Here is a 72,089-nt window from a genome sequence, read left to right as displayed (position 1 = left end):
GATTCTATTTCTCATTTCAACTATAATAAACTCATAGACTGTATGGGATTTACCTGAATGTTGATTCACAGTTGGCTTTACAGGCACTACTGAGTTTTAAAGCAGCAGTTTAGGGGAGCTCTCTGTGGCCCTTTCTACACTGTCATATGATGCAATTTGATTCTGCATTATATGGTCAGTGTAAACTCACCTCACAACCTCTGAGGATGCTTGCCATAGATGAAGGTGAAACGTCAGGAGCGAATGCTTCTAGAACATGGCCATATAGCCCGAAAAACCTACAACAACTCACATAATACAGTTCAATGTGGTTAAAGGTAATCAAACTACATCATATGGCAGTGCAGATGGGGCCTTTAGCACTTGACCTATTTTGAAAACAGGTTTCAGTACCATGGATAGTTCCTATATAACTGGGAGTTGCCGCTTCTATAAAAGACAGTGTGTTGCTGTGAGTTTTCCGGGCTGTATGGCCATGTTGCAGAAGCATTCTCTCCTGACGTTTCACCCACACCTATGGCAGGCATCTTCAAAGGTTGTGAGGTCTGTTGAAAACTAGGCAAGTGGGATTTATTTATCTGTGGAATGTCCAGGGTGGAAGAAAGAACTCTTGTCTGTTTGAGGTAAGTATGAATGCTGCAACCTGCCACCTTGATTAGGATGTAATGGCCTTGCAGCTTCAAAGCCTGGCTGTTTCCTGCCTGGGGGAATCCTTTGTTGAGAGGGGTTAGCTGGCCCTGATTGATGCCTGTCTGGAATTCCCCTGTTTTTTTAGTGTTGTTCTTTATTTACTGTCCAGAGGATGCCTGTCATAGATGTGGGTGGAACCTCGGGAGAGAATGCTTCTGGAACATGGCCATACAGCCCAGAAAACTCACAACAACCCAGTTATTCTGGCCATGAAAGCTTTTGACAACCTATAAAAGACAGGGTTTTAAAGATGAAGGTTTTTAAGTTCAAGTTAGGGGGTGCTGTGGTTTTTACCTTTGAATATGTTTTAATGGATTTTGATGGTAATTTTTAAAATACTGTTTATATTTATTTCTGTTTTAATGTTTGGATGTTTATAATTTTTAACTGTATGCTAATGCTTTCATATTAAGCCACTTTGAGTCTCTTTTGGGATAGATAAAGAAAGGTACAAACAAACAAACAAACAAACAAAGAAATAATATCCATCCAGAAGTAAAAGGCACCACCCACTTCTGGAAAGATCTTGGTGCCACAAATTGCCAGCCCCTGATGTCTTTTTGAGTTCACAATAATCCTGTAATGTTGCTGAACACTAGAATTCTAGTGATTAGTCAAAAAATATCCAGTTGTCATGGTCCCACGCTTGCATTTATCTGAATATATTGCTTTTGGAAGATATGCATTATTCAAAGAGTCAGATTTCAGCACTGCACTATGAGAGTTATTCTTCATAGGAAGATTGGACCAGATTTACCATTGGAGGAGTCACAGCAGGTGTCTGACAGCCAGAGAAGTCTTCTTTTAGTTCAATAGGTCTGATTCAGTTCAGAGGAGCTGGAGGAGAGCTCTGTAATATCACAATTTACCCAGTAGGAAGGAAAGGGAAGAAGGAGGGAAAGTATTGCCCTACCCAGTTAACCCAGACAAGAGCAAGTTCTCTTAGCTTGTGGTTTTCTTCCTTATTCATAACTTGATCACATTCCAATGTTGCTTGGCTCGGTTTTCTTCTGTGAAATGTTGGAGGGTATGCACTATTCATTTCAGATAAGAAAACCTAGTAAAGCAACAGTAGAGCATGGTCAGGATAGCTACAATTATTAGTATGTAAAATGACAAATTTGGTAGGCTTCTTTTAATGCTCTAAAAAGGGTCTGGCTTTAGTACAGTGGGTTAAACCGCCAGCTGCAGAAAATCTTTCTAATTGAAAAGTTGACAGTTCAAGCCTGACTTAGAGTGAGCTCCCAACCATCAGCCCAGCTTCTGTTAATCTAGCAGTTGGAAAACAGTAATGGGAGTAGATAAATAGGTACTGATTGGTGGGGAGGTAATAAAAGGTGCACATGCTAGCGATTCAATTAGAAGATCGTCTAAAGGCAACAAAGCACCTCAGCATGGAAGATGGAGCAACAGCATGCATGCACACACACACGTACACATGGCCGGAGCCGAACATAGCCTCCAGATGCCAGTGATGGAAAAAGGTGGGAAGCCTTTACCTCTGCTTATGTAGTGTCTGTCGTTGTTAATTGGATTACGGCATTGAACGTTTGCCAAATATGCATACTGTAATCTGCCCTGAGTCCCCTCGGGGAGATAGGGCAGGATATAAATAAAGTATGTTGCTGTTGTTGTTGTTGTTGTTGTTGTTGTTTCTTTTTTCTAGACCAGACAGTGTTACCTACACTACTCACATCTGCATAAAATTCATCCTCAATTTTGTCTCTTGTAATACTTGGAGATCTGATCAGGGAAGCAAATCTGACCAACAGCACAAAGAGAAGTTGAGATCATGTTGTCACTGCTTTAGCCTTTTTCTGTTTGTGACCATCCCTGTAGGAAAATAAGAAAAGGAATGTAACATTGAACTGTGGGGTGGAAGGAGATAAAATGCAATCTGGTTTTTTTAAAAAAAATCTCTGATCTCGCAGAAGTTCTTTTAACCTTAAATAACCCAGTTTTCCACTTGGTTTCGTGGGTGGGTTATGAATTTTTTATCTATCTTAGAGCAAAATATCACTGCGTTTTGATGTCTTAGGTCAAGTCCTCCACTTCTTTGCTTCCTTTCTGCTTGTTACATTAGTGTAACATGAATGAATTCTGAACATGCCTCCTCTGGATTTATACCCATGAAAACTATAAGGAGATTCCTCTATTTGTGCCACATCTAGTCCTCGCTTCCCAGTGTAAACAGCACTGCTTGCGAATCTGTGTACATTCAGTCTTTGAGAACAGAAGAAGAATTAATTATTAAGCTGTGATAGATTTTTAAAAAATACTTCAGAATCAAAAGCTGGCTTGAGATTTCCATATGCTCGCCCTTTGCTTTGTACTAGGTAGATGGGCAAAATACTGACAACTGCACATATTGTTGAACATATATTGGCTAGTGACTGTGTTGACTAGCACATTTGCTGCTCAGTGGATACACTATTTTCTGAACATTTTAAGGTCTTATGTGTTATTTTTTAAAAAAACAAATCTTCACTGCTTTGTAAAAGAAATATTTTAAGAGGATAGGCTTGCTCTGCTTGTGCCACAAAGAAGTACTAATGCTGGTTTAAAAATGTATTGATCTAATGACTTCATAATTCATAGTCTGGAAACTTTAATCATTGGAATAGATGGTTTTAAATCATGTCATATATTGTTCTATAGGGTTTTATAGTTTTTAATTTTGTTGTTTATTTATGTGTATATTGTTGTTTTATTAATTGATATGTGATTATTTTCTATGTATATTATTTATTGCATTTGTTTGTTTGCTGTAAGCCATCTTGAGCAACTCCAGGGAAAGGGGTGGAGTATGTTGTGTTTATTCATTCAGCCGCTTCTGACTCTTTGTGACCTGACGGACCAGCCCATGCCAGAGCTCCCTGTCAGCTGTCACCACCCCCACTTCCTTCAGAGTCAAGCCAGTCACTTCAAGGATACCATCCATCCATCTTGCCCTTGATTAGCCCCTCTTCCTTTTTTCTTCATTTTTCCCAGCATCATTGTCTTCTCTCAGCTTTCCTATCTTCTCATTATGTGGCCAAAGTATTTCATCCTTGCCTCTAATATCCTTCCCTCCAATGAGCAGTCGGGCTTCATTTCCTGTATGGACTGGTCGGATCTTCTCACGGTCCAAGACCCTCTCAGAATTTTCCGCCAACACCACAGTTCAAAAACATCTATCTTCCTTCACTCAGCCTTCCCTAAGGTCCAGCTCTCACATCGGTAGGTTACTACAGGGAATACCATTGCTTTAACTATGTGGATCTTCGTTGCCAGTGTGGTCTCTACTCTTCAGTATTTTATTGATGTTTCATCCACATCTATGGCAGGTCTAGCCTCACAACTTCTGAGGATGTCCGCCATAGATGTGGGTGAAACATCAAGAGAGAATGCTTCTGCAACATGGCCATACAGCCCAGAAAACTCATAGCAACCCATTCTTTTTGTTTTCCATATTTGTTGTCAGATTTCTGTTAGAATTTGAATAGATGCCATCTCCTTAGCTTGAAACAGCTCTGTTAGTATGCCATCTGTTCCTGGTGATTTATTTCTCCCAAATGCTTTGTGAGCCTTTTCCAGAATTTTCAAAAATTCCTATCAAAATATTGATAGGGATGTGCAATGTCTTGGAAATGTATCTCCTTGTTCATTTCTCTTTCCAAAAAATGTAATTACACAGAGATTCATTGTAGCCCAGGTATGGGCAAGCTTCTGTCCTCCAGGGGTTTTGGACTTCAACTCCCACCATTCCTAACAGCCTCAGGCCCTTTCCTTTTCCCCCTCAGCCGCTTAAGCGGCTGAGGGGGAAAAGGAAAGGGCCTGAGGCTGTTAAGAATGGTGGGAGTTGAAGTCCAAAATTCTTGGAGGGCAGAAGTTTGCCCATGCCTGTGGTAGCCTACACATTGGTATTAATTGCCCTCAACAGTATCCCTTTTAAAAACAGAAAGAGACATCTCCACACATGCACAAAACAAGAGCAACCTCAAACTGAATATTATCACTTAAGAGAGATTAATGGAAACAGATTTCTCATTTACTGCAGCTGTTGTCAGAATGGTTTTAACTGTCAGGAAAAACGTAGGCAAGGCACTCCAGAGGTGCTTAAAGGTTTTCTGGTAAATGCATGGCTTTCTTGATTCTAGTCATACAAATAGTTCTTCTGAACCAATTGGAAGAAATAGTAGCTCTTAGTGCCTTTTATAATCTGACCTCAGAGCTCTCGACAATGCAAAATGAAAAATGAAAAATGAGGTATATTCCTTTACGGGATCAGCTATCTTTATGTTGAATTTTAGAAATATCTATAGAGAAGCCTCCTCCAAAAGATTTTAAAAGATATTGGAAAAAAATCCATCCCATTTTAGACACGTTTTAAGGCAAGGGCTAGGAACAGCGAGTGCAAATAAAGTAATTGATTCGCACAGTTGGTCTTACAGCGGATTGGCCACAGCGCCATTTTGGGGGGCTCAAAACTCTGATGGTTCTGAAGCCTCTCCTTCAAACAATTGGGAAGCCATGGGACCAATATTCCCAGTTTCATTTACCCACATCTGAAAAAGTATGTTCCCTCTATATATCTTCAAGGTCTTCCAGGATGATTCTATGGTATGCTTCCACTGGAAGTTAATCACAGAGTCCCTCTGGTAGACCTAAAATGCTGCAGAGATGGGTTCTCTCTAGTTATTTTCTAGACCTCCCATGTGATTCTATGGACTGCTTCTGCCAGAGACCAAAATCCACTGATTATGGTAATGCGAATGTATCTAAATTAACTCAATGTGTACTTACAAATACACATATCAACAAAACACAAAGCTGCCACATTCACATTAAGCAGAAACAATTGGTTCTTCTCTTGAAGTATGAAACAAAACCTTCATGTGAATAAGAATAGTCCTTGAATGCCAATAAATGTCCTATTCTTTATTGCATACGAGTAGACTCCAGTAATCACAATAGGTGTCCTATTTCCCTCGTTACATGCAAGTTAATTCCAACCTGCAACTGGTTTCGACTCACAAGAGCCTTCATCAGGCAGTTGGGTCTACAAACAACACATATCATTAATACACACATACAGTTGAACAAATCGTGACAACAAATTTGTAAGTATATATACAGGCAATCTACTTACTCATTTATCAACAAAGGCTCATTTATCAAAAAGGCTCAACTTTTGAGGTAAGTAGTTCACTAACAATGTTCTTGAGAAGTGGATCCTAAGTGGAACCCATTTTTCTTTTCATTGCTTCTGCCAGAGGTCATTTGTTTCAATAGGGTTTACTGTTATCTGCTGTTTTGTGTTTCCATGGTAAGTTAAGGAATATACACCTCCAGCCCATGCTCTGTTCAGATATCAGCCAGCATGCCAATGACTTAAATCAAGAAACATCTTCCTATGATCTACAGAGACACTCGCAGGAACACCTTAGCAAGCAAGAGACCAAAAGGGGCAGGTAAAAAACCCATAATCTCAATCAGTGGCTGATACCAGATGAAAAACTCCCTGACTGGGTGACTTGAAAGGCACTACATTAAACATTTCAGGTGCAGTTTGCAATCCTTTTGTATTTTCCCGTCTCAACTAAGCAAATGGCGATTACATCCAGATTGGGACCATCATGAATGAGTGATGGAGATTCACAACTCCTGTTACTGTGTTCTCCCCAACCTTCCCCTATGTGGAGTCTAAAAAGGTGAGAGATAACAACTGCTGGAACTGACGTAGGCTCCACAGCTTTTTTAGCAATTGGTTTCACTGTGTTTTCCATACCATAAGCTTTGGGGTTGGCATGCTGGGAGAGAGGCAGAATATAGACTGCAGTAGCTTCTCTGAATCTATAGGCGTTTGTTTCTGGGAACTTCCACAGATGGCAAAAATTTGAATGGCTATATCCCATATTATTAAATGCTGAAGATGTGCTCAGTTTATATTTTTTGTGTGTTTGTTTTCATGTCAGGAGCAACTTGAGAAACTGCAAGTCGCTTCTGGTGCGAGAGAATTGGCTGTCTGCAAGGACGTTGTCCAGGGGACACCCAGATGTTTGATTTTCTATCATCCTTGTGGGAGGCTTCTCTCATGTCCCTGCATGGGGAGCTGGAGCTGATAGAGGGAGCTCAACCTGTTCTCCACAGATTTGAACAGCTGACCTGTCAGTCAGCAGTCTACCAGCACAAGGGTTTAACCCATTGCGCCAAAGTTTATCTCATTGTAGTAAACAATTAAAATAACGCCCATTGTTTTGGGTTGTGGAAATGTAAATGGCAATGCAAAATTGATTAATTTCTATTACAATTACAATTTTAAAATCAACCCTTTCCCCATTTCACAAAAGTAACTAAAATATTTACTTTTATTTTGAGGTCTGAGACACAGCACCAGCCAGGATTTGAGATATTTCTGCACTCAATAAAGATACAAGTCACATAGCTATAAAAGTAACTAAATATTACCATTGTATCCCAAAGGGAGTGAATTTGTCTTATACTCAGTTGAAATTGTAATGTTAGTTAATAGCTCAATTAATAGGAAATTCAGCTAACCATTATTTTGTAACTAGTTACTCCCAGACCATGGATTAGTGATCTTAAGATAATTTTCAAGAATGCTTCTATTTTTCTTTTTATTCTGAGGGATCCAGAGTTTAGGAGCTTGTTTTTGGAAATCAATTCCAGTTATATCCACAATATTATGGTAAAAGGAAACCAATTACTGATCAGGGAAAATGATGGGTCAGAAACCCAATCCAAAACACTTTGCAATATCTCTACAATAGCATCTCTCATAATAATAAGCAACAATATCTATGAAACAAACCACAGGTACTCTTCTCTGACCTCTTACATTTAGTCAAACATAGTTTCATAAAACTCTTTTTTAAAAAGCTTTTTAAAAGCAGGCAGAAGTAATGTAGCAATTCCGTAATTGGCTTTGGGATTCGTTTCCTTTTGCTAGTGGAATAACTCAGACTTTGGGCAACCATTACGCCTTTGTTTACCTAGAACACAAAGTGTTTCTTGGATAATGTGCTTCCCACAAAGTGCTGCAATTACAGTGACAAGGACAGGAGGAGTAACATACTTTTTCTTGGCAAACGGGCCCAGAAGAGAATATCCAAAGAAGACTTTTGATACTGGAAACAAACATCAATCAGGTAAGTAATTAGTCACACTTACAGGCAATTCATGGTCTACATATCCTTCCCACAATACTGCTATTCCTTCATTTTTAATTATTATTTTCATTAATCAATTCTAACATTTAAGAGCAAAAAAAGCTTTGGGATAGTGAGCAAGAGAAAAAGAGAATGCCATTCCTTGAACTGACCTCATTTCATGTTTCTCTGGGGCATAAATTTGACTTGCAGGGGCAAGATGTGATGGAAATACCCCTAGGTAAAGGTAAAGATTTTCCCCTGACATTAAGTCTAGTCGTGTATGACTCTGGGGGTTGGTGCTCACCTCCATTTCTAAGATGAAGACAGCATTGTCCATAGATGCCTCCAAGGTCATGTGGCCAGCATGACTGCATAGAACATTGTTCCCTTCCTGCAGGAGCAGTACCGATCTACTCACATTTGCATGTTTTCAAACTGCTAGGTTGGCAGAAGCTGGGGCTAATAGTGGAGCTCACTGTGCTCCCCGGATTCGAACCGCCAACATTTCGGTCAATAAGTTCAGCAGTTCAGCAGTTTGACCCGGCCTGCATGGCCGTGTTCCAGAAGCATTCTCTCCTGACGTTTCACCCACATCATGCAGCTGTGGACAAGTCTTCATAGGGGCCACCAAATGCAGCACCCAAACACAAATCAAGGAACATGAAAAGCACTGCAGTCAGCCATAGCAGTGCACGTAATGAACCAATTTGGACACAGAAATGCTAGACCACTCTAGCAACCACTATGTCAGACTACACAGAGAAGACACTGAAATCCACAGGCATGTGGACAATTTAAACAAAAAGGAGGAAACCATGAAAATGAACAAAATCTGGCTACCAGTATTTTAAAATGCTAAAATCAGGGGAATTCCAGACAAGAAACAATCAGGGGCAGCTAACACCTCTCAACAAAGGATGCCCCCAAGGCAGGAAGCACCCAGGCTTCTGGAACATGGCCATACAATCCAGAAAACTCACAGTCATTCCGACTGTGAAAGCCTTTGACAACATGTTGTGAAACTTCTAAAAAAATCTTTTTTTTCCAATTCCAAATAGTTATGTAAACAGTGTCTATGAAGTACAAGACAGGGGATATATTCCTGGCCAGACCAAGGTTACTTTGAACTGCATCATGTGACTAAACAACATTAAATTACGTGACTTCCAGTGCCAGCATACATGGAGTTATAAATACATATTGTACAAATTATCTTACTATAATAATTCAAACTGTTAATGAAATCGAATGAACCATATCTTTGGGGGTAAATCTGCAGGGAAACTGCCCATTTGAAATTCCTTTACACATGTCATTTTCAAAAGCCAAGATTTCTAAATTTACTTCTCTCTGAGGAAGAACTGAATGACGCAAGTACTGACTCTATAAAGCCATTCAGTGCTTCCTCGGAGAAAAGCAAATTTAGTTGAGAATTAATCGTTATGCACAACGATAGATGCCCCAAAAGTGAGTCCAGCAACTTGCGGGAAAGGCTACCTTGTGCTTCTACAGCATTTTAGCTAATTTCTTTTTGAAGAATTCAGTGATATTCTTTCCTTTGGATGCCTAAACTGTAGTTGTAAATGATCAGCTGCAATGTTAGTTATGAGACATAAAGGAACATTTCAAGGTGGGAAAAGCAAACATTTTATGGGGTGCAATGCCCTCATCCACCTACCTAGTCCATATCACTATAATCTCTGCTCCTAACATTGCTCTTTAGAGATGCACAGGTAAAACATGAGTAATGTATTGTTGAAGGCTTTCATGGCCAGAATCACTGGGTTGTTGTGAATTTTCTGGGTTGTGTGGCCATATTCCAGAAGCATTCTCTCCTGACATTTCACCTGCATCTATGGCAGGCATCCTCAGAGGTTGTGAGTTCTCATAGATGTAGGAGAAAGGTCAGGAGATAATGCTTCTGGAACATGGTCATACAGCCTGAAAAAAACAACCCAAAATATGAGTATTTCATTAATATTAAAAAGCTAGAGAATTTATCAATACAGAATTGGTTAAACAGGATATGGGTGATTGCCCTGTCTGAAAGGTTAACCTATACATCAGAATTAGCAAAAGGAGAAATAAAAGAAGATCTATTTGATAAGGAACATAAGCTTTTTATTAGCTTCCTGTGTAAAGCTAATGGCAAATTTAAACTACCACACATCCAAAAAAAAATTGCAGATGAACAGCTGGAAAGTATAGTACAATAATTATATGTAATGGATGAAATTAGAAGTAATGGAATTGACAGAGCTGTGTTTTTACAATGCCATGTGAACAATGGGAGAAGTACGTGGAATATTGATCTGGGAATAGATGATATGACAAGACAATTGTATTATGTTAAATGTTTTGAAATAATATTTAATTTTAATAAATAAATATTAGCAAAAAGAAAGGTTTATTTTATTTCATGTCAAAAGCATTTTAAAACTTATAAAATAGAGGGAGCACAAGTAGCTAAATAGGTTTTGGCCAAAAACAGACAACAGCAACTGCATTGTCTTTAGCTCTAAACAATTCTTCCTCTGTGCATGAGGCAGGGCATATTGGATAAGCATACAGATGCAGAGTTGTTCTGCTTCACAGTCGCTGAGTCGCCAAAGAAGGGTAAGGCTAAGGGAAATGTAGTACATTTATAGCAGCATTTCTCAACCTGGGGGTCGGGACCCCTGGGGGGGGGTCACGAGAGTAGTTTCAGGGGGGTCACCAAAGACCATCAGAAAACACATATTTCTGATGGTCTTAGGAACCCCTTTGGCAGAGAAAGCTGAAGATCTTTCTGCCTATCCTTCTCTTCCTTTTTGGAAACAGACGGCAAATCCTCCCACCACCTGCTCACCTCCTGCTGTGATTGGCCAGCCTCTCAGCTGGCCTTTCAGCCAAGGGGAGGGTTGTTTCTCGGACTCCAAGCGGGGAGGGGAGAATAAGTGTTCTCACTCCTAAATCACTGTCAATTCCTCCCAAATCCCTCCAGTATTTTCTCTTAGTCATTGGAGTTCTGTGTGGGAAGTCTGGCCCAATTCTATTGTTGGTGGGGTTCAGAATGCTCTTTGATTGTAGGTGAACTATAAATCCCTGCAACTACAACTCCCAAATGACAAAATCAACCCCACCCCCGACCCCACCAGTATTCAAATTTGGGCCTATTGGGCATTTGGTCCAGTGAATGAAAATACATCCTGCATATCAGATATTTACATGACCTTTCATAACAGTAGCAAAATTACAGCTATGGAGTAGCAACAAAAATAATTTTATTGTGGGGGGGTCACCAAAACATGAGGATCTGTATTAAGGGGTCGTGGCATTAGGAAGGTTGAGAACCACTGATTTATAGTCTGTTTTGTTTTAACATGAACTTTCATGGATTTTGCATACTAAAACAAATCAGTCATGCTCAAAGATGTCATGCTCAGGCCAGCATTGTGAATGGCCTCAATGGCCAAGTTCACTAAAGTAATGAGAATGTAGTTCAGCATACCTGGAGGACTTCAGATTGGGCATATCTGGTATCCAACATACATCTTATTAGATCTTTTTGTTAAAGAGGCAACTTTATATGCTGACATTACCACACAGGGGTCCCTTTTGTATGGCATTCTCATGATATACGTTAGTAGCCACCTATTATCATGATGACAAGCACCATGGAAGCTGCACACTTATCACATAGGGTAATTCCCGGAGCCATAGATTGATCAGGGGCCATAGTCAGGATTTGCCAATCAATAAACCCTGACAGATTCATAATGGGAAAGTAGAAGACCAACAACAAAGATGATGGTCCTGCTACTATGCCAGTTTCCATCTGCATGTGATAATGTCCTAAATGCATAAAAGATCAGTTGCAAACAGCTGAATCTGGCTTCACTTCATGGAATTCAATAATAGAAACTAAATAAAAGGTTCATCGCTTGGCTTCCTATCATGATGAAGGAAATGCAGCAATGCCATTGAGTTGTCTGGGTGAATTGGAAAAAGGCAGAACATACCACATTATCATTAGTTGAAAAGTAAATACAGGAAATTAAGCCATCTAATGAAACCTAAGACATGAAGAAATAAAGCTTTAATGGAAGCAAGTTGAAGCGCAATTAAGGCTTCATAAGAAAATCAGCTGGAAGTAAGGGAGGGATAACAATTTATAAGGCTAATCTCTGGTTTCATAGCAATCTTACTAAGTACTTGCGAGTAAACTTTGAATAATGTATTCACGGTAGCATTTTATAAATTTGCTTGAAGTTTAGGTAATTATCTGCCTATATAATTAGGTTCTGACTACAAAGATAAGAGAAACTGTTATATCCTAGAATCAGAACATCTAAAGCAGCTCTTCTCAACCTGTGGTTGGGACCACCTGAGGGGTCAGGAGGGGGTTTCAGATGGGTCACCAAGGATCATCAGATACATATATTTATGATGGTCTTAGGAACCCCTTTGGCAGAGAAGGCTGTGATTGGCCGCCATCTCAGCCAGCCTCTCAGCCAAGGAGAGGGCTGTTTCTGAGACTCCAAGCGGGGAGGGGAGAGTAGGCATGCTTGGCATATGACAGCATGGTATGCATGTGCGGATGAGGGAGAGAGTGTGAGGCTGGAGGGAGGCTCATGCCAGCAAATCCCTTCAAGGCATGGGGGTCTGTGTGGGAAATCTGCCCCAATTCTATCATTGGTGGGGTTCAGAATGAAACAGCTTGTAGGTGAACTATAAATCCCAGCAACTACAACTCCCAAATGTCAAGGTCTATTTCCCCCAAACTCCACCAGTGTTCACATTTGGACATATTGAATATTTGTGCCAAGTTCGGTCCAGATCTATCATTGTTTGAGTCCACAGTGCTCTCTGGATATAGGTGAACTACAACTCCCAGTATTTTCTGTTGGTCATGGGAGTTCTATGTGAGAGTTATGAAGTAGCAACGACAGTTATGAAGTACCAACGAAAATAATTTTATGAGTCGGGGTCACTACAACCTGAAGAACTATATTAAGGGGCTTGCAGCATTGGGAAGGTTGAGAAACAATGATCTTAAGAATCATAGTCACATTGTTTCTAGTAAGATAAAATAAGGCTGAAATCTTCACATTTGTGAATGTATTGGAATTTACTTCTGAGTAGATGTCAATATATAATTGCACTCTTAGGCCTCAATTCTATATGAATATTCCTGAAAAGATGTCTCACTAAATTCAGTAAATATGCAGAATTTTGTGTTCCTAAAGTAGAAAGCTAAACATTCCTTAGAGCTCAAATGGGCTTACTCCCTAGTCACTATGCGGAGGACCATGTCCAAGGAAAACATATATTCCCCCTGGAAAACATCTCTTTTCTAGCACACATAGTCATGTTGAAAAAACCAAAAGCAACTATCCAAATAAATAGTTTAAATACCTTAATAATATTATTGGGATTTTTTTAAACAAGCAAACTCCCAAGTGTGCCACCAATACTTGTTTGTCCTGATGTACCTTTGATTCTAGAGGGAGTTTGTCACTAAAAAAAATAAAGTAGGGCTGTTCCATATCCACCCTCCTCATCTTTCCCAATCTGGCAGACACAATTTAGCTTAATCCTCTTTCACCCATTGTTTCAAATGCTTTTAAAATGTCCCTTTCTCTCTCCTCCCTATCCTACTTTCCCTCTTTGTCTGCAGATTGCTTCAGTTGCTGAAAACTGGAGGCACTTCCACACAGTGTCAAAACACACACCAAAGTGGGTTTAAATAACCTGCTTCGGTGTGAGTTTCACTCCTCACATACCCACCCAAACCCCAGGCATTCCTGGGAAGCTGTGGCTACATGCCATCCTGAGACAAATCAGAATGGCATACAGGCACCCCCAAGCCCCCAATTAAGCCCCAAAATGTACTTACAAGGAAGGTCCCTGGCCGCCATAGCGCCTATCAGCATCTTCTCCTGGTGCAAGAAAATGAGACACAAGGAGACGGAAGGGGCAAGGAGGAAAATCCCTCCTCACACCCGTCTCCTCACACATCATTTTATGGTGCCAGGAGAATGCACTGATAGGAGTTATGGTGGCCAGGGACCTTGTAAGTTTTTGGGACTTTATTGGGGGTTTGAGGGGATGGAGTGGGTGCCATCCTGCACCTTTGAGCTCCAGGAGCCCAAAAGTTGTGGGGTGGCAATGGTGACTCGCCCCTGGGAAGCCATAGGACTACCTGGAAATGAGTCACCGCAGGCCCAATACCCCATTAAATCCGGGACTTTCAGGAAGGCCAGGATCTAATGGAGTATCTAATTAATTCAGAACAAACCAAGTAAACATTAGTTTTTATCGGAAGTGTCGTTTGGATGCTTCTGGTAAAAATTGAGACAGGTCAGAATGGGTCCTGAGTTCAAAGTTCAATTATAATTGTCCAATGTCCATTAACTCAGCAGGGAGTGGGAAGAAGTGATGAGAAGTCTTTCCCTTCCACTGGGTTCAGATTAAAGCAAGACATGTGTCTCTGATCATGTATTAAAAATAATGATTAATAATAAATACCAAGTGGGATAATGCCATGCCATACTTATATCATGTCAACTTCAGTTCATGGCGATGCAATGAACAACAGACATTCAGGAGGCGATAACAGCTGTATGAGGTCTTATAAACCAAAAGTCCTGCCTTTCTTCATTGAATAATCTATAATGTGGTCTTCTTATTTTCCTATTCCGTTTCACTTTACAGTATCAGCTATTTCCAATGAGTCATGCCAACTCATGATATGTCCAAAGTGCAATAGTCTCAGTTTACTCATTTTGGCATCTAGTGGGTGTTTAAGTTTGATTTGCTCCATGGTCTTTTAGATTCTGATGTAAGGCTTGGAAACCTCTAAAGCAGTGGTTCCCAACCTGTGGGTCCCCGGGTGTTTTGGTCTACAACTCCCAGAAATCCCAGCTAGTTTATCAGCTGTTAGGATTTCTGGGAGTTGAAGGCCAAAACATCTGGGGACCCACAGGTTGGGAACCACTGCTCTAAAGCAAAGGAAACTAGCAAGAGAAAAATCAAATTCCTTGAAATGGGATGCTGGGAAAAAGTCTCTGGATACTACAGATTGACAAAAAGACAAACAAATGCCTCTTCCTCATATAACGCAACAAAATTTAAAAGCATTCTTTCAAGAGTGAATAGCATTCTATTCTGTGATCTTAAATGAGTTGTATAATTCTATACAATTCTACTCAAAGCCCAGTGGAGTTCAACAGCACAATATATGACACATGAGCTGGATTGGGAGTAACCCATTTTGGACGCAATAGAATTTTCTGATCTATGGGTCTTGTTTCTCATGTAATTTTCCAGGCTAATGGAAATTGGTTCTACTTTACTTCAGATGGACTAGATGAGAATGATCTGTATTAGTATTATGCAAATGATTTCGGCATCATTGAAAAGGAAGGTGACACTAATATATATAAGGAAAAAATGAAAGACACAATATTTCCTAAAATTACACAGCCCATTGCTGAGATTCTGTCAAGATCAACAAAAATACCAGTCTCCTGGAGTTTTTTCAGGACTTTACACTTATATCCATTCTTAAATCAAAAAAGATCTCACCTCCTTCCCTCTGGCTTCATTTTCTAGTTGGGGGATTTTAACTTGCTTTCAAAGTGAATGTGCATGAAACTGAGGTCAATCCAAACACCAGGTATGTATGAAAAGCCAATTTTGTAAGGCTCACGGGAGCTGAAATCACTCTAGTATCTGGCATGACATAACCCGTAATGTTTGCATAGAAATAGCCATTCTGCTCTCTTTCCATGTAAGAAAGGGAAGGAACAATCCATTTCATGGCAGTTTTTGAACTGATTGTCCATATTTGCTTTTATGAGCTACAGCCCACTTCAAAAAATAGAAAGTAAAAAAGGGGCTTTTCTCCAAAGGCAGTAGAAAGGGGTCCTATAAAATAGCAGTAGTCCAATATATAAAAAATCAATAGTCCATAAAATCCAAGGTAGCAAGAAACGTGAAATCCACAATAGCAAGGTACATGATGTCCAGAATAACAAGGTACATGAAAATCCAAAAAGTCATAGCATGAAAACAAGAACTTAAGCAAGGCAAAAATCTATACAAGAACATAGGCAAACTTGAAAATGAATGGTCATAAATGTGATCTTAAATCAATATTGTCTGTTCTGAACAGCTGTTCTGAACAGCCCAACAAACATGAGATCATCTTTTCTGCACCTGTGTTTCAAGGACTGTTCCTCAACACATTCTTTCTGACCTGCTCATTAACCTTTCCTTAGCTCTCTCGGACTGGAGACCTAATCTCATATCATGGGGCAACTCCCCATTCTCTGAAGGATGAGAAGGCCTGGAAGGCCAGTTCTCAAGAGAAACATCCTCTATCTCTTCTGAAGCTGTCGGACCTGGCCTGTCACTGTGATCTATGGCCTGCATTTCTGTCTAAAGTTCAACTTGAGGAACAGAGACAGACTCGGTGAAAATCTCAGAATCTGAATCCCCAGCATCTTGCTGAGCCCCAACATCAACAGATACCATGATGCAACCTAATCACAAAGGAACACCTGATCATGCATGGACAAACATGTGCATGCACATGTGCATACACACAGAGCAAGACATTTGTGGCAATCATACTACAACACCATCTCCAATACCACTGTCACACTACAACACCATTAATGATAAAAATGTACTTCTAAATGTATGTTCATAGATCTGCAAAGTGGGCAAATGAATATTAAAAGGGATGGCAGTAGGTTTTCCAGATTAGTGCCTCTTCAGTGCTAAAACCTGAAACCTAGGAGGTCTTGTGATGATGATGCAAAACATAACCAATTTACATTGCATTTTATTTTTAAAGTATCAAACAAAGAAGAATACATAAACACTCACATACTATTGAAGAAATACTTTCATCCTGAAATTCTTCCCACAGATGACAACTTGATGCTTTACTATAGCATATTACATAAAACAACATACATTCAGTTGACGTGGCATGACATATAAAATTTTAAAGAACCCTGTCAGCTGCTGGTTTTCAGTTCAAATAGAACCTGCTTCAGTGAAAATATTCACTGCCTGGAGCAGTTCCTGTATGAATGAAAGTTGCTTGTTTTATTCTCAGCAGCACATGAGGATGATTCAGAAATATAAACTTAGATTAGCTTAGCTATCAAGATGCTGGAAGGAAGGGTTTTGTTAGATAGCCATCCCTATATATCAATCACATATGAATCTAAGAAGAGTTCTGCTGGATTAGGACAAATAACCATCTAATCCAGTACACTGACCAATTTGTAGCCAATAGGAAGGCCATAAGTAGGATGTAAGGACCACAGTACCTCTCTACATTATGGTACACAGAACTGATAAGCAGAGGTCTGTTGTTTCTGATACATGTATATGTACCCAAGTTGCTTATTGACTTAAGGCATCCCCATGAAGTTCATGGGTTTATTGTTAGCAAGGATTTCTCAGAGGTGGTTTTGTTGGTTCCTTCCTCTGAAATATAGCCTAAAACACCAGGTATTTGTTGCTGATCTCCAAGGGAGATCTAACAAGAACTGATGAGAACTGATCCTGCTTAGTTTCCAGGATCAGAGAAGGTCTAATAACGTTTGGAATATATAGTTCCCATTGTAGTGTCTGTTGTCAAAGTACATAGCCATCATGATTAGTATCCAGTGACAGCCACATCTTCCAGAAGTTTGTCCAATCCTCTTTTAAAGCTTAAAGAATTAATGCAATTCAACACCATTTTAACTTTTGTGGCTCTACTGTATGGAAATATGGGAGTTGTAGTTTGGTGAAGCAACAGCACTCCTTGGCAAAGAAGGATAAAGACCTATTAAAACTGTAACTTCCATAATTCCATAGATTTGAGCTACAGCAGTTAAACAACATTAATTCTACAGTATAGATGTACTCCCAATGAGCAGCTATTTCTATACAGGGTATTGGATACAGATGCTTGCAAATATTTTGAATTACATTGTTCTGTAACATGTTTTCCAAGGGTATTTCATCATTGTGGCACCACAATGATGAAATATCCTCTTAGAGAGTCCAGTGTTTCTGTTTTTCTGGAGCCAAGTGTGCACATGCAACTGGATTTAAGTTGTTATACCAGATTTTAATCTATCCTGTTCTAAACATAAGATGCTTTAATATGCTTTAGCCTTTGAATTATTCTTATTGCTTACAAATGTTTTAAATTGTTTGGCTTGGTTTTCCTGTACATCAGCCTGAGATCCCTGGATATAGATATTTCAGTGAACGACTGAATGAGCATAGCACATCAAAAGATCCACAAGTTGCTCAACATCAAACATAATAGGGGTACTCTGAATGTTATCAGAGGTTGGTCCTCCTTCTTCCTTTATTGAGGATGCTTTGAAATAAGTTCCATGGCATTTGACAAAATTGGCTAAAAGCTCATCCACCTAAGTGCAAGCAGTACAGCTGTAAATTAACTCCTTGGCCTTCTTGGTTTATTTCCACTACTAGTTGTATAAATAAAGATAGCATCTTACTTGATAAAGACTGGGAATACAAAGCGTTGTAAGTGGAGTTCTGGCCTGTTGCATCGGCCTACCATTCTTGATCTGATTTAATTTTCTGAACTACACCAGAAATGACTTCTGGACAATTGTGTGTTTGATCAGAGTATAGACACAGTTTTAAAGTAGCAGATGCACTTCTTATCAAAGGTGTATTGTTCCTTTTTGGTACATCAACTCAATTATAGGGTGATCTCATTACAGGGTGACATCGACAACAGTCCATATGAGAAAGAGCTTGGAGTCTTCATGGACAACAAGTTGCACATAAGCCAACAATGTGATGCAGCAGCTAAAAATGTCAATGGGATTTTGGACTGCATCAAAAGGAGTACAGTTTCTAGATCAAGGGAAGTCATGGTGCTTTGTATTCTGCTTTGGTTAGACCTCATCTGAATACAGTGTTCAATTCTGACCACCACAGTTCAAGAGAGATATCGACAAGCTGGAAAGTGTCCAGAGGACGGTGACTAAAATGACCAAAGGTCTGGAGAACTGGGTATGTTTAGCCTGTAGGAGAAAAGGTTGAGAGGAGCCATGTGTAAATATGTGAAAGGGTGTCATAAGGAAGAGGGAGCAGGTTTGTTTTCCACTGCCCTTGAAACTAGGACTAGGAGCAATGGGTTCAAATTACAGGAAAGGAGATTCCACCTGAATATTAGGAAGAACTGACCATACAAGCTTTTGGTGGATGCTCCTTCCTTGGAAACTTTTAAATAGAGACTGGATGGCCATCCGTCAGGGATAGTTTGATTGTGCTTTTCCTGCATGCCAGGAGGTTGGACTAGATGGCCTATGTGATCTCTTCCAACTCTATTATTCTATGATTTCCCAGCACCTTTATCTGCAGCACCTTGGAAACATTTTGGTTGGGGAGCTGCCAGTCTTGAAAGGTAGGCTTTTGAATATGGCATCATAAAACAAAACTAAAAGGGCAGAGCTCTGCCATCATAGATTTGTGTGACAGGGATAGATATTGTCCAGAACCTTAGGTTCTTCCATGTGATTGGCATATATATCAACCACCAAATCAGGATCAGAGCTTGTTTCAGCCATTTTTTAAAAAAATCGAGTTCAGCCAGCCTGAGTCAATTCAATCTAATTCAATCATTATAGGGTGACATCGACAACAATCCATAACAGTCCAAAGTCCTGAATTGAAATCTAGGGCTTGTCCAGACAGTACCTTTATCCCAGGAGCTTCCACAGCATTCAGGAGGGTGGCCGGATGCCATTCCCTGTAAACGTGGAAACAATCACTACAAACAGTCAAAAATGTGAAATTTCCAGCAGCGGTGCCAAAAATGCGGATCTTCACATGTCTGTATGTCCCTGCAATCGGAAATCATGGGATTTTTTTATCTGGGTTCATTCTCAGGTTTTAGATGTTTGTTCCTGATTGGTTGGTTCCAAAATAAAGGTGACAGTTGAATAGAACGTGAAAACTTTGTTTGTCAGAAATTTGCAGAGGGCACATTTTCTCTGGCCAGGACAAAGTTCTTGCCCCCTAGTCAATGTTGTACACATTTTTCACAATAAGAGAAATCAGGAACAGACATGTATAACCCAGAAACAACACCCTGTTTGCACAGATGGCCCTACAGTTTATATAACCCAGGAACTGAACTTATACAACAATTCGCATATTTGTATCTTAAGGGTACAAAGATGGAGCCCCTGGTGGCGCAGTGGGTTAAACCCCTGTGCTGGCAGGACTGAAGACTGACAGGTCACAGGTTCGAATCTGGGGAAGGTGGATGAGCTCCCTCTATCAACTCCAGCTCCTCATGCGGGGACATGAGAGAAGCCTCCCACAAGGATGATTTTTAAAAAATCAAATCACACGGGCATCTCCTGGGCAACATCCTTGCAGACGGCCAATTCTCTCACACCAGAAGCGACTTGCAGTTTCTCAAGTTGCTCATGACATGACCAAAAAAAAAATCTTAAGGGTTTTTTTTAAAAAAAGCTGAAATTTCCGGTGGAAGTCCCGTGGCAGCCATCTTGGGAGCCTCTAAATCCCATAACAAAGCAGCAAGTGTGGACAACGGAGGCGGTAATCCTGAGACTAACAGGTCTGTATGTGGACCTCTTCCCGGGATGTTTTGCCTCTGGTTAAAATCTGGAAGTGCCCCTAGAAAGCTGTAAGAATAGATCATGCCTCCCTTTTTCTTGTTTCTGAGCAGAATGGCTTCTCGGCTGACTTGAAATTTGATGTAGAACCCCAGATATTTTTGGAATACAAGCCTCAGGGTCCCTCATTATTGGTTACATTAGCTAGGCTTATGGACGTTGCAGCCCAACAATATAGGAACACACACGCCTGCCTATTCATTCCTCGAGGAATGAGTAGGTACATAAAGGCATAATCTAAACCATTTTATCCAAAGAAAACAACTTTTGATAATAAATACAGAGGAAAACTGGAAATGATTGGAATAGATTCTACAGTGAAGCTTGTTGAAAACACATCAAAATTCTGCTCCTTTAAATACATTATTCTGAATTCAATGATCTACCATTAAAAGCATGAAGCTGCTAAGGAGTAAATGTCTAATGGCTGGAGTTACACACAACAGAAAGTATATTTTGAGACTTTGATTTACTAAACTTTGCAGTTTAGTTAAAACAACCTTTGTTTGTTTCAGATCTCTGTTGGCTGTATATGGAATAAATGTAGATAATACAAAGAAAACTTCTCAGCAACAACAATCTTGCAGTAGCCTGGAGGCATAAATGTATAAATTGTCATTGCATGACTGAAGCAAAAAGAAAGAATCAATCAGACGGAATCGCTTCCGACACACTGAAAATCTAGACATAAAACCAGGATATACACCTGAATTTTCTTCTCTTTGAAATGAGGAACCCTTGTTATCATTTTCAAGATTTGCATTTCAAAGTTGTTGTTTGTTTTTTTAAAATCAATTTACCAAGAAACATTCTTAGACCTTGTCAACAGGATTATGAATTATTTCCCACTGAGTTCAAGAATATGAGATAATGATAGTTTACACACTGATATTATTACTGACCCAACGATGAGGACAGTGAGAAAGCCCTACTAGGATTATGGTAGATCAAACTTGAAAAGAGTTGCCATAGTTGCAGAAGAAATGAAAAGACCTTCCAGCTTCTTCTAGACCGCATTCAGCGTGTGGGATGATGTTCCAAACCTGTTGCACTTAGAGAGGATACATCTAATTCATAATTGATTATTTACTTGTATCTGGCTGAGTACTTGGGTACATAACATTATTACTACAAAGTGGTGCCTTACTGACTTTACGCTGAATTAACCCTTCTTCACAGGAGGGGATACACTAATTCTTGAAAATGGCAGAATCCACATAGACATAGAGGTTGCCTACATAGAGGTTGTATACATAAACAAACAATATTATATTCATCTTATACCTGTTCCTAGCAGAACACACAACACTCTCAAGGATTTGACTCTATTTCAGTTCTTTTTCACCCTAAAAGCTTAAGTCCAAGTTGAAAAGATCAGCCTTTTACTCCACACTTTTCTGGAAAACATGGGTTGTTTTATGTATGCCAGTAACACACATTGGCTTCAGTTCTTAACCAGGGAGGGAGATTTGTGGGTGGATCACGTCAATGTGATTTCCCTGGCATCTTCCCCAGAAGGGCTGCAGTAGCACAGTAGTTAAAAAGCCACTAGCTGCAGGAAAGGCTGCTGACCAAAAACTCAACAGTTTGAAGCCATGAGTCAGGGTGAGCTCCTGACTGTCAGTCCTAGCTACTGCCTACCTAGCAGTTCAAATGCATGCAATGCCTCAACGGAAAGGTAAAAGGGCAAACATGTCGACAAAAAGATTGGAGATGTCTACCCACAGCAAGCTCTTTCTGCATTGAAAATGGAACGAGCACCTCCCCATGGGCGGAAGTTGAGCAGCACCTCCAGGCACCGGAGATGGAAAAAGGGGAAGCCCTTTACCTTATATGTGTATTGTATGTCATTCATGTAAAATGGCATTGAATGTTTGCCTTACATACACTGTAATCTGCTCTGAGACACTCTGGGGAAATAAAGCGGAATATAAATAAAATGTATTATTATTATTATTCCCTTACTGTCCCATCCACTTTGATGAAAGAGTAGAAAGTGTGCAAACAGATAGGGAAGCATCTTGGATGTGTGCTTTTTACAGGGGTCTTGTGTTAGCAGAGTCCTCTCCCCCCCCCCCACCTTCACTTCCCCCCATCAAGGTTTGTTGAAGAAAATAAATCAGTGGGTCTGGACATGTGACTAGCCCCCTTTCTCCCAAATCTTTCATTCACTATGTACCCATCAGTCTTTGAAAATTTGAAGAAAAAAAATCTGAAATCCAAATAATATCTTGTACCAAGCATCTTGAATAAGGGAGACACAACCTGTCTTCTTCAAAAAACAGATTGAAACCAATCCCAAAAGCCACTTTTCAAAGCTGTCATAAAATGTGTTTACCCCAAAGTTAAAAAGATGCCACAGCTGTTTCAAGGCTTGAGTCACAAGTTGTAGTATCCTCTTGAGCAAAGATAGCTGAGTATTTTAACTAATGTACCTTGAGGAAATGCAAAGCAAATGTTTTACTGCCATTCGTTTCCTCCAGAGCTCATTCCTCCCCAGCAGATAAAAGAGAAAGATAAGTTTATAAATGGTTGATTACAAGTCTTTCTTTGCTGGCACCGAGGCACTCTGGAACAAGCCATCTGCATTTTGGTATTGCTTGAAGAAGTAAATAGCTTGTTTGATTTTAACATCAAGGTTTATCCTAGTCTTTTCTGGTGGAGAAGCTCAGTCTCCAAAGCTTCTGTCATCAAATTGGACCCTAGAGAACCTTAGGCTATTGTTATTGTGTCCCTAAGGTGAAACTATCTCTATGTTTTCTTAGCAAGGGGTTTGCCAGTGCCTTCCCCTGAGCTGAGAGTCACACAATGGTTTTCTATGACTGAGCAAGGATTCAGATCTTGGTTTTCCAGAGTCATAGGCTAGACTCTGCCATATAATTCAGTTTCTGAATCCAGATTATCTGCTTGCAGGTGGATTATATGAGTCGACATTGCCATATAATCCAGTTCAAAGCAGATAATTTGGACTTAGAAACTGGATTATATGGCTGTGTGGATGGGGCCATAGTCCAACATTCAAAAACGATAGATCATTCTGGGTTTCAGACTACCATAATGCTGATATTACTATTTTCTTAGGAGGTCTCTGGATGACATGTTGTACATTTTGTTGCTGATACATACCATCAAGTTGTTTCTGACTTATAGAGATCCTACAGCGCACCTATCACAGGTTGTTGTTGTTATTTTCTAGGGCTGAGATGTGTAAGACCTTGTAAAACTTCAACTCCCATGATCCTATAGCATTGAGCCAGGGCAGTTAAAGTGTTGTCAAACTGCATTAATTCTACAGTGCAATAAAAATTATTATTGTTGTTGTTATTATTATTATTATTATTATTATTATTATTATTATTATTACACTGTAGAATTAACTGAATTAATCAACTGGTCACCCAGTGGGTTTTCATGGCTGAGTAGGGAATTGAACCTTACTCTCCAAAGTTGTACACCAATGACCAATGTTCAAACCACATCATCATCATCATCATCATCATCATCATCATCATCATCTCTTGTGGCCGAGTATGACTGCCTTCCAAGTGTAGGGTTTTGATAGTGGGTCCGTAGGTGACTGTAGAGGCCTATTCTTGATGAGATGAGATGACATGCAAGGTGGTCAGGTTTGGCTTGATGCGCTTTCCTCTTGACACGTTTCTCTGTTTTGCCCTCCATTTGTGCCACTTCAAAGCACAATGCCACACTGGCTCATGCGAGAGTAAATTCATATTGTTGTTATTGTAACAAGGGAAACATTTCATTTTTTGTGAATTTTTTTGTTATTGTTTTCATACTGTTTGTGTTGTCCTCTTATAATGTTTTATTAAAATCTTGGAGGCTAATGTTTTTGCCTTGCATGTATATTGTTTTTTAAAAATAGCCTATTTGAAACAGTTATATTTTAATGCATCTTGAGACTGTAAGTTATTTTTACTGACAGGATTATAAATTGTTTCACATTAGTTGAATTCATTGTTCTGTATGATGCCCTGGGAGCCTTAAATATAGGGCAGGATATAAATATTTTATAAATTAAGAAATAAAATCATTTTCAGTTCCTTGAAGACAATTTTCAAAGTGATTTACTCTCTCTAATAGCTCAGTATCTCTGAAGAAGAGATAGTGGAACATTGATCATCAGCTGTCACAGGGAGCAACTACACTTTAGAATTAATGCAGTTTGACACCACTTTAACTGCTTTGGCTCAATCCTAGGCCAACTAGGCAATCCTAGGCGAACTAAATGATAGCATCTTGAGAAGTTCCTCAGAAGTTTTGTACCTGCATTTAAGCACTGAATACTTTTTCCTGGGACCTGTAATTTGGTGGGGCACCAGCACTCTTTAGCAGAGACTTAAGACAGGTATGGGCAAACCAACGGCCTGGGGTTGAATGTGGCCCCTTGGGCTCTTTTCTCAGGCCCTCCTGTTACCATCCTATCTTTTCTTCCTTCCTTCCTCCTTATTTATTTATCTATTTATTTACAGTATTTATATTCCACCCTTCTTATTTATTTATTTTATTTATTTATTTGCTTCATTTTTATACCGCATTTTTCAGCCCTTAACAGGCGACTCAATGCGGTTTACAGTGCAATTAAAACACAACAATGCAACAACAGGATCGACGACGTCGATCCATAACAATTAACAATCAGACAGGACAAATCAACAAACAATATATATAACGCCTCAGTAGAAATCAGATCCATTCTCATAGTCGTTGTGCCGTTCCTATGTTCCATTTACCGTCTGCATTGCTTAGTTGCATTGCTTAGCCAAACGCTTGTTCGTAAAGCCAGGTCTTGACCATTCTCCGAAACGTCAGCAACGAAGGTGCCTGTCTGATGTCTGCCGGCAAGGCATTCCATAGCCGAGGGGCCACCACTGAGAAGGCCCTGTCTCTCGTCCCCGCCAAACGCGCCTGTGACGCAGGCGGGATCGAGAGCAGGGCCTCCCCAGACGATCTTAATGTTCTAGTCGGTTCATAGGTGGAGATGCGTTCGGAGAGGTAAGCGGGGCCAGAACCGTTTAGGGCTTTATAGGCTAAAGCCAGCACCTTGAATTGTGCCCGGTAGCAGATTGGCAGCCAGTGGAGCTGGCTCAGCAGAGGAGTGGTGTGCCGCTCCCGTTAGCAACCTGGCTGCCGAGCGCTGGACCATCTGAAGCTTCCGGGCAGTCTTCAAGGGCAACCCCACGTAGAGCGCGTTGCAGTAATCAATCCGGGATGTAACCAGAGCGTGGACCACCGTGGCCAAATCAGACTTCCCAAGGTACGGGCGCAGCTGGCACACAAGTTTGAGTTGTGCAAATGCTCCCCTGGACACCGCCGAGACCTGGGGTTCCAAGCTTAGCGAAGAGTCCAGGATCACACCCAAGCTGCGAACCTGCGTCTTCAGGGGGAGTGTAACCCCGTCCAACACAGGCTGTAACCCTGATGTAATGATGATGTTTTTATTGTACTGAGTTGTACTATTTTAATATGTATTGACCTGTAATTGCTGTTTTATATGATTGTATTTGATATTCACTGTAAACCGACCTGAGTCCCTCGCCGAGGTCGAGAAGGCCGGTATAGAAATCTTCTAAATAAATAAATAAATAAATAATAACCCTATACCCTGTTCGGCCTTTCGACTGACCAGGAGTACCTCTGTCTTATCAGGATTCAATTTCAATTTATTCGCCCTCATCCAGTCCGATACAGCGGCCAAGCAACGGTTCAGGACCTGAACAGCCTCCTTAGTAGTAGGTGGGAAGGAGTGACAGAGTTGGACGTCATCTGCGTACAGATAACACCGCACCCCGAAACGCTGGATGATCTCTCCCAACGGCTTCATGTAGATGTTAAATAACATGGGGGACAATATTGAGCCCTGCGGAACCCCACAAGTCAATGGTTGTGAGGTAGAGCAGTTGTCCCCCAGCAACACCTTCTGAGTACGATCCTCTAGGAAGGACCTGAGCCACTGCAGAGCAGTGCCACCAAGGCCCATTCCCGCGAGGCGTCTCAGAAGGATACCGTGGTCGACGGTATCGAAGGCCGCTGAGAGGTCCAGCAGAACTAACAGGGACACACTCCCCCTGTCTAGCTCCCTGCGCAGATCATCCACTAAGGCGACCAAGGCTGTCTCGGTACCATATCCTGGCCTGAAACCAGACTGTGCCGGATCTAGATAATCAGTGTCTACCAAGAATACCTGGAGTTGTGAGGCCACCACACGTTCCAGGACTTTGCCCAAAAAGGGAAGATTGGAAACAGGCCGATAGTTGACGAATTGAGTGGGATCCAGTGATGGTTTTTTCAACAGCGGTTTTATCACAGCTTGTTTTAAGCTGGCTGGAATTTTGCCTTTCCGAAGGGAGGCATTAACCACCACCTTCACCCACTCGGCCAATCCCCCTCTGGCCTCCTTTAGAAGCCAGGATGGGCAGGGGTCTAGGATGCATGTGGTTGCCCTCATTCCTCCAAGTATCTTGTCCACATCCTCAGGTTTCACCAATTGAAATGAATCCAACAAAATCGGATAAGCAGATGCTCGTGTTACATCCTTTGAGACTGCCGTTAACATGGTGTCCAGGTCAGAACGGATCAAAGCGACTTTGTCCGCAAAGAACCGAGCAAATGCTTCACAGCGGGCCGTCGAGTTGTCAGGGTTCCCATCCGGCATGGTGGGATTTAATAGACCTCTGACAACTCGAAACAGCTCAGCCAGACGGTTCTTTGCGGACGCAATATTGGCTGCAAAGAAATATTTCTTTGCCGCCTTTATTGCCACGGCATATGCCCTAAGAAGGGCAACATACCGTGTTCGATTTAACTCGCTCGGGTCTGAACACCACACGCGCTCTAGTCTCCTCTTCCTTCGCTTCATCGCTGCCAGCTCCTCGGTGAACCAAGGGGCTGGTTTAGCTCGGCTACTTGAGAGGGGACGTTCCGGAGCAATCGTGTCTATTGCCTTAGCCATCTCCCCATTCCAGAGAGACACCAGGGCATCAACAGGATCACCAACCGAGGAAGCGGGAAAATCCCCAAGAGCCGTCAGGAATCCATTCGGATCCATAAGCCTCCTGGGGCAGACCAACTTAATGGGTCCCCCACCTCTGCAGAGGTTAGGAGGTGCAGTAAGTCTAAAGCTGACCAGATAGTGGTCGGTCCATGGCAACGGAGAGATGGATAACTCCTCAACACCGCCACTTTGCTCCCATCCCTGACAGAAAACCAAGTCCAATGTGTGTCTAGCACTGTGAGTGGGGCCAGATACCTGTTGGGACAGCCCCATGGTTGCCATGGAAGACATGAAGTCCTGAGCCGCTCCTACTAGGGTAGTCTTGGCATGTACATTGAAGTCCCCCAGCACAAGAAGCCGTTGGGACTCCAATGCCAGGCTCGAGACCACCCCTGCTAGCTCAGGTAGGGAGACCGTAGTGCAGCGAGGTGGGCGGTACACTAACAGAATCCCTATTCTGTCCCGGTCACCCACCTTCAGGTGGACACATTCAAAATTGGTTGACTGTGGGATGGGGCTCCTGGTCAGAGGGATTGAATTTTTATAGACTACCGCAACTCCGCCTCCCCGCCCTCCAGGTCTCGATTGGTGCTATACGGAGAATCCTGGTGGACAAAGCTGGGTCAAATTTACTCCTCCAGCTTCGTCCAACCAGGTCTCCGTAATGCACGCCAGATCTGCCCGTTCCTCTAGAATTAAATCTTGGATGAAAGATGTTTTGCCGTTGACAGATCTGGCATTCAGCAGCACCATCTTCAACCCAGAGGGACCGCCATCCTGGGTACACCGACTTACCATGTCAGGAGACCGATTACAAGAGATTAAATTTTTTCTTCTATCCCTAGGCCGAATTTGAGTTGTTAAATTTTCACTATTTCTAAGCCGAATTGTTGGTCTCCCTTTCCCACATCTCCCCCTCCCCGTTATAGTTTCTATGGGGACCCCTCGGCCAATGGAATATCCCTCTTCTTCCATATTGCACTTCACTTTCGTCACTTCAACCCATGGTTCATTCCAGATTATTTGCTTTAGCCACACTACCTCATTCCAATTCTTTCCTACCCCCGCTTTCCTGTTTCTAGGACCCTCCCACCCGTTCCACCCTCTATTACCTTCCCAGTCCACCAGCAATGCTATTAATAGGTACCAAGGGAAGAAAGCCGACATGGGTGATCAGAGTTGATACAGCGATGGAAAGGTCACTAGAATTCAAGTATCGGTAGGTATTAAAGTGCTAGGTGTTCGAGTTGAGAATTATTAAAGTGCACACACTAACACGTTGTTGATGAACTAAAGTGCTATGGCGGCAGATTAATAGCGTTAAAGTGCACAGGATTTAAAGTGCAGATTATGTTGGTTAAAGTGCTGGCAGTTGAAGAAGTAGCAGCGTTGGCCAAAACGATCGTACTAAAAGTGCAATACAGTGCAACAACAATACAGTTTGTTCTTTCAGTCTTGTTGGTATATCTAAGTTCCCAAGTTAGCCCCCTCCCCCCTCAACAACAGACATAGGGAGGAAGGTCGGAAGGGTATAACACTTATGGGAAATCACAGGTTATGGATGATGTTGGATTTTGTACTGAAGTACTAGTCAAGGATTGTCTCAATGGCTTCAGGATCTGATGTTGAGATAGTTAATGTTTCTTCCGGAAATAGAGGCGATAATTTGGTAGATGATGATTCAATAGAGGCGGCTGGTGGCAATCTCGTAACAGCAGTTGTGTCAATAATTCCAGCCAGCCAGGGGACAAGATAGCAGCCTCGATATACTAGTATTGCTAGTGATGGATTCCAGCCTAAGTAGGAGTTCCGAAAAACTGCTGAGCTTTTAGATGGTCATCTCTGTCAGCCAGACTCATTTAGCAGCAGTGAGCACGGGAGGAATCCTGCCGGGCCACTCCTGGAACCTCCGTTGCGAATAGCAGCAGTCTTAGCAGCGCGGATGTGATGTCACTCAGGCCGTGGTGGTGATGTCATCCAGGGTACGCAGAGGGACCCAGCAGGCTCCCAGGGCCTCCGCCGAGAACCGGAGCGCGGAGGTGGTGCCACCCAGAGGCGCGGAGGAGCTGCGGTACCAAAACACACGAGGAGCCCAGCTAGGCCGCTCCACGGAGCCTCCACCAGCGGTGGATGCGCCGAGGCACAGAGGCAGAGTCCAATGGAGGCGCGAGAGGCTCGCGGAAGGGCCGCGACACGGCCACGCCAGAGGATCCCACTCGCGGCTATCACAAGTTGCCGAAGAACACGTTAAGATGGAAGGCGGCGATATAGCAACTTGCAGGCTCCAGCAGGCTCCAACAGTCAAGCCGCCTGCGAGCCCAGGGCCACGGCCGCGTGGCCGCTCCGATGAACTCCGGATGGCCCAGACTCCCACCCAAGAGAGGGACAGCGTGGAACGTCCACTGTTCACTGAGTGCCACAATACACAGCGTTCCGGTTATCCTTCGAAGGCCACAGCATCGAGCTGGGAGATGGTGAATCAGGTGAATTGAGTAAGTCCAGCAGTCCGAAAAAGCCCACGAAGCAAGTTGGAAGGGAGCGTACTCAGGCCGGGGAATGGTAGCGGCCTTCGCTCTACCTCCTTCCTTCCCTCTTTCCTCTTTCCACTTTCTCCCTGATCTCCTCTCCAGTCAGCTCCCCAAGGCCCCCTTCGGGGTCCTGAGGAGTTGCTGATCAAGGAACCAATAATGGGGGATCAGGATGGGGGTGGGTGGCTCCGATACAGCTCAGATTGAAAATTCTCGTCTTACCCGAGTGGCAAGGTTGCTGTTAGCGTGCCGCCATCTTAAACGGGACCCACAGGGAACTCAGGGCGGATTACAATGCTCATATACATGGTAAACATTCAATTCCATTAGACATACAACATATATAGACAGAGACAGAGGCAATTTAACATTCCAGCTTTTTCAGCTTCATGAGGTTATGCTCGATTCCTGCCATAGGGGGAGCTGCTGCTTCACCGTCTACTTGTGACACCAAGTCCTTTGATTGAGTGCTTCCTCATTCTTCTGCATGCTGCTGGAAGGTTTTATGGCATAGCAAATTAGTTAAATTAGCCTCTCCACATAAAGCAGTACCTAAATTTCCTACTTGGCAGATGCAACTGTCTTTCAGGCTGCATTGGTCAACAGCAAGCTTGACTGTTAATGGTGGGTAGCTTACTCCAACCCAGGCTGGCTTCTAATTCATGACCTCTCAGTCAGTAGTGATTTAATGCAGCTGGCTACTAACTAGCTGTGCCACAGCCCGGTCCTCCCCTCCCCTCCTTCCTTCCTTCCCTCCCTCTTTCTCACTCCCTCCTTCCTTCCACCCTTAACTTCTTCCTTCCTTCCTTAGTCCCCATGTAAGCCATCCCAAGTCCCTTCAGGGAGATGGTGGCAGGATAGAAGAATAAACTTATTGTTATTATTCTTCCTTTCCTTCCTTCCTTCCTTCCCTTTTGTCTTTCCTTCCTCCCCTCCCTCCTTCCCTTTAGTCTTTTCTTCCTTCTCCCTTCCATCCCTCCATTCCCTTCCACCCTTCCTTCCTTCCATCCTTCTCTTCCTCCCTTTCTTCCTTCCTTCTCTTTTTCCTTCCTCCTTTCCTCCTGGGAGATGTTTAGATGGAAGAAGAGAAGGCAGAGAAGGAATATGAGAACCATGTTTCAAGATTTCAAAGGGTGTCCCATTGAGGAGGAGGAAAACTGACTTCCTGCTGCTCTAGAGACCAGGGCACAAGGGAGCAATGGGTTCAAATTGCAGAGAAAGAGATTCAGCTGAAAAGATTAGTGAGAACTTCCTGAAAGTAAAAGCTGTTGGAGAGTGGCATAGGCTACCTGGGAGGCTTTACCGCAGAGGCTGTCTATCAAGAGTGCTTTGATTGTGCCTTCCTGCATGGCAGGGGGTTGGACTGAATGACCCTTGGGGGTCTCTTTTAGCTCTAGGATTTTAGGATTCTATATCAGGAATAAGCAATATGGGATCTAATGGAGACACTTTTTCTCTCCCATCCACCATCTCACCTTGACCAAGACCAACGCTTTCAGGATCCAAACTTTTCTCATCTTTCCTTCACTTTTTGCCTCCGAAAGAGGAAAGGAAGAAGAAAGAGCTGGGAGGGCAAGTAGGGAGAACCCTCTTCCTCCAGGCCTGCCCACCCTGCTCTGGCCTGCCATGCAGCCCCCAAGTTAGAAAGTTTCCCCATGCCTGACTTAAAACCTTGTACTACTACTCCGATGCTCCCATAGCATTGAGCCAGGGCAGTTAAAGTAGTTTCAAACTGCATTAATTCTACAGAATAATAATAATAATAATAATAATAACTTCATTTGTATCCTGTCCCATCTCCCTAGACGGACTCGGGGCAGCTTACACGGCAACAACAAGTGTAGATGCACTCCAAGAAATCTCACTGTCTGATTTTTTTTTGTTGTGTCAGGAGCGACTTGAGAAACTACAAGTTGCTTCTGGTGTGAGAGAATTGGTCGTCTGCAAGGATGTTGTCCAGGGGACGCCTGGATGAATTGCTGTTTTTATCATCCTTGTGGGAGGCGTCTCTCATGTCCCCGCGTGAGGAGCTGGAGCTGATAGAGGAAGCTCATCCGCCTCTCCCCGGATTCTAACCTGCGACCTGTCAGTCTTCAGTCCTGCCGGCACAGGGGTTTAACTCACTGCGCCACCAGGGAATCCTCACTGTCTGATGAATTTTTAGGATTCTGATTTACCCACAGGTGGTCATATTGCATTGAAAGTAATTGCACTATAATATATGTAAAATTGTCTATTTTTCATTTAGACACAAATGATAAAATGTGCCATGCTATTATAAAAAGCTACAAAACACCCACTGTATCCACTTCAACCTCGGAAAGAATAATTATATTTAAGAGAAAAGCCTGAAAGGTGGGTGAGAAAAAAATGCTATTTTTAATGAATTGGCATAGGAGAAAAACAGAATATGTAGTATGTTTGGGGTTACAGAGCTGAGATCCAGGATGCTATTCTCCTTTGATGTGGTCTGATCTACAGAGTGCATACATTCACTATGCATGGTTGGTGCATAAAAGTCCTCAGCTCATGAAAGTAATATCGGCTTCATTTTAGCATTGCCTTAAATTATGCATGTGGACATTAATAAGGAAAGATCTAAATCCTTCATTAAGTAGGGCAGGCTTTTAACTAGTAATGAGGGAAAGAATATGAGATGATGTCAGTTTGTTTGTATTTGCATGGCTGTACTACTATTTGACAAAAAAGTAGTGGACAATATTTTTTTAATAATACACTCACACCAGAAATTTGAGAACCAGTATAGTGTAGTGCAGTGGTTCTCAACCTTCTTAATGCCACAACCCCTTAATGCAGTTCCTCATGTTGTGGTGACCCCCAACCATAACAATATTTTCGTTGCTACTTCATAACTGTCATTTTGGTAGGAATGTAAATATCTGATATTCAGGATGTATTTTCATTCACTGGACCAAAATTGGCACAAGTACCTGATACGCCCAAATTTGAATACTGCTGGGGTTGTGGAGGATTTGTTTTGTCATTTGGGAGTTGTAGCTGCTGGGATTTGTAGTTCATCCACAATCAAAGAGCATTGTGAACTCCACCAAAGCCAAACTTGCCACACAAAACTCCCACGACCAACAGAAAATATGGGAAGGGTTTGGTGGGCACTGACATTAAGTTTTGAATGTATAGTTCACCTACATCCAAAGAACACTGTGGACTTAAACAATGATGGATCTGGACCAAACTTGGCATGAATACTCAATATGCCCAAATGTAAAAACGGGTGGAGTTTGGGGAAAATAGACCTTGACCTTAGGAATTGTAGCTGCTGGGATTTATAGTTCACCTACAATCATTCTGAACCCCACCAATGATAGAACTGAGCCAAACTTCCCACACAGAACCCCCATGACCAAAAGAAAATATTGTGTTTTCTGATGGTCTTTGGTGACCCCTCTGACACTAGATCATGACCCCCACCACAGGGGTCCCAACCCCCAGATTGAGAAACACTGATATAATGACTTAAAGGTTGGACCAGGACTCTGGGAGACCAGGACTCAAACCCACCTCAATTTGTAAATCCATTGGGTGGCCTTGGACAAGTCATATACTTTCTTCCTCAGAGGAAGGCAATGGCAAATCCCCTCTCAACAATATTCAACAGGAAATACCTGTAAATTTCTGAAGACCTTTAGATCCATAATGCCATGAGACTGTTAAGAGGCAAAAAGCACTAGCCATGCTAGCTAGTGGATTCTGGGAGTTGTACTCCAAAAATAAAAATGTGTAAACTCGGCAGGAGTTGAGAAGGAAGTCTTCAGTGTATTAGGAGTCACTGAAGCAGTCTTCAGTGTATTAGGCTGAGCAGAACTGAAAGGAGTAGCCACCACATAAAAACAAAGCAACAACAACTTGCTCACTATGAAGCCACCAGATTATCTAAAATGCCCTAGTCAATGCACACTCCCCAAGTCATGCCACTGTAAAGCCTTGTCCAGCAAACCCCTGTTGTTTTGTTGCTGCTATTATTTATTATCATGTCCAAATCAACTTAAAGCAGTCCTATGAATGAAAGATTGCCAAGGACTTCAGTCATCAACAGCCTGGTTCAAGTTCCAACGAAGCCACAGATGTCCCTAAAACCATGCTAATTCAGCAGTCTGTGGTAAGCATAGTACTGCAGTCTCGAGGAAGTTAATAAAATGGTGTAAGATGTTACAATGTTTACTTATTCATAAATAATTTTATTTATTTATTTATATATATATATATATTTGTTTGTTTGTTTGTTTATTTATTTATTTATTGTGTCAGGATCAAATTGAGGGTACAGTCAGGTCCCCTCTTAATGAGACATGTGACATTATCACAGGATGTCAACACCTCACACCACTAAAGAAATTATACTTTTTAGCCAGTATTGCACCACCTGACATGTGCCAAGAAGTAGCAGCCAATAATGAAAGGACCAAGGCAGTGACATGTCCAGCCCATCACCTGTTCAGATATCAGCCAGCATGAAAACGCCTTAAATCAAGAAATAGCTTTCTAAGATCTACAGAGATATTTGCAGGAACACCTCAGCAAGCAAGAGTCCAAAAGTGGCAGGTTAAAACCCTGAACCTCAATCCATGGCTGTCTGAGGTGTCTGATGGGAGAGACTCCCTCCTGAGAACACAGAAGACTGGGCACCTTGGAAGGCGCTGAACTGACTATGCCCTGGCACCATGAGATGCAGAGCCAACCTTAAGAAATGGGGCTACAAAGTGGAGTCCACGACATGCGAATGCGGAGAAGAGCAAACCACAGACCACCTATTACAATGCAGTCTGGGCCCTGTGGCATGCACAATGGAGGACCTTCTCATAGCAACACCAGAGGCACTCCAAGTGGCCAGCCAAGTTTTTAACTTTCTGTTTTTAAATTTTCCTTATGACCAGTGTGGATTACTTCCAGGTATGCGGGCAAGAATAACATCTTTAAACTTGTATTTTCCTTTTCCAAGGGGAAGTTAACAACTTTCATATTTGTGTATCCTGGGATTAAAAATCATTGTTTTCTGTTTTTGAACGCCTAGCTTTTGCTTGTTTTGAATGTAAGCATTTTTCTTATTGCTTTTGCCCACAACTTGGGTTGCTTAGTGATAAAAGCAGAGCACTGGGACATCTTGATGAATCTCTGCTTCGAGTGCAAACAAATATTAATACATACACGTGGATATGTAGTCAGAGATTTATTTCCTGCATCACAGGGTATTGATCTATATGGCCCTTGTGGCACATTTCAACTCTTAAGATCCTATGATGCTGTATATTAATTACATTCATTATATGTATATATTAATTACATGCAATAGAACCATGTACTGTGGAAATTTCCACCTTTATCACCATAATATTTGGAGCCTCCGGTGGTGCAAGGGGTTAAAGGGGCCTCGAGTCACCGAAAGGCTGAGAGGAGTGGTATACAAATACAGTAAATAAATAATTAAACCCTTGTGCCAGCAGGATCAGGAGTGTAGGGTGAGCTCCTGTCTGTCAGCTCCAGCTTCCCGTGTGGGGACATGAGAGAAGCCTCCCATAGGATGGTAAAAACATCCGGCTGTCCTCTGAGCAATATCCTTGCAGACAGCCAATTCTTTCACACCAGAAGCGACTTGCAGTTTCTCAAGTCATTCCTGACATGAAAAAAACCCCATAATATTTGACATTTAAAACAAATCATATTTGGTTGTATAGCACACGCTCACTGAAGGTTCAACATTTCTTTAGGGGATCACCATACTCCACAAATGACATGAAAATTGGCTACTTCATCAATAAATACCTTTCAGATGTCATCATCAATCATTGTGTTTATAAGGTCTCTGATCTGTGATCAATATCTTTCAACTTAACATTGTAGGCACGCACAGAGGGAAATTAAATTTTAATCTACCACAGCTTGTATAACACTATAAAGTAGCACGATTTTGGTTCCTGGGTTGTAAATGTCATTTCTTAATTGGTTCTATCATAAAAACATGGAAAAGGTTAGTAAACGGCAAAAACTTTGTTTTTGTGGGACATCCTGCAGCACGTTTTGCTATAGTTTTTCAATTAATATCTTATAGAGTTTCAACCAATTCAACATAGTTTGTGGCAGCCACAAAAACGGAGTTTCTGGGATATAACAACTACTTTCAAAGTAACTGTAGAATTAAATGGGAAATAACACTTTTCAGCCAGGAAGAGAAAAAAATCAAATTTTGTTACATAGTGTAATTCATAAACATGTGGAACCTCCGGCTGATTGGAACCATTCAAAATAAAATCCGCAAGGCAGCCTACCTTTCTTTGCACATAATACATATTTCCCTCTAACTCTAAAATAAAACTCCAATTGCTTCCTTACATTCTAGTACAGTCATGCAATGGGGAAAAATATCGGCCTGTAGTTTGCTTCTGGAGAGGTTGAATGTGAAAAGAAGACCTACCTAGCTCAATTCCAGTCCTTTGATGCCCAGAAATAGATTAGTAAACTGTGTAGTTCTTGCAGCACTGGCAAACTGTGTTCACTGATGCTTGAAAAAGTTAGCTGCTGTACACAGTCTTCAATGGCAGCCCCATTGGAATACTATCAAACTACAAGTAGACCACAATTTTGCTCAGCAGTGTTTGTGTCTCGGCTTTTGTTGAGGGCCCCGATATTGGGAGGACAGATATCTCTTTTCACTCTGCGGGGCCAAAAGATCCATTTTCTATTGGCCCATTATGGGGGGGGGGGGCTTCCCAGGCTACCCTTCCTGTCATTTAGGCATTTAAGCTGTTTCTACTCTAGAGGAGAAGTGTGCAGCTGCAGACAAACGCATGCACTTTCTGGGCCTGCACGCCACACATGCACTGTCTTTCCAAGGCAAGGAGGCAAGTTGTGTTTCTTAGAGGGGGTGCTCAGCTGCAGGCACTGGCAGGCGTGCGTGCTTTCTGGGCCTGCATGCCACACACGCACTCCCTTTCCAAGGCAAGGAGGCAAGTTGTGTTTCTTAAACGAGGCACTCAGCTGCAGGCAATGGCAAGTGTGTGTGCTTTCTGGGCCTGCGTGCCACACACACTCTCTCTTTCCAAGGCAAGGAGGCAAGTTGTGTTTCTTAGACGAGGCACTCAGCTGCAGGCAATGGCAAGTGTGTGTGCTTTCTGGGCCTGCGTGCCACACACACTCTCTCTTTCCAAGGCAAGGAGGCAAGTTGTGTTTCTTAGACGAGGCGCTCAGCTGCAGGCAATGGCAGGTGTGTGCGCTTTCTGGGCCTGCATGCCACACGTGCACTCTCTTTCCAAGGCAAGGAGGCAAGTTGTGTTTCTTAGAGGAGGCGCTCAGCTTCAGGCAATGGCAGGTGTGTGCGCTTTCTGGACCTGCATGCCACACACACATTCTTTCCAAGGCAAGGAGTCAAGTTGTGTTTCTTACACTAGAGGAGGTGCTCAGCACTGGCAGGCATGCACGCTTTCCCTCCCAGGCTGGACCGTGCCAGCAGACAGCCACATACTCTTTCCAAGGCAGTTTACGGAGCCTTCCCACTTCCAGGTAAGGAAGAGTGATGACTCCTGGAAAAAGAGAGTAGTTTTCAGGGAATGAGGGTTTACGTTTTGTTTGCTGGGGAATTAATAAAAAAGATTCAACTGTGATGCCGAAAAGTAGAGGAGGAGCTGAGATCAGCTGCTGCTTGCTTCGAGCTGATTTCGTACCGAGAGGGGCCTTCCTGATACATGCTCCCAAAGGTAACAAAGGAACAAAGGAATGGATGAAACTCAGGAAACTCTATTGCTCAGTTGGCAAAGTAACCAAAGATGCTAAAAAGCATAATGGGTAACAGACAACTGAGTATTAGTCCATAAGACCGGAAATAATAACAACCCTGGGCTGTGGTCTGATTCTTTAGGCCTCCAAGTGTGGCAGATATGCCCTCCACATTTCTTATAGTACATATGGGGCAATGGATATATACAGGCAGTCCCCGAGTTACAAACATCTGACTTACAAACAACGCATAATTAAGAACAGAGGTGAGACAACAGGACGAGAGTGAAATCTTCCCCTAGAAAGGGAAATTCACTCCTGAAAGAGTTGTCATGGGGGAAAGGCTTCTTAATAAAGTTTTCTCACCAATCCTTGTATCTACAATAAGTCTTTTTTTTTTTTCAAAATCCAATTATCACAGGGACAAAAAGTGAGGTGAAATCTTCTGAACAGGGGCATAGACAGCAACTGTTGCTGTTTTGGTGAGCATTAAATGAAGGGAGTCCTTCTCTGCTAATCATAATGCATGTTTCTCTTTCTTGACCTTCAAATGCCACAGTGTAGATGTACCCACTTAATCTACAAAAGTGAGTTTATGATCTTCAAGGTTGCAGGTTTTGCTTAGTAGTTTTCTATTCGTCATAAGCATCATAGGTTAATGGAGAGAACCTGTCATGCTCTCCTGCATGCCTTTCTTAGTGGCAATTGCTGCCAAGCCTTGAAATGAAATGGCTTGTCCAGAGCAAAGTAGTCCCGACAATGCATGTATGGGAGAACAGCCAAGGTTAAACATCCATAATCATGCCTAAGTAACTGTGAATCTAATAAGATAGAATAGCTCCAAGATCTGTTGAGAAAGCTGAAGTCCATCTTTAAATTAAATGCTATAACTCACCCAGAACTGGGAGGGAACAATGGGTTGGGGAGCAACCTTCTCTGTCTGAGCAGACTAACACTTTAGCCTCACAGGAAAGCTGGAATATTGTTGGCACCTTATGTTGCAGTGGTTCTCAACCTGTGGGTCCCCTGGTATTTTGGCCTACAACTACCAAAAATCCCAGTCAGTTTACCAGCTGTTAGGATTTCTGGGAATTGAAGGCCCAAACATCTGGGGACCCACAAGTTGAGAACCACTGTAGAGGGCACATTTTCCTCAGAGTTATAGAAAGATGGTGAAGAGAAATGGACGAAATTTTGTGTCTTGAAGCAATGTGTTCATCCAGTACCTTTCTTCACCACCATTGGACCCGTGGCTTTCCCCCACTCCTACCTATGTTAGCCAAATGATGCCAACATAGTTCATCAAAAAGATTCTAGTTAAGAAAACTAGGGGTACAAGCACCCCAACCACTGGGGATTAAATTCACACATTACTCAATGACCGCATTATAGAAAGATGAGCTATGTGTAAAACACGATGGTGAAATTTCTGGGAGTTGTAGGCCAAAATACCTGGGGTTCTGTGTGCCAAGTTTGGTTCAATTTCATCATTGGTGGGGTTCAGAATGCTCTTTGATTGTAGATTAACTATAAATCCCAGCAGCTACAACTCCCAAATGACAGAATCAATCTCCTCCAACCCAATCAGTATTCAAATTTGGGCTTATTGGATATTTGTGCCAAATTTGGTCCAGTGAATGAAAATACCTCCTGCATATCAGATATTTACATTACACTTCACAACAGTAGCAAAATGACCATTGTGAAGTAGCAACGAAAATAATGTTATGGTTGGGGGTCACCACAACATGAGGACCTATATTAAGGGGTCGTGGCATTAGGAAGGTTGAGAACCACTGACCAAAACATACTTTTGCCTATCCCACGTTTGACTAGTTTCTTTGCCAGAAGGCCATGGGGGACCTTGTCGAAGGCTTTTGTACAACTCTTTGCAAAGTTGAAGTGACTTGGTATGCTTTTCTAAAAAATTTTGGTTTCCTTGATCTAAAAAGGATATTTGTGGGTCGGCAAACACGCAGACATGTCCCTTCAGTCCTTGAAGTGAAGTCTGTGTCCATCTCCAGTTCCAAAACCAGCCCTGACATCAGACACGTCTCTCCCTTGGTCCTCTTGGATGAGTCACTGCCTCTGCCTTTGATGATTCATCCCAGGCCTCTTGGGGCAGGGGCGCAAGAGCCCTCTGGCAGGGGCTTGCATGGGAGGAGGAGGAGGAGGAGGAGGAGGAGGAGGAGGAGGAGGAGGAGGAGGAGGAGGGGTGGGGGAGTTTGGCCCAGATTGGATCTTGGGCCTCTTGGATCTTTGTCTCAAGGGGAGCCTCCCTGGGAGAAAGCCTCCCTACCTGGGAGAGGAGCAAACAAGGAAGGAAGGAAGTGACTCTTCCAAGCCATTGAATATTGATAAGGCTTGATGTATTGTTGATGGCTTTCATGGATGGAATCACTGGGTTGTTGTAGCTTTTTTGGGCTGTGTGGCCATGTTCTAGAAGCATTCTCTCCTGATGTTTCACCTGCATCTGTGACAAGCATCCTCAGAGGTTGTGAGGTCTGTTGGAAATTGGACAAGTGTGGTTTACATATCTGTGAAATGTCCAGAGTGGGAGAAAGAACTCTTGGCTGTTTGAGGCAAGTGTGAATGTTACAATTGGCCAACTTGATTAGCATTTAATGGCCTTGCAGCTTCAAAGCTGGCTGCTTTCTGCCTGGGGAATCCTTTGTTGTGAGGTATTAGCTGGCTCTCATTGATTCTTGTCTGGAATTCCTTTTTTTTTTTTTTTTAGTGTTACTGTGAAATGTCCAGGGTGGAAAGAAAGAACTCTTGCCTGTTAAAGACAAATGTTAATGGGTTGTTGTAGTTTTTTCGGGCTATATGGCCATGTTCTAGAAGCATTCTCTCCTGACGTTTCACCTGCATCTATGGCAGGCATCCTCGGAGGTTGTGAGGCAAATGATAATGTTGCAATTGGTCACCTCACAACCTCTGAAGATGCTTGCCACAGAGGCAGGCGAAACATCGGGAGAGAATTCTTCTAGAATATGGCCATCTAACCCGAAAAACCTACAACAACCCATTAACATTTGCCTTATACAGACAAGAGTTCTTTCTTTCACCCTGGACGTTCCACAATAACACTTTTTTAAAAAAGAAAAGGGAATTCAAGACAAGAATAAATGAGAGCCAGCTAACACCTCCCAACAAAGGATCTCCTAGGCAGCAACCAGCCAGGCTTTGAAGCTTCAAGGCCATTAAATGCTAATCAAGCTGGCAAATTGCAACAATCACACTTGCCTCAAACAGACATTTCACAGATATATAAAACCTGGGTGCTTGTCACAGATGCAGGCAAAACGTCAGGAGAGAATGCTTCTAGAGCATAGCCATACAGCCCGAAAAACCTACAACAACCCAGTGATCAGGCTTGATTAGGCTTTCTAAAGGAGTGGGGGGGGGGGGGAAATCATGTGACTCACATGATAAATACAAAGGGAGCCATTCGCCAGAGGCGGAGAAGAGTTGCTTCGACCCACCCCGTCGGGGGGAAATATAAAGTGGGTGCTGTTGCTCTCCTTCATTTCTCCACCAAGCAGAGCCTCCCCGTTGCGGTAAGTGCGCTCCGAGCCCCTCGCCAGCTTCACACCAAGGCTTTCCTTTCTCCTCAGTCGCACCAGCCCTTGTCCAGAGCCAGGGAAAGGGAGGAGAAGCAGCCCATGCCAGCCCAGCTCGCCCGCTTTGGCTTCCTTGGCGCTTCTCGACGGGAGCCGCTTCCTGCCGCCCTTCTCTCACTTTTCTTTCTCTGCTTCTCTTCTTTCTCTCGTTCGCTTCTCAGAAGCTCGGGGGCCGGTGTGTGCGAGTCTCCCTTCTCCGCCTCCTTCGCTTCTTCCTCCGCCCGGTTCCTCGACGGGCTTGGCATCGGACGGACAGGCAACGGCGGCGAAGATGAAATCCTTGCTGGTCTTCGCAAGCCTCCTCTTCCTCGTCTGGGCTCAGGTTTTCGCGGAGGAGCTGGGGGACCCCGAGGAGCTGAGCTACTGGTCCGACTGGGCCGACGGGGAGCAGAACAAGGTGAGGGGCTCTCCTTGGGTCAGCAGGAAGGGGGTTAAGGGGAGCCGCAAACTCAGGGTTTTCCCCAAGGCTCCCTCTCACATTCTCAAGCAGCAGTGGCTTAGAAACATAGAATCCTAGAGTTGGAAGAGACGTCGTGGGCCATCCAGTCCAACCCCCTGCCAAAAAGCAGGAAAATCGCATTCAAAGCACCCCCGACAGATGGCCATCCGGCCTCTAAAAGCCTCCAAAGAAGGAGCCTCTACCACACTTCGGGGCAGAGAGTTCCACTGCTGAACAGCTCTCACAGTCAGGAAGTTCTTCCTAATGTTCAGGTGGAATTTCTTTTCTTGTAGTTTGAAGCCATTGTTCCACGTCCTAGTCTCCAGGGCAGCAGAAAAAACCCTGCTCCCTCTTCCCTGTGACACCCCCTCACATATTTATACATGGCTGTCATGTCTCCTCTCAGCCTTCTCTTCTGAAGGCTAAACATGCCCAACTCTTTAAGCCGCTCCTCATAGGGCTTGTTCTCCAGACCCTTGATTGTTTGAGTCTCCAGGGCAGCAGAAAATAAGCCTGCTTCCTCTTCCTTATGACATCCCTTCACATATTTATACATGGCTACCATGTCTCCTCTCACACATTTATACATGGCTATCATGTCTCCTCTCAGCCTTCTCTTCTGAAGGCTAAACATGTCCAACTCTTTAATATGCTCCTCATAGGGCTTGTTCTCCAGACCCTTGATCATTTTAGTCCCCCTCCTCTAGACACACATTCCGACTTGTCAACGTCTCCCTTCAATTGTGGTGCCCAGAATTGGACACAGTATTCCAGATGTGGTCTGACCAAGGCAGAATAGAAGGGTAGCATGACTTCCCTGGATCTAGACACTATACTCCTGTTGATGCAGGCCAAAATCCCATTGGCATGAATTTATTTATTGTATTTATTTATCATATCAGGAGCAAAACAATGTATTTGAGAAAACACAAAGTTTAAAAACTTGGCATTATACTAAATGTCTTTTGACCAATAGCTGGCCACTTGGAGTGCCTCTAGTGTTGTTATAAGAAGGTCCTCCATTGTGCATGTGGCAGGGCTCAGGCTGCATTGTAATAGGTGGTCTTTGAATCCCATTGATCCCAACTAGAACAAACCCCTCAAACCAATGGGATTTACCTCCAGGTTGGTCTATTTCAGGTATGGGCAAACACAGGCCCAGGGCCCGGATACAGCCCCTTAGGCTCTTTCCTTAGACCCTTCTCTCTCTCACCATCCTATCTTTCATTCCTTCTCTCTTTCTTTCCTTCCCCCTTCCCTTCCTCCCTTCCTTACTCCCTCTTTCTCCCTCCCTCCCTCCTTCCTTCCCTTCCACCCTTTCCTCCTTCCTTCCTACGCTCTTTCCCCTTCCTTCCTTCCTTCCTTCCCTCTCTCTCTCTCCTTCTCCTTCCCTCCTTCCTTCCTTCCCTTTTGTCTTTCCTTCCTTCACCCTCTCCTCCCTCCCTTCCCTCCCTTCCTCCATTCCCTTCCATCCTTCTCTTCCATCCTTCCTTCCCTCCCTCCCTTCCTTACCTCCTCCTTTCTTTGTCCCTCCTTCCTTCCTTCCCTCTTTCCTCTTCTTTCCCTCTCTCTCTCCTTCCTTCCTTCCTTCCTTCCTTCCTTCCTTCCTTCCTTCCTTCCTTCCAAAACACCTGGAGGGCCAAAGGAGGAAGAGGAGGGGAAAACTGACTTTCTGCTGCTGCAGAGACCAGGACACAAGGGAGCAATGGGTTCAATGACAGGGAGAGAGATTCGAGCAAAAAGATTAGGGTGAATTTCTTGAGAGTAAGAGCTGTTGGAGTGTGGCATAGGCTGCCTGTGAGTGTGGTGGAGTTGCCTTCTCTGGAGGCTTTTCCGCAGAGCTGTCTATCAGGAGTGCTGTGATTGTGCTTTCTTGCAATGCAGAGGGTTGGACTGGATGGCCCTTGGGGTCTCTTCCAGGTCTAGGATTCTATATCAGGAGTAGGTAACATGAGATCTAATGGATACACTTTTTCTCTCCCATCCACCATCTCATCCTGATGTCTTTCCTTCACTTTCTGCCTCCAAAAGAGAAGAGGAAGGGGAGGAAAGGGCCAGGAGGGGACTTGGGGAGAACTCCCTTCCTTCCTTCTGCCCTGCCCACCCTGCTCCGGCCTGCCATGCAGCCCCCAAGTTAGAAAGTTTGCCCATGCCTAGGTTAGATGCTTTGTTTTATGGGTCTTCTGTTCTGAAATATTGGTGGGGACATGTTTATTCTTACATTCAATATGCCTTTAAAGTTTTAAAGGCAGCCCAGTGTAGTTTAAAGTCATTGGATTGTTCCTGGCACTGCTGAGCGAGATCAGGAATCCTTAAGCCAAGAACAAGATTTGGAGTTTGGTCTCTATTCAGAGCCATGAGCAGGAGATCCCCAGTTGCACCACGGCTTCTGCTTCCAAATCACCTGTTGACATTACAGCCCTATGCATATCTTAGGGTTTTGCTAGACAAGGAATCCTCAGAGTGGGCTCACTAGTTGCTTCCTCTGAAATATATAGACCAAAGCACAGGCATGGGTAAACTTTCTAACTTGGGGGCCCACACACTAGTACTCCCTGCTAGTAGGACTGGATGCCCAGTGATAGAAGGAAAGAAGGAAGGAAGGGAAGGAGGAAGGAAAAAGAAAAGGAAGGAAGGAGAAAGGGAGGAAGGGAAGAATGGAAAGAGAAAGAGGGAGAGAGGGAAGGAAGGAGGAAATAGGGAAGGAAGGAAAGACAAAAGGGGAGGAAGGGAGGGAGGAAAAGAACGATGGAAAGAAAGAAGAAAAAAATAAAAGAAAGAGAGAAGGAAGGAAAAACAAAAGGAAAGGAAGGAAGGAAGGAGAAAGAGGGAGAGAATAAAAGGAAGGAAGGATGAAAGAGTGGAAGGGAAGGATGGAAGGACAAAGTGGGAGGGGTGGGAGAGAAGGAAGGAAGGAAAGAGAGAAGGAAAGACAAAAGGGAGGGAAGGATGGAAGGGATTGGAGGGAGGGAAGGAAGGAAGGGAAGAGAGGAAGGAAGGAAGGAAGGAAGGAAGGAAGGAAGGAAGGAAGGAAGGACAAAAGGGTGGGTAGGAAGGGGATAGGGGGAGGAAAGGAGGAAGGAAAGAGGAAGAAGGAAGGATAGGATGGTGAAAGACAGGAGAACCTGAGAAAAGAGCCCAAAGGGCCGTATCCGGCCCCTGGGCCTGGGTTTCCCCATATCTGCTGTAGCATCTGGAATTCCAAGGTTAATCCTATTTCGCATCCAAGAACAGACGACATCCAATGTGGTGAGTTGGTCCCACCTTTTAGACCTCTTGAATCCATCGTTGGCAAAAAAAAAAATAAACACAGAAGCCATTCCCACTGGTTAAATGAGTCTACTCTAGTCAAATCAATAGGATTCAAGCCACTGTCTTGAGCTTAAGCAGCTGAGGGGGGAAAGGAAAGGGCCTGAGGCTGTTAGAAATTGTGTGAGTTGAAGTCCAAAACACCTGGAGGGCCAAAGTTGGCTCATGCCTGGTCTATACAAACATTTCAGAGAAAGTGCATAGGATAGTCTTGGTGGAGTGGACTGTACTCTGTTTAATGAGAGATGTAAGGGAAGAAGAGAGATATTGTCATCCTTTCAAATATATTCACACACATGTGTTGTGATCATGAATAGCAATTGTAAAGAGATGCAGCAGGATTTCACTTCCAAGAAAGCATGCTTAAAATCAGGCTGTGCAGGTGCAGTTACAACAATGGAAACATTCCTAATTCTAATTATCTTAAGCCACAGGTACATTTCAATCATCCTGTACATATATAAGACTTAAAACTACATAAACATAGGACTACAAAGGCAGAAGTGTAATTTGAAGCCAAATCTTAGCCATTTCTCATTTGCCCAGCACAAATTGACATTAGAAGTAAGTGGAACTTCCAGAAGGGCTGCTTCTGGCTCTTCCTTCCCAGTATTTTAACATGAATAGAAATGTTGGCATTTTCCATTGGAAAATCTCTTTCCATATTTTTTCTGCAGCTTCTTCTGACTTTTTTTTCTTGTTTTCACCAAAGCAAATAAAATGTTAAAGAAGAAAAAGTAAGAAAATATGCACAATGAACTGACTTGAACTAGGAGGTCCCCCCAAAGTGTTTGTGTTTAGATGCCTTCAAGTCACCTGTTGACTTATGGTGATCCCATGAATTTAACTGTGTTTTCTCAGCAAGGAATACTCAAAGGGGGTTTTTGCCAGCTTGCAGCTACAGGCTAATCCAGAACGACCCTGCTTTTTTTTTTTTTGTCGTGTCAGGAGTATCCTGTTGTGAGAGAATTAGCCGTCTGCAAGGACGTTGCCCAGGGGACGCCCAGATGATTTTTGATGTTTTATCATCCTTGTGGGAGGCTTCTCTCATGTCCCCGCATGAGGAGCTGGAGCTGATAGAGAGAGCTCATCCTCCTCTCCCCGGATTCGAACCTGTGACCTGTCGTTCTTCAGTCCTGCTGGCACAGGGCTTTAACCCACTGCGCCACCGGCTTAGCTTTCAAGATCAGTCAGGATCTGGTGCCTCCAGGGTTTGCTTAGCACACTACGAAGAAAGTGAAATAATGCACATTGCTATATAAAAGCTGCCCCATCTACCTGACAATCTAAAAGTACTTGATTATCTAAGAAAATCATCACTCACATTTGAGCTAGCAAGAAGAGTGCAGGGGATTTAGAAGGATCAAGACGGTTTATTAAAACAGCACAAGCCATACTGTACAACGGTGAAAAGTTACTTTTTGAACTATGAATTGCAGTGGCTGTGCTGTCTAAGGGAATTCTGGGATATGTCTGAAAAATTATTTTTTCCCAGTGTTGACTTTAGATCAGTGATTCCCAATCTGTGGTCCATGGACCACAAGAACTATGGTCCGCAACCACACTGTTACTACACTGTTGTAACGAGAGCGAGTGGTCTCATGAAATGCTCTTATAGTGCCGGGGCTTATTAAATATGGTTTTCTGTGGGCAAGCAGATGGTGACTTCTAGATGGCATATGTTCTGTATCAGAAAATAGAGCTGATATGGTCTATCCAATGTAATTATCTGAATCAGCACTCTAAATGTTATGATGTTATTGTTTTTTACCGTGTACTGTATTTTTGCTGTTCTGTTGTTAACCGCTGTGAGTCGCCTAAGGGCTGAGAACAGCAATATACAAATAAAGTAAACAAACAAATAAATAAATAAATATCCAAACAGAATCTAAAATTGACCAAAACCTGATTTGTAACCCTTTTAGTACTAATGTTGGGAAGGTGGTCCCTGGTCAAAGTGGTCCCTGGTCAAGTGGTTCCTAGTCAACAAAGGTTGGGAAGTACTGCTTTAGATCATATTCCCTCTCCCATATTGAATTAGCCGACAGACTCCATAACATGCTGTTTGAAAGTATCAACTAGTCTCTTTTTTCTGGTCCAGTTCCTGGACCAGTTGAGCCAAAAACGTCCAAGAAGACAAGTTTCCAAGGTTATTTAAACAAACAGGGACCTCTTATTGGACATTTATATCAAATTCTCATCTGCTTCAGATCAAGAGAATTTTCTTCAAGTCCCTTGTTATAACCAGGGCTGTCATTTCTCCCCAGTTCCTTTGCCTTGATGGATATAGAGCCTCCCTTGATCTGGCATCTTTATGGATGAGAAGCTGACAATGTCAAGCTCTCCATCTATCAGCATGCTGGTAAACAACCATCCAAGATGCTCTTGAATTATAGTGCAGATTTTAATAGGATGAGAAATTGAGAGAGATCACCAGTGTTAAGTGTACCAGATAGGAGATCTTTTATTTTGTTGTTGAAGGACAGGCTAATTTCTCAAAAAAATACTCCTGAGCATTTAGAAAATAAAATATCTCACCTGACTAAGGCTGTACTGTGAATATTTTGCTAGATAGGCTAGACATTAATCTCTTTCTCTGCACTTTGATGATGCTGTTTTAATTTTTTCCTGCCAATAAACTTTGAATTTAAAGCTATGTAGAGAATAAGAAAGGGGATTACAAGAGAAAGAAATTTGCCTGCTTTTCTTGTTCATTTTAGTTGTCTTCAAATGGTAAGATCTCATCTTGGCAAGAGGAATTTTTATTCATAGGAGGACAGATTAATTTTCCCTCTCTGTGTACATGGACCCAATCTTTTTTTTTTCCACAAGAAGAAGGTACTCTTAAAAATAAGATATCTCCATGAATCTCCTTCATGTCATCTATTTTTTCTCCCATCTGGATACAAATTAAGAACCAGAAAGGAACGGAATGTCATAGCAACTGAATGTCATCTGGAAGGGAGAACTTTGATATGACATGAGTGTTTTTCACCACTCAGTTTCATGTCTTAATTAAGCTGATTTTACAAAATACTAAGTAATATGATCTGCTTCTTTCTAGGCAATGAGTGTACCGTTCCATAACTTGTTGGCCTAATCTCCACCAATCTTAACCAACCTGTTAGGTATCCTCCATGATGGGAAACAACTTCCAGTAAACCCACTCCACATGGTCAATAGCGGTGCTGGGCTGGAATGTTGGAAAATGTAGACTTGTAAATCTCAAAAATCCCTCAAAGGTGGTCAAGGATGAGGTATATATAAAACTCACCAAAGTGATGACTGCATACATAACATTCAGAGAGAGGGAGATCTCAAGGTGCTGAAGAATGATGAACCAGTTGAACATTCCTTATCTAAAATTCTTTGGGCCGGAAGTGGTCTGCATTTTGGATATTGTTTAGCATTCTGGAGTATTTCCATATACATAGTGAAATACCTTTGAAATGGTACCCAAGCTGAAACATGGATTCTTTTATATTTCATGTAACCTTTATATATACACACACACACACACACATCTTTAAAATAACTGTATACACAATATCTTGAATAATTTTTACCATGAAAAAATTAATTTTGTCCAAGCAAAGGTGTCTCTATCTCAACTACACATATGAACAGCTTTAAATTTTGTAATATAATAATAATATGCTTTATTTATATTCCACTCTATCTCCCCGAGGGGGACTCAGAGTGGATTACAGAGTACATATATGGCAAACATTCAATGCCGTTATACAATTAACAACAAAGACATTAACAACAAAGACAGACGTAAACAGAGGCAAGGCCTCCCTCTTTTTTTTCATCTCCGGCATCTGGAGGCCATGCTCGACACAGCCATGGGGAGGTGCTGTTGTTCCATTTTTCCATGCTCAGGAGCCTGTTGTCCATGGAGGCCTTCCTGATCAAAATGCCGGCAGGTCTTCAGGGGCGCCCTTTACATCCCCACCAAAGCAAAACCTATTTATCTACTCACTTTGCTGCTTTTGAACTGCTACGTAAGCAGAACTAGGTGATGGCAGGTTCTCACCCCAACCCACAGCAATGAACTGCCAACCTTCTGGTTGGCAAGATTTTCTATAGATGGTGGTTTAATCCGCTGTGCTAACGGTGGCCCCTATTGTAACATTTTGCGTTTCAGAATTCCAGATAAGGAATGTTCAACTTGCATAATAATTTGAAAACTTGACACATTTTGATCTGTAGACCATACGGCCTTTTTTTCTGAGTGATAGAGAAAAAGATCAAATATATGTTGTAATTAATGATATGAACAGGTACCCGTCTTGTAGGCAAGCCTGGAGTGAGCCATTTGCTGAAACGAAGTAATCTTGCAACAGAGCATAGATTCTGAGCATTGGAAAAGACATGTACTAATCACGAGAAAGCCCAGTTGAAAAGAGAAATCAATTTGGCCACTTCATGTCTTAAAGCAAAACATAGAAACTCTTCAACTTCTTATAAAAAATTGAGAATTTTCAAATATCCCCGTATTTTCCAGGCAAGTCCCCTCCACGGCATCCCAATATCTACAGATAACAGAAAAGCTTTAGCCACTCACTCACGTACTTTTAGGCATCGGTAAATGATATTAGAGTTTCTCCAATCAAAAATGTTTGTAGAGTTTTCTCTGAGTAAATAAATGCAGGCTATAAACATAGTATAATAGGGTTTTAGGACGTAAATGGGTGGGCATTTAATACTGCATAGTTTTACTGACTTGATTGTTTGCCGTCTTTTGTGGATTTGTTTAAATGGCTTTGAGTTAGTTACATTTTAGCTAATTTTTGTATGCCTTTATTTATGTCTTTGTGTGGTTTACTGTACTTGTTTTAAGTTTGACATGCTGCCTTGAGTCCCAGGTTTTGAAGGGAAAGCAAGTTGGGTATAAATGATTTGGTGTCGGGATCTTCCTCCATGGCATAAGGTTGGACTAGATGGCCCTTCTGTGTTTCTTTAAACGAATAATGACAGCAATGTCAGCATTAAGTGGAAAGTTTGGCCCAATTCTATTGTTGGTGGGGTTTGGAGAGCTCTTTAATTGTAGGTAAACTATAAATCCCAGCATGTTAAAGTCTATTTCCCCCAAATCCACCAGTGTTCACTTCTGGGCATATTGAGCATTCGTGCCACCATTGTTTTGGTCCACAGTACTCTCTGGATGTTGGTGAACTACAACTCCAAAACTCAAAGTCAATGCCCACCAAAGCCTTCCAGTATTTTCTGTTGATCATGTGAGTTCTATGTGCCAAGTTTGGTTCAATTCCATCATTGGTAGAGTTCAGAATGCTCTTTGATTGTAGGTGAACTATAAATCCCAGCAACTACAACTCCCAAATGACAAAATCAATACCACCAACCCCACCAGTATAAGGTGCTAAATAGATGCATAAGTAGCTACAGGGGTTCCTTGCCCTCATTTCATAGTTCTAACCAATCTAAGGCTTTCTGAGTGTGGAGTATTTCACCATCCACGCATCAGACTTACTCTGTTTGGATGTGCAAGCTTTCTTTCCTCTTAGTCAGTTATAAGATTTTGCAAGATTTGTTCACTGGATGTTTGCCTTTGCATTCCCCTGAAGCTGAGAGAGTATGACCTGCCCAAGATGGCTTTCCATGGTTGAGTGGAGATTCAAGCTCTAGTTCATCACTCAAACTATGCTGGTCCTTTAGTCTAAATACTGCTGGACTCCTATTGGTAACACATTGAATCCACTGGAGAATAACAAGTCAACCTATAGATGGCTTTGATGGATTTACTCTAGCCAAGAGATTTCTCGTCCATTGCTACAACCTAAGACAATTCCTGCTTTGGTAAATGCCCGGCGTGATGAAGGATTCTGGAAAACCTGAAAGCAAAATACCATTCCTTGGGGATGTTTTAGTTTAGCCTTAACAAGGTATTGCCTGACTGTGGATTTTGGATTTCTTTTCCAGTGTGGGCGGACATTGCTTCTTTGTTTTTCACAGAATATATGTTTATCATTCCAGCATTAATAGATGATTGGAACAGTAAGTTAAATCAAATTGCCAGGCTCACACAGGCTAAACCAATAAAAGACTTTTTGAAAGATTGGAAACCATTTGGACTTCTTTATATAATAAATCTACCAATGTAATAGTCTATGGCTATGTTTACTAATAATTTTAATGGGCTGTTTAGTTGGATCTATAATGGTAAAATGATACGTTTTTTTCTGAGTGTTTTTTTTTCTTTCATTACCATTTGGCGTGGTGCGGACAGAGCCCTTTTGTGTCAATAGGTGCATCTACACTGTAGAATTAATGCAGTTCAGCACTACTTTCACTGCCATGGCACTATACTATGGAATCATGAGGGTTGTAGCTTTACAAGGTCTTCATCCTCCTCTGCCAAAGAGTGCTGGTGCCTCACTAAACTACAAATCCTAGGATTCCATAGCATTGAGACATGGCAATCAGAGTGTTGTTGTTGTTGTTGTTTTTAATCATGTCAGAACCAAATTGAGAATATACTGCAAGTAGCTTCTGGTGTGAAAGAATTGGGTGTTTGCAAGGATGTTGCCCAGAGGATACCCACATGTGTTATCATCCTGTGGGAGGCTTATCTCATGTCCCCGCATGGGAAGCTGGGGCTGACAGATGGGAGCTCACCCCATCTTGCGGATTTAAACTGCCGATCTTCAGGTCAGCAGTTCAGCTGGCACAAGGGTTTAACTCATTGCACCACACAGCAACCCAACACCTCTTCCATTGCAATGACTCATATTATGAGTCCGACTCACCTGTTTTACAATATCCAAAAAGCCAATTGCAGATTCCTGGTGAGAAGTGACAAAAGGGGCTACTTACAGTATATTGGTTATTTTCTGATTCTGTATTTGACTGTTCTCTCATCGCCTGCTTATGCTAGAGTAAATAAGCTTTCAATTGCAAGAGTGGGTTTACTTCTGAATTTGTATTTTGTGGAGAAATTATTTCCCTTTTGTAATGTGAAGAGGCGTTATCGGTTTCTAGAGATTATAGGAAAAAATATCCAAGAAAACAGAAACATAAAATGCCTGATTTGTTGTGTGCCTTCAAGTCATTTCTGATTGAAGACAATCCAAAGGCAAACCTACCATAGAGTTTTCCTGGAAGGAATGGTTCAGAGCTGGTCTGCCTTTGCCATTTTATGAGGCTGAGAGAGTGTGTCTTATTCTAGACCCCTCCAGTGGGATTCCATGGCAAAGGAATGATACAAAGTTGTAGGGTATGTCTATACTGTAGAATTAGTGACATCATTTAACTGCCATGGTTCAGTGCTATAGAATCATGGTAGTTGTAGTCTACAAGGTCTTTAGCCTTCTCTGCCCAAGACTGCTGGTGCTTCATCAAATTACAAATCACAAGATTCCATAATATTGAGCCATGGTGAATGAAGTGACGTTGAACTGCAATAATTCCACAATGTAGGTGTACCTGTAGTCCAGTGCCCAAATTATTCCACCATTCTGCCTGGATCAGATCTGAAAGGTTAGATTAGAAATGTTTTCAGAATCTCCTAGTCATAATGACCACTGGCTGTACTTTCTGGGACAGTAATGCGCAAACTTAGGCCCTCCAGATGTTTTGGACTTCAACTCCCACAATTCCTAACAGCCTACCAGCTGTTAGTAATTCTGGGAATTGGAGTCCAAAATACCTGGAGGGCCAAAGTTTGCCCATGCCAATTCTGGGGGATTCTGCAATCCAAAATCAGCTCTTCTAGGCATGCCACTGGTTCCAGTGTTCTCTTTTTTGTTAACTCAATATCAGGAGAGTGAATTGAGCATTCAAGTAATCATGTGATATTTCTGTTTCAGGAGGAGTTGCCCTTACCCTTTGAACACTTTCTGCAAAGGATTGCCAGACGCCCCAGACCTCAGCAGTTCTATGGCTTAATGGGCAAACGAGATGCTGGTGAGAACCATTTTTAAGCTCCCTTACAGATTTCTGCAAAAAAATAATTTCCACTATCCTGTGATCAACATACACTGATATTATTAAACCAGAGTATGTTCCTGTTTAGCCACCGTGGAAGGAAGCCAACAGTGCCTTCCTTTAAGGCTGGGAGAGAGTGACTTGTTCAAGGTCACCCAATGGGTTTCTTGGTTGAGCGAGGATTCGAACCCATATCTCCAGACCTCAAATGCTCAAATCTCTACACAATATGATATAGCTAGTGTCAGGAATCTCCTTTGTAGATTTATTTATTTATTTATTTACAGCATTTTTAACCTGCCTTTCTCAGCCCTACAGTGACTCAAGGCATCTTACAAAAATCGGCAGAATTCGATGCCATACATTCATAAAATACAGTTAAAAACATTCAACCTAATATTATAATATTATAAAAACCATATAAACCATTAAAACATATCATTACTCAGTATAGTTTTAAAAATGAGCTGCACAAAGAGATAAGGATTGAAAGAGCTCCTGTAAGACATGCTGGGTGTATTGTACCTATATTGCAAAGTGTTTATGGGAATGATTTATTCTAAAATAGTGGGTTGCTGTGAGTTTTTGGGGCTTTATGGCCATGTTTCTGCAGCATTCTCTCATGACGTTTCACATGCATCTGTGGCTGGCATTTATTGCCATCAAACATTACTGTATAGTCACTAAATTATTTACTTTTTTACAGTCAAACATTTTAGCAGTTGTTCAACTAATTCTTTCTTTTTATCATTTTCTAGGATATGGCTCTCTCTCCCATAAAAGTAAGTTAAACTGGTTTTATTGGATATAAACTGATTTCTCCCACAATTTTCCTAAAATTAATCACTTTCAGTGCGACTTAGATGTAAGATAGCTACTATATGTTTAATTTTAAATATAATGACCCCAATTTGGTGACCATATGGAAATTCTGATGTACTCTGAATGAACAAGTTTTACCCAGTAGTTTTACTTGGAAAATCCTCCAACACTATAAAATGATCCACGCACATCATAGCCCTGGTACATAGTATCTTAAAGCTACTATAATTGCCACCAAATATACTGAGAATTATTGTCAAATGAATATGCATGGCATTGGTCTGCTTTTCCACTATGACTAATGGTTTGTTTCTCCCATCGAGAGTCAGGGCTTTTTCTGTTGTGGCCTCATGTTTATGGAACACTCTTTTGCCAGAGGTATAAAAGATGCCTCCCTCTAACTATTTTACGCAGCGTATCTGAATGCTCCTGTCTGCTTTTATTTGGTGCTGAGTGACATCCCATATTTACAGTTTATTGTTTTAGCTGTCACTGATTTTTTTAAAAAAATGAGTTGGAAATATATTTTGATGTCAATGTTTCTGTGAAGTTTATTTTTACAATATAGTTTTTTAATTCTATGAAGTAGAGAAGAGTTTGCTCACAACTTGCAAAAGAGGTATAAAATATTTTAAGCACACACACAGGAAAGTATAGAATTACATTTATAGACTTAGTGAAAGCAATGATAAATTAGCATTGCTTTCACAGCTGCCTTGTGTCTCAATTGAGACAAAATTGGGAGAATAACAACAACAACAAATAACAATAACATGAATTTGTTTCAGTGTGATTTAGGAAATAATTCTATGCACCCTCATAGAATATATTTTGCCATCTCAGTGGAGCTTACTTCGGAGTAAAAATGTGCAGGATTGCACAGTTTGTCACTACCGGTTGTAGACCATTAAAGTAGTACTGAGCATCCTTTGACCTTGTAGATGTTTGGAATGCCAAATTCCATAATCCCTGACCTTTGCTATGCTGAGTGAGTCTGATGAGAGTGGTAAGCCAAAACATCTGAAGGGTTCCCCAGCACTGAGATGGATACAAGTGTGCCCTTATGGCTCATTGGATCATGATCATATTGTGCAAGTAATCACCGTCCTACCTATTGATGCTTACCAATATAAATAGAATTTACTTCAGAAGTACTCCATAGTCCTAAAACTAAGGTGGCATAAAGCTAGAAACAATCACAAAACCATATTATTTAAAACTTCTTTGAACATGTAGGTTTTCCATATCCAGAAATCCGAAATGCTCCAAAACTGTCCTCGTGGGCAACTGAGATAGTGACCCCTTTGTTTTCTGATAGTTCAACATACACAAGGCTTGTTTTGTGCACAAAGCTACTAAAAGTGTATAACATTTACCCTCAAGCTAGGTGTAAAAAGTATAGATGAAATATAAATGAATGTCATGTTTTGACTTGGATCTCATCTCCAAGATATCTCATTAAGCAAGTGCAAAAACTCCTAATTCACATTGGGTCCCGAGCATTTTAAATAAGGGATACGCAACCTATATTTAAAACATGAAGTTCATTTATGAAATGATATAAATAACCGAAGCTACCAATTAATTTGTGCCCTGTTCAGACAACCAGCTTTGGGGGCAAGAGTCAGTCTCAACAGTCAGTACCCTTCCCTTGCTCCAAACTCTGCCCTTCCTTTCTACTGAAAGATTGCACCTTCTTCTGCCATAAGCATTTCAGAATAATACAGCTCCATAGGCTCACTGTGAACGTTCACTGGCCACTGATTGTAAACTAGCTCTGTGTGGCTGCATATCATAATGACAGTAGCAACTGTCATGGAAAGCAGCATTTTGCTCTGGTCAGCAGCACTGACTTATTACCCCATGTTAGTAACCAAGCCATGTCAAACTTAAAAGAGACCACATTACATGCGGAAAGACAGCATGGTGCACAGCAAATCCTACAGTTACTATAATCTGTCCTCTTGGACTTACAGCAACAAAGCCCAGGCAGCATATGTATCAGCCTAGTAGAAAAAGGCAGAGACGGAAAATGAAGACTTGGGACGAAGAAAGGGAACCAGGCATTAAGCAAGCCCATTTCTACTCTGCCATCTTGTATTTTGCCTTAAGCAGCAAAATATCTTGGGCCAATTCTGTGGTGGGAGAAAATTAACTACTTACGAATAGAATAGAATACTTGGTATTTATGTGTTTAAACCATTTTAAATGGTGTTATTGATTATATCCTTCCCTGAGATACTCAGCTGGAATTCTCTGAGGCAGTTACAAATGTGTAACCATCTTACTCATATGACTCTAGTGCAGGCATGGGCAAACTTTGGCCCTCCAGGTGTTTTGGACTAAAACTCCCACAATTCTTAACAGCCTACCAGCAGTTAGGAAGTGTGGGAGTTGAAGTCCAAAACACCTGAAGGGCTGAAGTTTGGCCATGCCTGCTCTAGTGTTTCCCAGACTGGTCCCCACTTTTTCGCTTGCCAGGTAGCAAAAGCTATGAGTGTCAGGGCTCTGTTTCTGTAAAGCAACTGACATTTCCATCCCCAAACCCATCCGCAATCTCTGGTGTGATAGACAGAAGCAGGATCCCTGTTGCAATAGAGACTGCTTGCAAGACAATGGATGGAAATGTCAGTCAGTTGCTTCCCGGTCAACAGGGAACAGAACTCTGTTGTGCACAGTGGCTGCTGCCCAGTAAATGAGGATTTATTTATTTACAATATTTCTATTCCACCCTTCTCACCCCACAGGGAACTCAGGATGGATTACAATGCACATATACATGGCAAACATTCAATGCCATTAGACATAAAACATATATAGACAGACACAGAGGCAATTTAACATTCTAGCTTTCTGGCTTCATGAGGGTATGCTCGATTCCAGCCACAGGGGGAGCTGCCACTTCACCATCCACTTGTGACACCGAGTCCTTGATGGAGTACTTCCTCATTCTTATGCATGATGCTGGAAGGTTTTATGGTGTCGTAAATTAGTTAAATTAGCCTCCCTGCATAAAGCAGTACCTAAATTTCCTACTTGACAGATGCAACTGTCTTTTGAGCTGCATAGGTCAACAGCAAGCTAGACTATTAATGGTTGGGAGCTCACTCTGACCTGGGCTGGATTCAAAATCATTTAATGCAGCCAGCTACTAACTAGCTGCACCACAGCCCAGTTTAATTGGGGGGCTTTCATGGTCCCTACTTGTTTTTAAACTAATGAAGCCATAGATGGATTATTTTTAAATCCTGCCTTTGTGATTGACTTAGTGAATTCTGGACCACATTTCTAAAGTGGGATATAAACATTGACGTGTGTAATACATACATTTATGGTTGATGGTTAGGAATAATGGGAACAAGGGGGATTGCAGAATATTGGGTATGAATATTTCCATTGGGAGTGAATGGGGGAACCTACTGAGCAAAGGAGATCAATGTGTGTGCATCTGAGCAGCTGTGCTTACAAGGATTACTGTGTAGGGACTACTGGCAATTGGTATTAAAGAAGCATTATAGAAGTTAAAACTCAAGAAAAACAAAGATGGGAGGAAGAGAAGGAAGGAAGACTTGATCAGAACGCTCCCAAGTAGATACAGTTTCATTCCCTGAGAAATGATGGCTTCCATGTCAGTGGAATGATGAATCCATGCCAAGATTTAGTTTGAACTTTCAAGAAGCTACCTAAGGCTCTGAACCCTGTTCACAAAACAGGTTCAGCACCTTGGGCAGCTCCTTTAAAGTCCAGACTTAAGCTGAAATCCAGAGCTCATTTACAAACCCACCAACTGTCCCTATTACCACTGAAACACAGCAGAGCAACTTAAAACCTTTGAGGATTGGCAATAATGTGACCAGAGCACAGATGAGAGCTGTTCGAGAAGCATAAGGGCACTTTCATCCTTACTTGTACAGATTGAGCACCCCTCTTCTGGAATTCTGAAATATTCCAAAATCCAAAATTGTCCACATGGAGGCCAGAGACAAACTTGTTTGGTTTCTGATGGCTTAATATACACAAACGTTTGTGTTTTATGTTCAAAATTATCTAAAATATTGTAAAAAAAAATGACCTGCAGGCTACATGTATACGGTATATATAAAATTAAAATTAATTTTGTGCTCAGACCTTGATATGATTTCCAATATATTTGTATACATTTGTATATTCCTAATATGTTTATATATGTAAATATAGGTATTCAGAAATCCAAAACATTTTCTATCCCAAGTGTTTCAGATAAGGGATACTCAGCCTGTTCTAAGACCTAGGTGTTACCTTTAATATTCAGATATCTTTAGGATCCGTTTATAGTGTGTATTCATTTTGAAAGCACATTGCCACTTTTAAAAGCCATATTTCAAATGTATTTAAACACCCACAATATATTTTTCAGGACATAAAACAGATTCATTTGTTGGACTCATGGGCAAAAGATCTTTAAATTCTGGTATGTATAAACTACATCAAAACCTAAAAGCACACTACCGTCTATCTCCTATTTTTATATATACACACACATATACACACACACAATTTTGAGACCATCTAGCTTACCATATATAGGAAGGGAAGCTTGTGAAAGCCCCAATTTCCAGTATGGCAACTAGCAGAGTGATGTGAGTATTTGGAATAATAATCATAATCATAATCATCATCACTCAGTCCTAGATGCTTGGGATGTGATATGAAATCCAGCATATATATCTCATTTGCTGTGACATACTGTGTTTTTGTGTCAGTAAAATAAAATAATATACTAATAATAATATACTATAATAATAATAATAATAAAGTAATTTTAAAAATTTTATGTATATCCTACCCTGTCTCCCCAAGGGAACTCAGGGTGGTTAATACACATGTTCTCCAACCCTACTGGAAAAGGGTGGAGGAGGAAGAATACGTACTTTTATGCAAGGTTGTTGACTATTTGAACTTCTATATTGCCCCATATGAGTTTTAAACAGTTAAGGGATGGTATTAACTCTTATTAGAAAACGAACCATCCCCTACAGCATGGGCACTTCACTTTCTCCATGGAATGACCCTTGACTTATCCCCGGGCTATATCAAAATCCATAATTTTGACCCCTAAAACAGCCCTCAATTTATATGGAAGTTGACTTATACACGAGTATATACAGTACTTCAGATTTCTCATTAGAATTTGACATAAAAGAATAACTAATGAAATAAATAAAATATAATTCCCATCCATCCCAGTAAGCGTTGGTTCTGTCAGGGATGATGGGAGCTGTAATCCAGTAGTTCATGTCAGACCACATTCTGCTCCTCCCGATACACACACTTTAAGTATTGCCAGGATCCTGGAACACCCAGTTTGATGGTAGATTCCTCATCTCACTGCGGTTTCTTTACTACATGGTTCTTTTATTCCACTTCCTTTCCTCAACAAATGCAAATGCTTTCTTGGCTGGTCCTTACTCTACATTCACTACCAACCTATATCTCTGTTCTTAAACTTACTTTCCCATCAAGCTGCTGTTCTGCTGTTGCTATTTGGTGTATGTGTTTGTGTGTGTATCTGTTCAAGTCATTTCCAACCTATGATGACCCTAAGCTAAACCTATCAGAGGGTTTTCATGGAAAGGTTTGTTAATGTGGCTTTGCCATTATCTCCCTGTAAGGCCGAGAGTGTGTGACTTATTCATGGTCACCAAGTGGGTTTCCATAGTCAAGCAGGGATTTGGACTCTGTTTTTCCAGTCTAATCCAGACATAGGCAAACTTCGGCCCTCTAGATCTTTTGGACTTCAACTTCCACAATTCCTAACAGTTGGTAGGCTGTTAAGAATTGTAGGCGTTGAAGTCCAAAACAACTGAAGGGCCAAAGTTTGTCCATGCCTGCCATAAATGGTGCAAACATTGGTCCGGAACATGAAAGATCCAAATTCAAATCCCCACTGAACCATGAACCTCTCCAAGGAAAATCTTGGTTTGGTCATTTTCTCAGCCTTCAGTATGAGAGTACAGTTTGTTATGAGGATAAAGCAGAGAGAAAGTGAACTCTGTATGAAGCAATGAGCATATTTGAGGAAAGCCAGAATCTGAATATGATACCAAAATCTAAGAAACGAATTCGCATGTATATTAATTGGTGTCTCATCCCACAGACAATCACTACTAACAGTCCATCAGCTTCGTGTTTGGTTCTGTGATGTCTCAGTCATCACTTTAAAAAAATATTAATTTTAATACAATATAGTAACTAACTGTCAACTGCCAGTCCATCCATAAGATCTGTATTTAACTAATAGAAAAATATATGTGAGATTTGAATGTGTTTTGAAAGACTCTTGAAAGATTTCTTAAAGGAATGTTCTTTTCTATTTCCTTAAGTGGATTGGGGTGCCAAATCATACAGTGGCAGTCGCAATTGTTTAAGCGTGCCTTGTAAACTATTTGCTGAAATTTTAATGTTCAGTTACATTATTTTCCACCCTGCTGTGCTCATAGCACCAATATTATGTCTTTATCCTATTTAGTTTTACAAATTGCTATGAATTATGAGCAATTGAGCAAAGATTTATCTCTGAGAGAAATAACCATTAAATGCTGGTGGACTCATAAATGCCAATTGAGAACTTCAAGCTTGAATTGAGACTCAGCTTCTGTTGGGAACTTCTATATGACACTATAAGAATTGCAAATAACTGGGGTTTTACAATCCGATTCTGATTTCAAAATTGTTACACTTGATAGAATAATTCCAGCTTTTTTTTCTTAAAGTGAGCATGAATAATAGAGATACACCCTCTTTTTAGATACTGAACTTATTCAAGCCTGAAATGTTAAGATCTAGTTTCAATCTCCTTCTATCTCATAGGATGAAATTCAAAGATTTGAAAAAGAAACAAAACATGAAACTGAGGTGGATCTGAGTGTTGAAATCAAAGTCAAATTGTTTCTATGGTTGCTAGAAATGTTGTTGTTGTTCATTCGTTCAGTCGTCTCCGACTCTTCGTGACCTCATGGACCAGCCTACGCCAGAGCTCCCTGTTGGCCGTTACCACCCCCAGCTCCCTCAAGGTCAGTCCAGTCACTTCAAGGATGCCATCTTGCTAGAAATATATTCTACAAAATTTAAAGTGCAGGAAACTTAAAACGGCAACTTTGTGTAAAGCAATCAATCCAGAATGGAAAGTTAACTCATTTTCGGTGTTTTGCACACTTGGATGCAATCAAACATTGAAACTGAAGTAGTGTTGACATCAAAGCATGGAAACCTTATTTTGGGGACTTCAGCTCAGTATCTCCCAGGATCAGTGGCCATGCTATCTTGGGGGATCCTGGGAGCACGCCACACAATTTTGTGAGTGTAGTAAGGGGTACCTCCTCCTGGGAGTGAGATTAATGGATCCCAGAATTGCTTAACCCTGCCATACTGGAAGTATTCACTAGCGCTTTCCCTGTCACTGGGGTACTAAGCCCCTGGTGGCACAATGGATTGTGCCAGCAGGACTGAAGATGGACAAGTCAGAGGTTCAAATCCAGGGAGAACATGGATGAGCTCCGTCTGTCAGCTCCAGCTCCTCATACGGGGACATGAGAGAAGCCTTCCACAAGGATGGTAAAACATCAGCAAATCTGGGTGTCACCTGGGCAGTCATTCCTGATATGAAAAAAGCCCATTCCAAGTGTCAGTCCAAATATAATGAAGATATCCAAGGTGCTAGCCCTATTTTGGACTGAGGATTCAACCTGTTGCATAGTTTAGTTCAGACTATAATCCAAGGAAGCAACCAAGCACTGTAGTTGAACAACCTGATGATAATCTTCTGACCTCAGAGTAGGTACAATGAGTGCCTCCAATACTAAATAGTGGTTAATTATTTCTGGCTTATAAGCTAAACATTAAAGAAGTTACCCATCTTGTTTCCCTCGGGCTCCCTTTTTGCAATTGAGGAGGGAAAGTATTCCATATTTCAAGGTGGACCATGCATGGATCTGCTGTGATAGATGGAGTATCTGGTGACAAAGTACACAGCAGAAAAATCTGGTGGAAACACCACAGGACAATGACATTGAGAAAGCTGGCAGTCCAATGCTTTGCATGTTTATTCAAAAGGAAGCCTTGTGCGGCGGGTACACAGGTGTACACAGGATCATGGACCAAAAAGGTTATTGTAGAATTAGGTTGGACACTAGTGCACAGCTGGGAAAGAAGACACAATCTGGTCGAGAGTTACAAAAACATGCCTGTGCTAATGTATATGTTCAGATGCACATTTAGAGCATGTGATTTAAATAGGAGTATAATACATCTTATATTTTGTCGGATGCTGGTAAGTGAAACCACGGATGCCAATCCTGTCAGTATGGGGTTATAGTTATACTGTATGACATTCTGCTCATGCTGGATGGAAAAGATCCTATGAGTCATAATTCAAAATAGTGGCTTTTCCATGTTCTGCCCCTAACTGAGCCTGTTGTCCCATTGCCATCCCAGTCAACCTCTGTATATAGAACAGAAACACTATCTTTTCCTTTGCAAAACAGTAGCTGTTGGTGGGTTCCATATCAGTGGGTTATTGACCTGCTCTAGGTGATACTTTGATCCAAAGTACTGAACCCTATCCCCTAAATAGGTTCGGTGTCTCAGATAATTTGGAATAGAATCTGGAACAAGCTCATGACCACCACAAGCCACCAGCACCAACAGTGGAAAACATTTTGGCCTAGCACTGTTAACTGTAATACTGTCAATTACATTCTAACTATTCATATCACCAGGTGAGAGATAGTGGAAACTAGAGCTCTGAAAGAGAAAACAGATTCTTGTTAATACCTCTGTTTTGTAAAATGTTAAAAAAAAGTATCGGTGAATTTTGACAGGAGTTAATAAGCCTAAAAGGACCCACACAGGGATTAACTGCTCTTCAAACATCCCTGGGTACAGTAACTGTGGGACTCATTTACAGAGAAGCGAATACAGTGAGGAATTGCACACTGAAAAGGCAGAGTTGGGATTTATTAACACAGCTTGAAATCCTGAATAGATGACAGAGGGTCAAAAGACAAGGCATAACATGTTTCACACTGGGAGAGACAAATAGACAAGGCAAATGTTCATGGCTGCAATGCAGAAAATTAAGATAGTTGTATCAAACATCTTTTGGTGGGCTGCAGTAATAAGTTATACTGTTCAGACCGGGGATTGTGAAATGTTGAGATGCATCATCATCAAAAATCAAAGAAATTATCCCCAAGGAGGCGAAATCATGTAGGAAAAGGTCAGGCATTTATCGGTATGTGATGTTACACTTTTAGAAACCCTAATCTTTTGTGGGTCATTTATTTATTTATTGACTGTGTTTATGTATTGCTTTTATCATCCGTGGGGGGACTCAAAGAGGTTTCCAACATAGTCACTGCAAAATTTAATGCCAAATATCCATGTGAAAAACTAAAACAAAAAATAAACAATAACATAAACTATGAATTAAACTATTAAAACCATATTAAACCATAAAACATAAGCAACATTTAGACGTTAGTCATTCAACTATTTCGGCACAATCTTTTGATGAGTTCAGGGTTAAGCATTTTGATATCCTTTAAGTGGCTCCCAAACTTCTCCCAGAATTCATGACCTTTGGGCAACCTGGGATGAGGGTTTGGGAATTAAAGTCCAAACTACATGGAGCACCAGTTTTGGAATAACTGTTCTAAATGTTTTAGGCTATAACTTTCACTATCTCTTACCACATTGGAAAGGGACTGGTGAAAGTCACAGGAGATAAATCTGGAAGGCAGAAATTCCCCACTCATAGTTTAACACCTAAGCATGAGTGGAGTGTTCTTAAAGAGAGGGAAATTTCTTTGATCTAAGTAGCCTTAGATCAAAGTAGCCTTAAGAAGCAAGGCTACTTAGAACATTTCAGAACCATAAAGGCAATAATGAGTTACAGTGTTTGCCTCTATCATCCAAGACATTTATACAATAGGAGTTGAGCAGGCAATAAATTACAGGGTTGTGGAAACAGGGTTTAAGGAAATTATAATTTTGGACCAATGAATATGGTCATAGTTTGAGGTAATATACCATAGTAATAATTTGAGTCCTCCTCATTGCAGCCACGGAGAACAAGAAAATGTTGTTGTCGGTGTGATATTTGAAACTAGCTTTGTCTAGGTTATACTCACCCAGTCTTTCCACCACTCTCCATAAGACTTTGTTTCTGTATTCCTCACCATCTTCTGGACACTTTTCAGTTTGTCAATATCCTTCCTAATACGTGACACCTAGAACTTTTTGATTATTTATTTCCTATATTTATACCCCATCCTTCTCCCCCCAAAGGGGGACTCACAGTATTTTCACAGTATTCAAAATACAACTTGAGATCAGTTGCTTTAAAAAGGTAATGTTACTTGTCTTAGTATTTGAAAAGTAATTTGTTGTCGAGTTGCTGTGAGTTTTCTGGGTTCCAGAAGCATTCTCTCCTGACATTTCACCCACATCTATGGCAGGCATCCTCAGAGGTTGTGAGGTCTCACAACCTCTGAGGATGCCTGCCATAGATGTGGGTGAAATGTCAGGAGAGAATGCTTTTGGATCATTGCCATACAGCCTGGAAAACTCACAGCAACCGAATGATTCCAGCCATGAAAGGCTTTGACAACACATTAATTTGTTGTTGTTTCTAATTGCAAAATTTCTAGAAGTGGCTTGGTCATTTCATTATTCAATGTGTTTTAATAACTTTCTATTTTATAGAAACTAAGATTGATAAGACAATAGTATAAAACATGGATGCTTTATTATTATCATATATTAACACTGCCATCAAGTGTGCATGATGGTTTATGCCAAATTGTCTCTAAAATGCCCCTTTAAAAAATAACTTTAAAGGCGAAATAGATTGCATGAACTACCACGTATTTTTTTAGGGTAGTCTGCCACGATGCATACTCCTATGTTCCTGATATCCAATTAAACTGTCACCTTTTTATTCTCCTTACAGGGTCTTCTGAATGGAACACAGCACAAATGTACGAAAGGAGACGTAAATGAGACATTCCTGCCATTATTTGTTGAAATTTGTTTGTGGCCAAATTGAATTAGTGTAATATAAAATAGCCATTGTAAGGAATAATTATTTATTAATGACTTGTCTTTTTTGTTTGTTTTTTAGTTGTACATTCAATAAAATAATGTTTTCATATTGCGATAGTAATACATGCAGCCAGTGTGCAGGTATGTGATGGATTGTAATAGGAAAGCTCCTTCTGGAAGATTAAAATCAATGGTGTTTCACAACAAAGCACATTATTTGATATGTTTTGTGAAAGAGATGTTCACCAAATATTAACAAAGTAGTAGAGAAATTTTTAAATCTTTTGTTAATTTAGAGCAATTGTATCAGCTTCACTTACCAACTCAAAAGTGATCAGGTGTCTAGTGCCTCAAAGTGTGTTCATAGCAAAAAAATAATAATAATGTACTGTAATTTCAGTAGCCAAAATATATTTGTATCATTGCAGCATGGGGTTTTTTTGTGCCGACTTATATAGATATATTTTAAAAAATGAAATTTAAATGTGAATCTAGAAGTCTTCATTTCATTGCCTGGCTTTTTACAACAGTTAACGGGTTGAATAAATGTTTTAAAAAATGACTCTGGGGATTTGGCAAGATACATTCTCTGAACGAATGCAATTATTTTCGACAGAAAAAGCATTGGGTATAAAACACATTTACATATACATTCATAAACTGAAAAGCGCAAGGATAAGTACTGGGCTGGTGAACAGCCAATCAAGAGCTATATCCCAGATCCATTCAGCAATAGTCATTAAACTAGTCTCTTTAAATTTGAACTGGAACTGGTCTTGAAAGCCACATAGATTTCAACAAATCTGAAGTTGAAATCACTTCAGATTTCTTAGGTCAGTGGTTCCCAACCTGTGATCCGTGGACCACCAGTGGTCCCCAAGAACTAAAATATGGTCCGTGGTCTCACTGTTACTACACTATTGCAACGAGAGCGACTGGTCTTGCGAAACCCTCTTATAATGTCAAGGCAATGGGGATGTCGGGAGGGGAGAGGCTGACTACCCACGAAAGGCGCAACAATAAGCCTCCTGACAGCTGCTTCTCCTCCTCCCTCCCCATGTGCGGAACCGTTCCATGTGGCACCTGTAAGCGGGGGCACCTTGGTGTCTTCATTTTGAGGCCTATTCCTGGGTTTATTTGGTGTGCTGATTCAGAAAGTTGCATTGGATACACCACATCAGATGTAGATTATTAAATATGGTTTTCTTTTGGTGAGCAGATGGTGACTACTGGATGGCATATGTTTTGTATCAGAAACTAGAGCTGATGTGGTCTATCCAATGCAGTTTTCTGATTCAGCACCCCAAATAACCAAACCAAATCTAAAGTTGACCAAAAATTGATTTGTAATCCTTTTTGTACTAATATTGGTGAGTGATCCCTGGTCAAAGTGGTCTTTGGTCAAGTGGTCCCTGGTTAAAAAAAGGTTGGGAGCCACTGAAAGACATTTATTTATTTGTTTGTTTGTTTGTTTGTTTGTCGCATTTGTATTCCACCCTTCCCACCCCGAAGGGGACTCAGGGTGGGGCACAACATATTCAGTGCTGGAACATAAAATAAACTATTATTATACATAAACACTCAAACCAGTCATCTCAACTTTAAAATCAATTGTTTAACACCGTCTGAAATCGGCCATACCAAACCGGTTTTCAGAATAGATTCCTATTGTTGCCTTATTGTACTGTCCCAAAGGTGTACGTATGACCATGGCACCTTTGGATTTTTCCTTTCCGGCATACATAAACTTATCAAGCTTATTTTCCTATCAGTCTCATCTCTTGCCTTGCACTCCTTCTGTCTAGTCCCCTTCCTCTCACACACAAGTGAGTGCAAGAACTTTAAATGTGATGACCTAAGGAGGAGACATATGTGTTTCTGTTGGGAGAATTAATATAACACATTGCCATTGTGACACAACTTTGTAATTGGGTTCAACAGTTTGAAACACCCTGTGTCATTGTCATCTTTTCAACCACATATTAAAGACTGAAGGATTGTGCACAGCTCTTCCCTCGACATCAAGATATGGAAAATGGAGAAAAGAGGGGCAAACACCCTCCCCTCCCCTGAGGATCTAATCCACATCCTCAGACCCACCCACCTCAGTGAGGAATCTAAGTGCTCATCACAAATTCTCCATTTGTGGCTACAGCATTTAATTCTCCTCAAGATCAACCGCCTGAATAAGACATAACTGCATTCAGAAGTTGATTCAATAGATGTGCTCTGGGACCTCATCAGATGGGTTTTTCAAAGCAATTTTATGCAGGTTATGGCTACCAACGTGTGCCTTCACACAACACATAGCTGGCCATTTCCCTTTTCACCTCCTTTCACCAAGTTTATAGCATCCCACATCGGCTGCCACAAATTTCTACATCACAGGCAATGCCCATGATATAGGTAAGGTTCCCATTTTTTTTCCCTTTGTAGTGGCAGGGTGGATATGTAGCTCATGGCATGACTGCCCTGCAGCCTTCCTCTAGCTCCCAAAACATTATGGGGAGGCGCATAGTGCGATGAGATTCCTGGGTTAGATTGATTTCTCTCCCGATTACCATTTTCTGCAGTCTGAAGGAGTTGGTAACATTCTTAATTAATTGGTAGTAGTATGTTTTATTGATTAGCTCATTAGTCATATCAAAACACTTGACAAACACATTTTACACATACACATAGAGCATACAACCCTCAGTACAACAAAAGTTAAATGAACCATTAACAAAGGATCAAGATCCCGATCCAGATCAAATATCTGCATCACTCCTACATTTTACCCCAATCCACTCCAAATATGTAGTTCTCAGCTGAGTTGCTTTTTATAGAAAAGGGGCCATTTCATGTGTTATTTTTGCATTCTGGCCAGGCAATAAAATTGTAGTTTTAATATAAGGATCCCAGTGTGTCTTTTGTATAATGTATAGTCTGATTTATTGGTTTCTCTCTTTCTTATACAAGTTACAACTAAACAGTACATGTGCAATATCTTTTACCTCTCACACTCCACAGATACAAAATCATTGATTAAGTGGAACTTGGTTAAACCTTCCCTGTTTGACCATTGTGTCCAGCTGTCCATATCTAGTTCTGGTAAAACCCTCCTGAAGTGTTCAGGCATTTCTTTCTTTAGATATTGGGCTGTTTGAAAAGTATGTTTAAAACAACTTAGCTATTTCAATGAGCTGGCTTTACTGAGGGTAGCAATGTCTTTCTGAACTTCTATATCCAGTGTTTGTTGTGCAACAATTTTTGGATCTAGTTCTTCTGGAGAGTTGGATATGGAATCAGAAGTCCACACTGTGTTTTGTCCATTAAACTTGCCAAGAGTTTACTGATTTTTTTCTGCTCTAACTGGCACAGTTTTGGTAGTCTGTCATTTGCCATGGCATTCAGTTTTACCCAGTAGTTGTATGCCCTAATTTTGGATAAATCATCCACTGTATATACTCCCAGTTCCTTTCTTACTGTGGCAACTGGGGTTAATTAATTGGTCTAGAACAGGCATGGGCAAACCTCAGCCCTTCAGGTTTTTTGGACTTCAACTCCCACAATTCCTAACAGCCAGTAAGCTGGCTGGGATTTCTGGGAGTTGAAGTCAAAAACATCTGGAGGGCTGATGTTTGTCTGTGCCTGGTCCAAAGTATGAGTCTCACCAAATCATAATGTGCTTCTCATACCTGTGCCCTGCAGCTTGTTAAGTTCTTATCCAGCTTTAAATTGTGGTCCAAGCAGGAAAGCATTCCTTCCTACCACAAACTGTCTTCCGTCCTACCCACCTGTAGCCCATATCTGTGATTGCAATGGCATTGGCAATAGATTTCTTCTCCCATCTGTCTTTTGTGCATGGACCCAAAGCTTAGAAACATAACTTTAGAGAGCTACAACCAGAACCAACAATCTGGAAAGCATAGTGGCCGAATAAGTGAGCATTGTAACCCTTAAAATATTTTTTTCTAAGCAATCTAAAGATCACTCTTGATATCTGGAATGAACCTATTCGTCACTGCCATTTGATATGCAGGTTTAGTGAGATTGGGGATTGAATAACGAAACCCTATTGTGAGAAACATACTCCCAAAGGTTGCATTGCCCACAAAGAGATTTCAAATGCCCAACACTTTTCTAACGATTTGGGATTCCAGTTCTATTATGGAGGGCAGGAAGGTTTGTCTCTTAACAGCTTTGATCCTCCTAAAAATTCAGGATGCATGACAGAAGCAATAGTTGAGCCATTGACTCCCGGCCTAAGAATAATAAGTAGGCTAACCATTTGCAGCTAGTGTTAGTGATGAGAATCCAAATCAAAATGCCTTTACAAGAAACTGGCCAGTTATAAATGCTTTTAAATGGAGAAGATGCCATTTTGAGCCAGGTTTGAAAAATGTCATTGATTTTTGACGAGACTGCCTAGCTTAGAACAGCACCTATAAATCTAGCAATATTACCCATAAACAACTGTGAATCAATTTCATTCTTTTTTTAGTGCAAACATTTTTTTTCTTCTAATGCAAGAAATATATTGTACCAAGGAAATTTACCACATGACTTCATCCCGCCTTCACAAACCTTAAAATCTACACTTTTCAACAACTGTGAAAACAATGAACAGACCATGTCCCTCAGAGAAAATAGGCTTTATTTATTTTTTTAAAAATCTTCACTTTGAATTAATGAATATTTTCCATATATATTGCAGGACCAAAGAAGCGCTCAACAAATCCCAGTTGAAATTTCTCAACTGGAGGCTTTTCTGGGAGCAATAGTAAATTGTAGTCTTGGGGACTGGAATACATACTATATGGTTCCTTTAAAAAATATTTTAAAACTTTTCACATTTCTTCTCAAAGCTGATAAACTGAAATTAAAATTATTGTTGTTGCTGTTGTTGTTGATTTATATCCCACCTTCTCTCCCCGCACAGAGACCCAAAGCGGCTCACAATTAAAATTACAATGCAACATATAAATATTAAAACATTATTAAACATCACTAATATTTAAAAAATCAAGTTAAAATCATAAAAGCATTTATTTATTTATTTATTTATTTATTTATTTATTTAAAACATTTTTATTCTGCCCTTCTCACCCCGCAGGGGACTCAAGGCAAACATTCAGTGCCAGGACATAAAACCATACATATTCAGAAACATTAAAATCATTTATATCCACTTTAAAATCAGTTGCTTAAAAACCATCTCAGGACACCATTCTATTATTGCATCATTGCACTACCTCATTGCCTCATTGCACTGCCCCAAAATCACAGCACCCTCTAAGCTTCATCTTTAAATGCCTGTCCAAATAAAAAGGTTTTAGCCTGCTGTGGAGGGACAGCAGGGAAGGGGCCATTCTTGCTTCCTTCCCTGGAGTCAAGGGACAGCCACCAAGAAGACCCACTCTCTCATTCCCACCAACCAGGCTTGAGGTGGAGGTGGGACTGAGAGAAGGGCCTCTCCTGAAGATCTCAGGGCCTGAGCATGTTCGTACAACGGGATGCGGTCAGCCAAATTACCAACAATAAATATGTGGAAGAATAACTGACAGATTTGCTCATCCAAACAGAAGCTTTCACATGCTCAGTGTAAAACTACATTTGTGACCTTTTAAAACGAAGAATTGTAGAACCAATGCTGTTTCATATCACTTTAATTGCCATAGCTCTGTGCCATGGAATCGTGGCAGTGGTAGCCTTCTCTGCCAAAGAGAAGGCTACCACTTGAGCCATAGCAGCTAAAGTGATTTCGAAGTACATTTATTCTACAGTTTAGATGCACCCAGGATCTCCATCTTTAACAGGTGTCTGGAAAGCAGGAACAATAGGGTGCTCTTGGCAATAGCTCAGCTATTATGTTTGGTCAGTACAGGTTTTTATTCATATTGTTTTTGAAAAGCACTTTCAATATTTCTCCATAAATTCATAATTCTATAGAGGGACTTCCGGGTATGCGACTATGACGGAGAGACGGGCACTTTAGTTCTCTCTAGAGAGGTGCCAGCTTTGCCAATCGGTTGGGTAGAGTTAATACTCCCTTCCACTCAGGGATTGAGGTGAGAGGAGCAGCGGAACCGGGGGCCAGCCGATGACCCAAAAGGGGGTCTCCTCCTCAAGAGGGGATCATCAAAAGCGTCCAGTATTGTCTCCGAGGTACGGCGGACCACGGCAGAAGCTCACAGGAAGAAGTTCCTTACATCTTCAGCCACGCACATTTTAAATAAGAAGAAAGAAAACAAACGAATGTAAGTAGATCGAAGAAAGAGCTATCAGAGGAGGTGGGGGTCTCTCTTTCACTGACGGAAAAAGAAGAGAGGAGGGGAAAGAGAGAAAGATGGAGGGGGAGAGAAAAGCACTTTCAATATTTCCCCATAAATTCATAATTCCGTAGAATTAGAAGATATTCCATAGATCATCTAGTCCAGCCCCCAGCCAGTGTAAGAAACTACTGTTAAAGTGTCCCTGACCAGTGGCCATTTAATTTCTGTTTAAAAACCTGCAATGAAAGCCTTTCACTTTCTGGGGCAACCTAAGCCGGGCTTAGCACAGCAGACTAAATCTCTTTGCTGTAGAAAAATCTTGCCAATCAGAAGGTCAGCAGTTTGAGCCTGGGATAGGTGAGCACTCACCGTTAGCCCCAGCTCACCTGTCCACCTTGCAGGTCGAAAGCAGAAATGCAAGTAGATAAAATAGGTACCGCTTTTGGCAGGGAGGTAATAAAGGTGGTCCAAAAGGACATCTATTGGAGGAAGCTCCTTGGCATGGAAGATGGAGTGACAGCACCCACCCCCCGCTCAAGCACAGCCTCCAAGATGCTGGAAATAAGATGGGAAAATCTGCCTTTACCTCTGTTTGTGTTGTCCTTGTTAATTGTATTGTATAATCAGCATTGCATGTTTCTCATATCTGTGTTCTGTAAGCCACTCTGAGTCTCCTTCAGGATGAGAAGGGTGGGGTGTAAATACTGTAAATAAATAAATAAATAAACAGTTCTAACTGCCAGGAAACTCATCCTGAAGTTTAATTGAACTTTTAATTGTTGCTTTTAATTTTAATT

At 41.5% G+C, this 72,089-nt stretch overlaps 1 protein-coding gene across 3 annotated transcripts; it reads left to right on the top strand.

Moving 5' to 3' along the window:
* The first annotated feature begins 41,250 nt into the window (after positions 1-41,250).
* TAC1 (tachykinin precursor 1) lies at positions 41,251-65,597 on the top strand. 3 transcript variants are annotated; one of them, XM_060782212.2, is made up of 6 exons: positions 41,251-41,370; positions 41,598-41,830; positions 53,014-53,110; positions 53,890-53,913; positions 58,350-58,403; positions 64,944-65,597. In XM_060782212.2, exons 2-6 carry the CDS (start codon positions 41,705-41,707, stop codon positions 64,991-64,993), a joined length of 351 nt encoding a protein of 116 aa, XP_060638195.1. In that variant the 5' UTR covers positions 41,251-41,370; positions 41,598-41,704; the 3' UTR covers positions 64,994-65,597. The 3 variants fall into 3 exon arrangements, with proteins under 3 accessions (XP_060638195.1, XP_060638193.1, XP_060638196.1); XM_060782210.2 differs by having other exon boundaries at positions 41,595-41,830; XM_060782213.2 differs by lacking the exon at positions 58,350-58,403 and having other exon boundaries at positions 41,595-41,830.
* The last annotated feature ends 6,492 nt before the right edge of the window (positions 65,598-72,089 follow it).

Source organism: Anolis sagrei, chromosome 6 (genome assembly GCF_037176765.1).
Source record: "Anolis sagrei isolate rAnoSag1 chromosome 6, rAnoSag1.mat, whole genome shotgun sequence".
In the NCBI taxonomy this organism is placed as follows: Eukaryota; Metazoa; Chordata; class Lepidosauria; order Squamata; family Dactyloidae; genus Anolis; species Anolis sagrei.
Note: the sequence above shows the minus strand (reverse complement) of the source record. Positions and strands in the feature narration are given on the sequence as shown.

Excerpts from the sequence above, each read along its gene's own strand:
- TAC1 (XM_060782212.2), top strand. The coding sequence starts at position 41,705 with ATGAAATCCTTGCTGGTCTTCGCAAGCCTCCTCTTCCTCGTCTGGGCT. Across the intron at positions 41,831-53,013 it reads CCGACGGGGAGCAGAACAAG|GAGGAGTTGCCCTTACCCTT; the intron begins GTGAGGGGCTCT and ends TTTCTGTTTCAG. Across the intron at positions 53,111-53,889 it reads AATGGGCAAACGAGATGCTG|GATATGGCTCTCTCTCCCAT; the intron begins GTGAGAACCATT and ends ATCATTTTCTAG.